This window comes from Callorhinus ursinus, unplaced genomic scaffold (assembly GCF_003265705.2).
Source record: "Callorhinus ursinus isolate GAN/ISIS: 27379988/994484 unplaced genomic scaffold, GSC_fseal_2.0 scaffold24, whole genome shotgun sequence".
Taxonomy (NCBI): Eukaryota; Metazoa; Chordata; class Mammalia; order Carnivora; family Otariidae; genus Callorhinus; species Callorhinus ursinus.
Window position 1 is genome coordinate 8881481 of NW_027397086.1, and position 71393 is coordinate 8952873.

A 71393-nucleotide genomic window follows, 5' to 3' on the forward strand; every position below is an offset into this window, starting at 1 on the left:
GGCCTCTGCCTGCTCCCTCTCATCCTATCTCTCAGCGCTCCTAGAGAACCCCACAATCACATCCAGTTTCGGAGAGCCTCTTGCAGATTGTTCCTTGAGACAGAAACGTAGTTTCCCAAGCCTGTCTGTTTGGTGCTGGTCTCAGCCCACCAATAGCAATGCTGTCAACTGGAAATATCTGTGACACTCACCTGGGCCCCAGTGAGCTTCCCATAGACATCCCCCCGTCTCCAAACCAATGTTATGACTGGACCAACCCTTGTGATCCTTATTATGACTGCAAGACACCTTTCAGCAACAATCATCAGGAAACACTAAAAAAATAAAGGCTTATTACTTACGAGACCTGGAAATCACATAGCACACCTGGGGCCCACAGCAAGGCAGCAGGCAGAGTGAAAGACAAAGAGAAACACAGGGCTGGGGTTCTGTTTCATTAGGGCAGAGGGAGGGGGCCTAGGGTTTCAGTGGGCTCACTCTTGGTTGGTGAATTTAAAACATAAGAGCAGGAATTTAAAGCAAGGGAAGAGAAAAGACAAGTGGCCCAAATGACCCGTTTATCGAAGTCAACCAAGACGTCTAAAACGGAGGAGCCTCCATTGGTGAGGTGCCCTGTCTCTTTACCTGGTCCTGTGGCTGTCAGTATGTTTATCTGAAGTGGATGCTTCTTTGAAATGGGTGCCAAGGCGATCCAACCTTAAGTCAGGCACTTGCACCAAAAACAGAAAAAAAAAAAAAAAAAACCATCAGGGCTTACATTACACTCCCTCAAGGGGCTTCTCAAAGCCCAGCTACTCAGGCAACGAACTTTCTTGGTTGTTTACTAGAACCCTATTTCAATTCTAGAATATGCATTTTGGCCTGAGGTTCTGATCATTTATTAAATTTCTAGTCATGTGTTCAGATACATTTTTTAAAATTCTAATGATGCCTTTTGAAACTCTTAGTTGTTCATTATCTGTCCATTGCAGGCTCTCTTTGGCCTGTTATCTATATTAGGCACTCATCCTTTCTTCTGATTGTAAAAACTGGTTATAGATGGCTGAGCACACAGGGGCTGTGGGACAAGACACAGGTGAGGGGAACACCTTCTCCTTTTTGGGGTCTTCACAGCCATTTCAGCTCTGACCCCGAAGCATGACAAGGCCTCTGTCTCAGGGATGTGGGGCGTGAAATGTTTTTGTCCCAGTTGAGACAGGAAGCCCCTGTCCTGGTGAGAGTTCCTAGGAGAATTTGGGGCCTGTGCCATACTTGTAAGGTGGTCTCTGTGGTGTCATTCTCTTTCAGCTTTCTTGAACCATCAGTAAAATGTCACACACAGGTGTAGCCTTTTCTTTACTGTTCTCTGGCCACCTAGGAAAGCTTCCACACCCATGGAGATGGAGCAGGATACAGCCGAGTTTCCTTCCTTCTGGCCAGACGGGAGGTAGCAGCAAAAGTCTGGTCAGATGCATCCACGCAGCAAACCCACAAGGGGCAGCCTCATGACTTGGAAGCCTGAGCACAAGAGCACGTCCCTATCTGATGAGGCAGTTCCTGGGGAAACTCTCAGAAAGATCTAGAAAACAGAGAAATGCAGGCTTTGGGGTCCCATCCCCGACTTGCTGACCCAGTCTAGAATCTCCAGAAAGAGGCCCAGGGATTTTAACAGACTTCTCAGGTGATCTGAGGCAACAGACTCTGTACTATGTTGTGCAACAGCATATAGGAATGACCCCTCATTTAGGAATGACCACTCCATGCCAGGATGTGTCCAGCTACATGCACCAGGGGAGAGACTCTGTAAGAGACAGTAAATAGAATGTGCCAGAGTCGAGCAGCTTTAATTCCACACTAATTGCCCCAACAGGCCCCTGATTGCTGTTACAATATATCATCAGTAAACTTGGGGACACCTATCAGCACCCTGGTGACATCTCCAGCTCCTTCTCCCACTTCCCTTCCCAAACCTACTGACTACATTGTGATTCCTTGGATTTGCTCTTTACCTCTACCCACCTCCCACTGGGCCTAGTCGTTTGTAGCACAAAATGCCCAAAGACCACACTCTGTTATACCCCAAAGAAAGATGGGCCTTTATAAAGGCCATGACCCATCATTAAAGTCAAATTATGTTTAACATATGCTCTTTTACAAGGAAGAAAAATGTATAAATCATTTTAGAAAGATCGTTTACAAAAAGACGGTTTATGCTCACCTTCAGGAGTAATTAGGAAAACACATATCAAAACCACAGTGAGATGATATTTCACACACAACAGATTGGCAAGGAAAAAAAACTATGTCTGGCAATCCTGAGTGTCCTGAGTGTGGGTCAGTGTAGGGAACAATGAATGACTTTGACAATGCCCATAGGGGAATAATTTAGCTTACTTTGGAGAACAATTTGGCATGTTTCCTCCATACTAAAACTGAGTGTGTACATACCAGGGAAACACCAGTTGGAGCTCAGGGTACAGAATAGTTTCACTGCCCTAAAAATGCTCTGTATTTCCCCTATTCATCTCCTCCCTTCACCAAACAAACAAAACCTGCACCCACTGATCTTTGTAACTGTCTCTATAGTTTTGCTTTTTCCAGAAAGTCATATAGTTATAATCATAGAGTATGTAGCCTTTTCAGACTGGCTTCTTTCCCTTAGCAGTATGTATCTAAGGTTCCTCTATTTCTTTTCATGACTTAATAATTCATTTCTTTTTGTCACTCAATAATAGTCCCTTGTATGGATGTACCACAGTTTGTTTATCCACTCAACTACTGGTAGTTTCCATTTGGGGCAATTATGAATAAAGCTGCTGTAAACATTCATGTGTAAGAAGTTTTTGTTTTAAATTGTCAAAAGCTGGAAACAGCTCAACTGTCCATCAGCAGACAAATGGCTATAAAAATTGTGGTATATCTATCTATAGGAAATATTCAGGATCTTATCTTACTATGATTGTGAATGGGATCATTTCTTCCACTTAAATCCATACCCACTGTACAATGTGAGGCACTGTTTCAAGTCCCTATATAGCAAGTAGCCTGAAACTTACTGAAAGCAAGCTGGCCCTGCTTTATAAAGCTGGAGGTGAGCCACCTAGGGATTAGCTGAGATCTGGCCTTTGTGAATTCATGCACCAAGTTCATGTCTCAGATAATGTAGTGACTGAATGCTTATGTCCTCCCAAAATTCATATGTTCAAATCCGATAAGATTTCATTGGGGTACCCCAATGTGATGGTATTTGGAGGTGGAGCCTTGGGAGGTGATTAGGTCATGAGGGTGAAACCCTCTTTTTTTTTTAGATTTTATTTATTTATTTGAGAGAGAATGAGAGACAGAGGGAGCATGAGAGGGGAGAGGGTGAAAGGGAGAAGCAGACTCCCCACTGAGCAGAGAGCCTGATGCGGGACTCGATTCTGGGACTCCAGGATCATTACCTGAGCCAAAGGTAGTCGCTTAACCAACTGAGCCACCCAGGCACCCGAGGGTGAAACCCTCTTGAATGAGATTAGTGCCCTTATGAAAGAGCCCAGAGAGTTCCCTTGCCCCTTCTACCATGTGGGGATACAACAAAGAGACAGCCATCTGTGAACCAGGAAACCAGCCTTTGATCTTAGACTTCCCAGCCTCCAGAACTATGAGAAATAAATGTTTGTTGTTTAAGCCATCCAGGTTATGGTACTTTTGTTATAGGAGCCCAGATCGACTAAGACAGGTAATTATCTCTACAATGTATTCATGTACAATATTTCTGTCAAGACTGAAAAGAGACTGAAAAGCTGAGAGAGAACCCCACACACGCTGGAGAACCATGAAAGCTTCATCATGGACTAACACTGGTCTACAGGCTACTATCTGAGAAGCACTGGTGTGGAATACACTGGAACCTGGGAGGTAGTTTAAAATTTAAGTAGTCCTGGGCACCTGGGTGGCTCAGATGGTTCAGCGTCTGCCTTTGGCTCAGGTCATGATCCCAGGGTCCTGGGATCGAGTCCCACATCGGGTCCCCTGCTCAGCGGGGAGCCTGCTTCTCCTTCTGCCTCTCTCTCTGTCTCTGTCTCTTATGGATAAATAAATGTTTTTTAAAAAAATGAAAGTAGTCCAAGGTTGAGATTTACTTGGGTCCTAGCGTATATCTGGTGGGTGCCACCTCAGCTCACCTGGAAGCAGATGTCTGATAGCATTCTTTTGTAAGCACAAGTCCTTGTTATGTCCCTCAGCTAATAAAAGGGATGATAATAATAATAACTATCATCTATTGAACACTTACTCTGTACTAGTTACTGTGTTAAATACTTTACATGTATTATCTTATTTAGTTTCCACAAGAACCCAAAAAGGTAGATACTAATATTATTCTCTGACACTTGGTCCACTGTTTTATAACTTGTTTATGGCCACATGGTTACTATAGTTAGGGAGTTGGGTTTTGGAACATCTATCTGATCCCAAGCCCAGGTCTCGGTACTATGTAACACTATGTGTTACTTGATTGCCAACTCTGAATAGGACTCACCAATACTCAAGTTATTATTAAACACCAGCCATAGCTCAGGCACCAGCCAGGGGATACTGATATTGAGAGCTCACTGACACTTAGCGTCATTTTTAAATTTTAAAGGAAAAATCATTCAGGGAAGATTGCTCAAAGGATATGCAGCCCGTCCAGACTTCCCTCCAAATCTAAAATTAGACTCTTGCCAGCCCGGATCACTGGAGACCTGAATATCTAGACAGTATTTTTTTGCCTCCAAATTATTACCTATGTGAATTTTTATGCACCAGTGTAACTTGCCAAAAGCTGATTCTGGGGCTGGTTGAAAGAAAGCCCATGCAATGTGTCTGTTCTTAGAATACAGATGTTAGTATTTCACGTAAGCAACTGACTTATTTTTATCTTTGGTCACTGTGAACTCGGTGACTGACCAGAAGCTTGGAGCCAAAAGTGAGGCCTTCCCCTGACAAGAGTCATTGTAGTCTGTGTTTTCAGAGTCATCCTTGGCCCAATTTTATGTCCCCACCCTTGTTTATTCCTTCTTTGATTGCATTTCACATCATTTTCAGTTTATCCTGTCTTGTATTTTATATATTCTTCAAACCTGCCTTACGCTCTTCAGAAAGAAGACTTGATATAAATAATAAATAAGTTTAAATCAGAGAAGGAAATCCACCAAAATGTAGAAACAATGGTTATCTCTGGGTAGTGGAAATATAGATTTTTAAAATTTGCTTCTTCATAAAAGGTCCCAATTCTGACCATAAACATTATTTCTTTTATAAATACAAATATATATATTTACATATACAATATAAATTACATGTAAATTATAGACAAAATTACAGACAAAATGTAAAATTCTATTTATTTTTTGTTTTTGATATTGGTAACAGTATTGTCCATTAATAGAGGTTGAAGGTGAAGATGGAGACATTTGAGAGGAAGGGAACTATGATCAGTTTTTTGTGTTAACTTGACTGAGCCCCGGTACCCAGATATTTGATCTAACATTGTTCTGGATGTTTCTGTGAAGGCATTTTTTGGATGAGATTAACATTTAGATCAGTGGACTTCGGGTAAAGCAGATTATTCTCCAGAGTGTGGGTGGGTCTCATCCAATCAGTTGAAGATACTAATAAAACAAAGACTGACCTCCCCAGAGCAAGAAGTCTGTCTGCAGACTGCCTTCGGACTTGAACTACAACTCTTCCCTCCAGTCTCCAGCCTTAGCCAATTCCTTTTAAACAAACAAACAAATAAATCATACAGATGGCAAATAAGCACATGAAAAGATGTTCAGCACTATTAGTCATTCAGGAAATGCAAATTAAAACCACAAGGAGATATCAATACATATCCATTAAAGTGGCTAAAATTGAAAACACTATCAATACCAAGTTCTGGTAAGGGGATCATCTGGAAATGTTACCCATTGCAAAATGGAACAGCCACTTTCTATTTTGGCAGCTACTTAAAATGGTTTCACAGTTTCTTAAAACATTTAACATACACCTACCATACAGCCTGGTAATCCCATTTCTCTTGGGTATTTACCCAAGAGAAATGAAACATGTTTACACAAGGAACCGTAGCAGCCTTACTCACAGTAGCCAAAAATTGGAGACATTCTAGTAAGTGATGAATAGATAAAAAGTGGTACCTCTGTTCATGGAATATTACTCAGCAGTACAAAGGAATGACCTACTGATACGGGCAACAACTTGGATGAATCTCAAAGCAGTATGCGAAGTGAAAAAAGCTAAACAAACAAAAAGGCTACATGTTGGGTGCCTGGGTGGCTCAGATGGTTAAGCGTCTGCCTTCAGCTCAGGTCATGATCCCAGGGTCCTGGAATTGAGTCCTGCATCAGGCTCCCTGCTCCTTGGGAGCCTGCTTCTCCCTCTGCCTCTCTCTCTCTCTCTCTCTCTCTCATGAATAAATAAATAAAATCTTTAAAAAAAAAAGGCTACATGTTGTGTAATTTTGTTTATCTGACATTCAGGAAAAGGAAACGTAAATTGAGATCAGTGTTTGCCTAGAACCAGGAGTGGGAGAAGAGTAATCACTACAGAAGGGCAGGAGAGAAACTTACAGGGTGATGGAAATGTTCTGTGTCTTGGTTGTAATTATCACATAACTAAAAAAAAAAAAAGATCACATAACTAGCATACATTTGTCAAAACTCATCCAACAGAATACTAATATGGATACATTTTATTATGCATAAATTATATTTTATGTATCATAAAACCTGACTTTAAAAAACACAACACCTGGGCGCCTGGGTGGCTCAGTTGGTTAAGCGACTGCCTTCGGCTCAGGTCATGATCCTGGAGTCCCAGGATCGAGTCCTGCATCGGGCTCCCTGCTCAGCAGGGAGTCTGCTTCTCCCTCTGACCCTCTTCCCTCTCGTGCTCTCTATCTCTCATTCTCTCTCTCAAATAAATAAATAAAATCTTTAAAAAAAAACACAACACTTTGTAGAAAATAAAGGTAGTTATATTTTAGACCTTGGCCTAGGGGGATGTTTCTTAAATAAGATCAAAATGCATTGACAACAAAATATTTATAAAACTGGCTCATCATTAAAACCAAAACCTTTGCAATGATCTACAAGGTCCTATGTGAACTGGCCCTCTGACCTCTCTGGCCTCATTTCCTGCCTCTCTGTGCTCATTCAGTCCAGTCCACTTGCCCTTTTATTATTCCTCAAACACATCAGGCACATTTCTGCCTCAGGGCTTTCACCAATCCCATCTGGCAATCATGCACCTCCTTCAATGCAAAGGAAATTACAAGGGATGACTGTGGCCATGCAAGGCCCACCCTCCAACCTGATGTCTCAATTCCAAGTGTAATTCCAGACCAGACCCAGTTACGCCCTGCTTGTCTGACTGGAAGGGGGGCAGATTAGGCTGAGAAAGAGCCTCTGTTCCTACCACTTTGAGTCAGTAATAGACAAAGGCTCTGTTTCCAGTAAAAAGACTGATCCACTGAAAGACCAAGCTTAATTCCTAATCACAGGTCACTTAGAAGCCAAACTTTTAACCACAGATGTCACTTAATTAAACCACAAAGAACTTCTCCAAGTGGCTAATTAGTGCCAAAGCCAGGTACCCAGCAGATTCTCAAAGGGAGTTTCTCTGGGGCTTTAGTTAACAAGTTTATAGAATGGACCAGGTCCCACAGAGGCAGCTCCAAGAGCACTGAAATTTTTCTGATATTTCATTACCAAAGCCTCATGGCCTCCCCAGGGGGTTACAGTCACTGATGCCATCATCAAAACATGGTCCCAGCCTGGGTCCGGCCTAAGTCCCCAGCCTCTTTTCTCTTCATGACCTATCATCACCCCATTCCCAGAATAACAGGGAGGTTTCATCTCTTATGCCACCACTATTTAATAAGAGTAGCTGCCTGAACTGCTAATTTGAGAATGATTCAAAGCCTCTGCTCAATCCCAGTGAGAAACAATGCTCTGTGATAGATTGGCAATGTCTGCCATGGATATGGAAGAGGAAGATTGTAGCATGTAAGCTGTGTATTCACCATGCAGGCCCTATACTAAACTCTGAACCATGCTGCACCCCCAAACACTTAATGCTTTTTCACACTTCCATGTTTCCGTGATTATAATATCTTTACTTCCATTCTCCACTTAGTTAATGCCTAGTTGCCATCCTTTGAGACCTGAGTTCTCTCTGATAGCTTTCCCTAAGCACTCTTCCTTCTCCTTGGGTCCAAATGGGATTAATAATTCTCTTTGCTGTATTCTCAACATCAACTTATTGTTGCAAGTATTTCACTGATGTAGGTATTGGGGTGCTATGCAAAAATAACTTGCAGAGAGTTCTTGGTTGATGGGCTGAGAAGACTGGCCACGAAGGAAAGTGGTAGTGACTTTCTGGTGGGAAGAGGAAAACAAAAAGAGTAGAGATCTTTGTAGGGGGGGAAAGGAAGACATAAAATAGAACCTATAAGAAAAACCAAAATAAACAATTGAGAGATACTCCCAGTTAAAGATACCAGTGAGGGGTTAGTCACAGAACAGCCAGGATATTGAAAGCAGAGTGAGTAATCAGGGAAGAGAAGAGCATGACCATATGCTTCCAGAAGTCCCGCAATAAAAGGGAGAGGAAAATGATCCCTGATGGAAGTACAAAATGCCAAGAAGAAATAAAATGAGTTGGGAAGGGTAAAAATAGGAATACATTCAAATGAATTTCACCTGTTTAAATCAATAAGAAAGGTATCTTCTGAGGTTTAAAATACATGTAGAATTAAAATACTATATGGTAGTTAATTGAACATACTATAATAAATAAATAAATAAATAAATAAATAAATAAATAAATAAATAATAAAATACATTACAATTATAACTCAAAAGTCAAGAAGAAGGAGCACCTGGATGGTTCAGGCAGTTAAGCGTTCAACTATTGGTTTCCACTCAGGTCATGACCTCAGGGTCATGAGATCAAGCCCAGCATAGGGCTCCATGCTCAGCGTGGAGTCTGCTTGGGATTCTCTCTCTCCCTCTCCTTCTGCCCCTCACCCCTGCTCATTCTCTCTCTCTCAAATAAATAAATAAATAATCTAAAAAATGTCAAGCGGGAAGGACATAGAGTTCAAGTGTTTACACTTACATGTAAACATTTACATTTAAATAAAAAATGTTAATACATATTGGACTTTAAGGGATGTATATTGTAATGTTTAAGGTAAACACTAAGAGAATAGTTTAAAATCTATAACTAACAAATGGGGTACCTGGCTGGCTCAGTTGGCAGAGCATGAGACTCTTGATCTCAAGGTTGTGAGTTTGAGCCCCACATTGGGCATAGAGATACTTAAAAAAATAAAATCTATAACTAACAAGCTAATTGAAGGACAAATATTAAATAATAAAAAATAATTAATCCAAAGAAGACAAGAAGAGAGGGGGGAAAGGAAGAAAAAACATGAAGAACAAATAGAAAGTAAATAGCAAGATGGTGGAATTCTGATTTGCCATTATTGGCAATCATTATTGTCTTGTCTCAGACTGGCCCTCCCATATTAATAATTATAAGTTATTGGGAAGAAAGCTCTAAGGGAAGATATTTGTGTGAAGACTTTAGAGTGTAAGCAAAAGCAGGTAGAAAATGGAGAGAAATTAACCTTGCAATAAAGGACCACACTGGGCGAGATTCATGTCACATTAGCTTTTCTCCTGAGAACACTCTCCCAATTGCACAGGCAGGGTTGCTAAAGCTCAAACAAAAAGCCAATATGTCAATATCCAGAATGATAGAAGGAACATTACTACATGTACTACAGACAGAAACATAATGAAGGAATATTATGAACAACTTTATGTTGATAAATTCAACAACCCATGGACAAAGTCCTTGAAAGACACAAATTAGGAAAACAAACTCAAGGAAAAAAAAAGAAAATCAAAATAATTCAAGATATCTCTTAAAAATTAAATTCATAATTTAAAACCTCCCCCAAAACAAAACCTCCAAGACCAGATGGCTTCATTGGTAAATTCTATCAAACATTTAAAGAATAAATAATACCACCTTTATGAAAGCTCTCTCAAAAAATAGAGGTATAACCACTCCCCACTCTACTCTATGAGACCAGCATTACCCTGAATCAAAAACCAAAGATATTAACAAGAAGAGAAATCTGCAGACCAATATCGCTCATGAACATAGACACAAAAATCCGTTTTAAATATTATCAAATTGAATCCAACACTATATAAAAAGGATAAGGCTTCATGACCAAGGGTGGCTTCTCCCAGGAATGCAAAGTTGTTTCAGCATTTAAAAATCAACTGGGGTGCCTGGGTGGCTCAGTTATTAAGCGTCTGCCTTCTGCTCAGGTCATAAGCTCAGGGTCCTGGGATCAGGCCCCACATCGGGCTCCCTGCTCTGCAGGAGGCCTGCTTCTCCCTCTCCCACTCCCTCTGCTTGTGTTCCCTCTCTCGCTGTGTCTCTTTCTGTCAAATAAAATAAAAATAATTAATTAATTAATTAATTAAAAAAATAAAAAATAAAAATCAACCAATGTTGGGAATGCAAACTGATGTTGCCACTCTGGAAAATAGTGTAGCGGTTCCTTAGAAAGTTAAAAATAGAATTACCATACAATACAGCAATTGCACTACTAGGTATTTACCCGAAGGGTACAAAAATACAGATTCGAAGGGGTACATGCACCCCAAAGTTTATAGCAGCGTTATCAACAATAGCCAAACTATGGAGAGAGCCCAAATGTCCAACAATGGATGAATGGATAAAGATGTGGTATAGGGGTGCCTGGGTGGCTCAGTTGGTTAAGCCTCCAACTCTTGGTTTTGGCTCAGGTCATGATCTCAGGGTCATGAGATTGAGTCTCACATTAGGCTCTGCACTCAGTGAAGAATCTGCTTAAGACTCTCTGCCTCTCCTTCTGCCCCTCAGCACTGCTCACTCTCTCTCTCTCTCAAATAAGTAAATAAAATCTTAAAAAAAGAGAGATGTGGTACACGCCTCCCCCACACACACACACTAGAATATTACTCAGCCATCAAAAAGAATGACACTTTGCCATTTGGAATGACATGGATGGAGCTAGAGTGTATTATGCTATGTGAAATAAGTCAGTCAGAGAAAGACAAATACCATATGGTTTCACTCATATGCAGAATTAAGAAATAAAACAGAGGAACATAGGGGAAGGGAGGGAAAAAGAAAATGAAAATAGGGAGTCAAACAATAAGAAACTCTTAACTGTAGGAAACAAACTGAGGGTTGCTGGAGGGGAGGTGGGTGGGGGATGGGGTAACTGGGTGATGGGCATTAAGGAGAGCACGTGATGTAATGAGCACTGGGTGTTGTATGCAACTGATGAATCACTAAATTTTACCCCTGAAACTAATAATACAGTATATGCTACCTAAATTGAATTTAAATTTTTTTAAAAAGCATCCAAAATCAATTGTATTTCTTTATATCTACTAGCAAAAAAAAAAAAAAAAATCAAGCCATGCCTTTATATTCTCCTAATGGTATTATACGATGACAGAAATTCTTAATTTTGGGGCACCTGGGTGGCTCAGTCGGTTAAGCGTCTGCCTTCGGCTCAGGTCATGATCCTGGAGTCCCGAGATCGATCCCCACATTGGGATCCGTGCTCAGTGGGGAGTCTGCTTCTCCCTCTCCCTCTGCCCCTCCCCCTGCCCCCGCTCCTGCTCTCTCTCTTGCTCACTCTCTCTCTCAAATAAATAAATAAAATCTTAAAAAAAAAGGAAAATCTTGATTTTAATGCAGCCCAATTCACCAATCTTTGTCTTGTGGTTAATGCTTTTGATATTCTGGTTAAGATAGGTTTCCTTATTCAAAGCTGTATTGATTTACCTTTCCTTTTTATCTATTTATTTATTTTATTATGTTATGTTAATCACCATACATTACATCATTGGTTTTTGATGTAGCGTTCCATGATTCATTGTTTGCATATAACACCCAGTGCTCCATTCAATACGTGCCCTCTTTAATACCCATCACCAGGCTAACCCATCCCCCACCCCCCTCCCCTCTAGAGCCCTCAGTTTGTTTCTCAGAGTCCATAGTCTTTCATGGCTCATCTCCCCCTCCGATTTCCCCCGCTTCATTTTTCCCTTCCTACTATCTTCTCTTTTTATTTATTTAACATATAATGTATTATTTGTTTCAGAGTTACCTTTCCTTTTTAGATCTGCAGTCTGTCTGGATTTTTTTTGGTGTGAGGGAGGGAAAGATTTTTATTTTTTCCATATGAATATTCAGTTGTATATTAGGCCCAATATCATTTATCAAAAATACTGCCTTATTACCACTACTGTATAGAACTACCTTTGTCATGAATAAAACATACATGCATGGGGCAAAAGGTCCAAGCCAAACTAATTTTAAAAACAATTCCATTTACAATATCATCAAAAACCTGAAATACTTCCTGGTTGAATTTAACAAAATCATGCCAGCCCTGGACACTGAATACTACACAACAATGCTGAGAGAAATTAAAGAAGATCTAAATAAATGAAGAGATACATGATGCTTCTGAGTTGAAGGCTCTTAATAGATGTCAGTTCTTCTCAATTTGATCTCTAGATTCAACATGGTCACTATCAAAAATCACAGCAGATTTTTTAATAGAAATTGAGAAGATGATTCCAAGATTTGTATGGAAATATCAAGAACCTAGGAAAGCAAAAATAATCTTAGGAAGAAAAAGTGGGAAGACTTGCACTAAACAATTTCAAGACTTAATAAAAAGCTACATAGTATAAAGCTACACCCTGGTGTGGTAGTGTGCTAAGGATAAGTAAATCAGTGAAACATGACAGAGAGTCCAGAAATAGAGCCACACACATGCAGTCACTTAATTCTTTACAAAGATGCCAGTGCAATTCATTAGAAGAAAGAATGGTCTATTCCACAAATGATGTTAGAGCAACTAGATGTCTAAATGTATGAAGTAAACCTTGACCCACATGTTTCCCCAAAATTAAGTTAAAATGGATTTTAGACCTAAAATGTATAAAGCTTCTAGCAAAAAATAAGTCTTAATGACTTTGCAGTAAGTAAACTTTCTTGGATACAAAAACAACAAAACAAAACAAAGGAAACCCCACTAATCACTAGGGAAAATTTTTTAAAAAATTTTTTAAACCACTAATCATGAGGGCTTTATCAAAATGCTTAAATTATGTTCTTCAAAATTATATTAAGAAAATGAAAGGGCAAGCCACAGAGTAGGGGAAAATATTTGCAACACCTGTAACTCACAATGGTAATAAGAAGACAAACAACACAATTAAAAGTGGCCAAAATATCTGAACAGGCACTTCATAAAAGAAGATTAGCAAATGACCAGTGATCCTCAACGTCATTAGATGTCAGGGAAATGAAAATTAAAAGTACAGTAAGATACCACTTAATACCCACCAGGAGAGTGTCTGAAATTAAAAAAAAAAAATTTATAATACCCAAATGTTGCAGAGGATGCAAAACAACTGGAATCCTCATACATTGCTGATGAGAGCATGACATGGTACAACTTCAAAAAACTATTTAACAGTTTCCTATAAAGCTAAATGTACCCTCACCATATGATCCAGAAATTCTACTCCAGATATTTATCCAAAAAAAAAGATGTACATCCACAAATGACTTGTACCAAATGTTCATAGTAGTTGTATTCATAATAGCCCAAACTAGAAACAATCCAAATGTCCATCAACAAGTCAAAGGATAAACAAGTTGCTGTATATTTACACAATGGAATGGTATCCAGAATTAACAAAAAACAAACTATGATAAACACAGAAACATGGTTAATCTTACAAGACATTCCACTGAGAAAAGGAAGCAAGAAACAAGAGTACATATATATGATACCATTCATATGAAGTTCTAGAATAATAGTTCATAATAAAAGTTACCTCAAGATTAAAAGAGTTCAAGCTATACACTTAAGATTTGTGGATTTAAATGTAGGTATACACAACTAATGAATCATTGAACACTACATCAAAAACTAATGATGTACCATATGCTGGTTAACTGAACATAATAAAAAAAGAAAAAAATAAGCAGAAAAAAATAAATGTGCCTCAATTATGTACTATAAAATAATTTTTAAACCACCATGTTGTTATGTCTTTGATGATTTATCTGTCCCCGTTCCATTAACAAGGTTATGCCCTTAGGTACCCCTATAATTTTCCAAGTTTTACACTTTTTGAAGTCCATTCAGTGGTGAGATTCCCTATATTCTCCCTCATTTGACAGAAATTAGAAATGCCCAGACCAAGAAAATATTTGCAAATGTCTTATCAGATAAAGAGCTAGTTCCCAAAATCAATAAAGAATTTATCAAACTCAACACTCAAAAAAAAAACCCAAAAAATCCAGTCAAGAAATGGGCAAAAGTCATGAACAGATATTTCTCCAAAGAAGACATACAGATGGCCAGCGGACATGAAAAAAGGCTCGACAGCACTTGGTATCAGGGAAATACAAATCAAAACCACAATGAGATACCACCTTACACCTGTCAGAATGGCTAAAATGGGGCGCCTGGGTGGCTCAGATGGTTAAGCGTCTGCCTTCGGCTCAGGTCATGATCCCAGGGTCCTGGGATCGAGTCCCGCATCGGGCTCCCTGCTCCTTGGGAGCCTGCTTCTCTCTCTTTCTCTCTCCCTCTCTCTCTCTCCCTCTGTCTCTCATGAATAAATAAATAAAATATTAAAAAAAAAGAATGGCTAAAATGAACAACTCAGGAAATGACAGATGTTGGCAAGGATGCAGAGAAAGGGTAACCCTCTTACACTGTTAGTGGGAATGCAAACTGGTGCAGCCACTCTGGAAAACAGTGTATAGGTTCCTCAAAAAAGTTAAAAATAGCACTACCCTATGACCCAACAATTGCACTACTACGTATTTATCCAAAGGATACAAACACAGTGATTCGAAAGGGCATATGCACCCCAATATCCATAGCAGCAATGTCCACAATAGCCAAAATATGGAAAGAGCCCAGATGTCCATCGACTGATGAATGGATAAAGAAGAGGTGGTATGTATATACAATGGAATATTACTCAGCCATCAAAAAGAATGAAATCTTGCCATTTGCAACGACATGGGTGGAACTAGAGGGTATTATGCTAAGCGAAATAAGTCAGAGAAAGACAAATACCATATGATTTCACTCATATGTGGAATTTAAGAAACAAAACAGGTGAACATAGGGGAAGGGAAGGAAAAATAAGATGAAAATAGAGAGGGAGGCAAATCATAAGAGACTCTTAACTCTAGAAAACAAACTGAGGGTTGCTGGAGGGGAGGGTGTGGGGAATGGGGTACCTGGGTGACAGTCATTAAGGAGGGCACATGATGTGATGAGCACTGGGTGTTGTATGCAACTGATGAATCACTAAATTCTACCTCTGAGGGGCCCCTGGATAGTTCAGTCGATTAAGTGGCTGCCTTCAGCTCAGTCATGATCTCAGGCTCCTGGGATTGAGCCCTGCATGGGACTCCCTGCTCAGCGGGAAGTCTGCTTCTCCCTCTTCCTCTGCCCCTCCTCCTTGCTTGTGCACGCTCTCTCTCTCTCAAATAAATAAATAAAATATTTTTTAAAAAATGCTACCTCTGAAACTAATAATGCAGCATATGTTAATTAAATTGAATTTCAATAAAAAAATATTTAATTAAAAAAAAGTGCCCAGACCAGCAAATGTGTAAGACACAGCAGCCATTTTGAATGTCAGCTACCAATTCAGATATATTTATAAAGCAAGATTTGTAAAAATATCTCATTGGAGACACTTAGTTGGGGAAACTTGTGTTTATATTTTTCCAGATCAGCCCAGAACTCACCTCTGATTTTTGTCTGGTTGCATGATAAGGATGTTCAAACTCAGACCATGAGGAGAATGCCATCCAACAATGATGATGCAGGGTTTCAGAGGGATGTGCAGAGCCAGGCCCTTAAATAAACCCGTGAGTAATGTGCTTGATGGTCACTGAGCTTCTCAAGGGCTTATGGAATTATTTAAGATTTGGAAGAAAGAATGTATTGTCCAAAATGTTAGAATAAAACGATAAAATTATAAATGTGTAATTAAATGTTTACACAATGTAATATGTTAACTAGTCAAGGAAAACCCACTTCAACATATATGTAAATTATATTAAATGTGGTATATGGATGCACTTTAGTATGTTTGGTATGATGTAGGATGAATTAGCCAAAATAGATTTGCCTTAACAGCGCAAAGGCCAGGAAAATATTGCCTTGATTATGTGACATATTGTAACTTTTCTGTTAAGTCTGATAACCCCCACTTCATTTTTGTGCACAAACAGAAGACTGTGACTGCTTCTTTCATTTCTGGAATCACAAAAGAGGTCAGTCTACATGGTTCTGGGGACCAGGAGCCCAAGCTCTTAAAGACAGATCCCTAAATGACCAATGGACAAGAACCAGGCATCTGGCACTTGCTGGAACAACTTCATGAGACCCCCTCAGCCTCGTGTTCTGCTGCCCTTCATGCCATCTCATGATCTGTGAGGGCCGGGTGCCTGGGTGGCTCAGTCGGTTAAGCATCTGCCTTTGGCTCAGGTCATGATTCCTCAGCACTTCTTCAATGCTTCTTCCTCTGCCCCTCCCCTCCGCTTGTGCTCCCTCTCTGGCCCTCTCTCTCTCCCTCTCAAATAAATAAAATCTTAAAAAAAAAAAAAAGATCTGTGAGGGCAACTGATCCGGTGCCTTGGGTCACATTATCTGGGATAAAAGCAGCTGTCCTCCAGCTACTTCCCTCAACCCAGCATCCCGGATCCTGGAAAATCCCTAAAGCCTAAGTCATTTGAATGTGTGCTAACCACATTTTTTGTTACCTCTGACCTTCAGAATGGAAAGAATATGGGCTTAGGAGTCACCCAGACGTATGCCTTAGTCATCAAATATCAGGTTGGACATAGCCCTTGGCTGGAGGTTCTGGTCTAGGCTCTGCCATTTACAGGCTCTATGACTTCACAGTAATTGCTTCTCTGAACCCCATCATCTCATCTGGAAATGCAAGAAAGAACCCCAGTTTCCAGAGCTGCTTTCATGATAGTTAATAAGATATTGTGTGTGATGGCATTAGCACAATGCCTGGCATGTAGTGAGCGCTCAAAACACTGTCAGACAAGAAGCAGATTAATGGTGATCAGGGGCTAAGGATAGTAGGGAAAGGGGAGGACTGGCTTAATGGGTGCAGGGTTCCCTTTTGGGATCATGAAAATGTCCAGGAACTAGATATTGGTGAAGGTGTACAACATTGTGAAGGCATTAAATGCCTCTCAATAGTACACCTTAAAATGTCTAAAGTGGGGGCGCCTGGGTGGCTCAGTCGGTTAAGCATCTGACTCTTGAGCTCAGCTCAGGTCTTGCTTTCAGCTCAGGTTTTGATCTCAGCTCAGGTCTTGATCTCAGGGTCATGAGTTCAAGCCCCATGTTGGGCTCCATGCTGGGTGTGAAGCCTACTTAAAAAAATAAAATAAAACTTCTAAAGTGGTCAACTTTATGTTACGTAGACCCCCTTCCCCACCCCATAGGGTGAGTGAGAAGGAGGAAGAAACTAGGATCTGTCTTGAGTCCCTCCCATGGAGGCAAGAACTGAGAACAAGACCAGAGCAGGCACTTGAGTATCCCATGGTGGGGGAAGGGCAGAGCTCAGGATTGGAGCTGCACAACTCCAAGCTGCAAGGGAGAGGTGGGGGCAGTCAGCAGCGATGGGGAGATAAATGGGCACAGCTCTTCAGACTTCAGGGAACTGGTTTTCAGTGATCATCATCGTGCTGTATGGAGTGCAAGTCATAGATCCAAAAAGAGATAACAAGCCTGGAAAAAGTGAGTCATGGGGGAGGGAAAGAAAATGTTGCCCATCAGGCGCCTGAGTGGCTCAGTTGGTTAGGCGACTTCCTTTGGCTCAGGTCATGATCCTGGAGTCCCGGGATCGAGTCCCGCATCGGACTCCCTGCTCAGCGGGGAGTCTGCTTCTCCCTCAGACCCTCCCCCCCCATGCTCTCTCTCTATCTCATTCTCTCTCTCAAATAAATAAATAAAATCTTTAAAAAAAAAAAGAAAAAAAAAGAAAATGTTGCCCATCTAAAGAGGAAAAGAATGACCAAGAGCCTGCATGATGTGGTGCAGAGGTCTCCATCTGAGGCTTATTAACAGAATCATCTGGAAGTGTATTAACATCACCAATGCCCACCACATCACTGCACCCTGCACCTTCTATTCCCTCATCTCCACTGTGATTCTGGTTCTGGAGGTCTTGATGGGTCACATGGTGGAAATCGGACCACACATCAGAACTTCATTGCTGCCTCCCACCCCTTTGCAGCTGTAGGAGTGTGGACAGGTCACCTTATTTCTCTGCGTCTCGGTATCCTCCTTTGTGAAACAGGAAAACGTACTCATGGGGCTAAGTAATAGTTAATTAAGTGGACAGGAAAAGTACATACCACAGAGCAGGTTCTTAATTAATTTGTATTTCCTTTCCCCTTCTCTATTGGGGCGTATCACACTAGTGAATCTATTTTCTCATTCCATCAAGCTGTAAAGCAGAAGACACAGCCGGGGATTTTGACTAGAGAACAAGAACCAGTTCCCGTAATAAATGTGATAAAAGATGACATTTTAAATAGACACTTCGTTATAAGTTAAAATCTGCCACCGAGGCAGCTTTATTCGTACTAGTCAAAAAATGCAAACAACCCCAGTGTTCATCGACAGTAGGCTAGATAAATCCTTTGTGGTACACATCACTTCGAAGCAATTAAAAGAATATCAAACTGCTTATAGACACAACAACATGGATGTCAACAGAAATTCTGAGCAAAAGAAGCCAGACACACACAAAAATACATACTTGTATGACTCTATTCAAATGAAATTTAGAAGCAGACGAAACTAACCAGTGGGGAGGGAAGTCAGAAGAGTGGTTACATTTTGTAGGTTTTTGACCAGGAAAGGGCACAAAAGAGGCTATAGTGCTGGAAATGTTCTGTCTTGGATTTTTGGTGGTTGCTTGAGTTTATGTAAAAATTCATTGAGGTATGCACTTAAGATTAGTGCACTTTGTTGTATGTATGTTATACTCCCAGGTGGCGGGGGCGGGGGGGGGGGCAGGAGAGAACCCGCCATAGAAGTCCACAAGAATGTATTGCCATGCTGTCCTAAAACCCAAAATACCAAGCCCGAAGTTGTGCCTCGGGGGTTCAAAAGTGGGTTCAAAAGTCCTTTTGACCAAAAGTAGAAAGATTGAGAAAGGAAAAAAATTATTTTTGACCCAACCTGGGAGGAAACCAACTTTGAATGAATGAAACATGAATAACATCTAAAATCAAGATCATGAAGCAAGTGTTTTATTGGAGTTCCCTTAAGAGTGCTCTATAAAAGTGTCATTGAAGTTTTAATATTCTTTACTGTCATTCACTCAAAGCTATTTTAAAGTCCATTTTTGTAGGAAAAGCACGCTTAAGCAGGAGTCGGTCGTAGGCATGTCTGACATTTTTTACACTTTCTACTCAAACGTTATTAGAAAAAGTGGGCTATGTGTACTCGACTCTCTTTGCACCTCTGCTGTTCTGTACTTCTGAAATTTCACTTCTTACGTTCTTCGCTTGCACTTACTTTGAGCTGCTGCAGGGTCAACAATGGTACCACTGTGATGCTCTTTGCGGTGTTCCAAGGTTAGGGCCCACACAGGCAAAACGGGCCCAGAAATACTCAGAGCCACTGAAGTGACCTTCCCTGTCCCTCAGTCCCTTTGAACATCCTTCTTATGTATGAATTTCCCACATTATCGGTCCCTCCCCCAAAGGGTGCAAGCCAGAAAACTCCCTCCCTCCCCCGTCTCTTGGAGCTAGAGCTCAGGCATGGGGGCTAGGCTCCACTAATAGGACATGAAATAAAAATGACTTTAGGGGCGCCTGGGTGGCTCAGTTGGTTAAGCGACTGCCTTCGGCTCAGGTCATGATCCTGGAGTCCCGAGATCGAGTCCCACATCGGGCTCCCTGCTTAGCAAACAAACCCTTTGTTTCCTGAGATTAAGAATCCTCATATCAGTGAGGTCATATGATATGTGTCTTTCTCTGATTGACTTATTTCGCTCAGCATAACACCCTCCAGTTCCAGCCACGTCGTTGCAAATGGCAAGATCTCATTCCTTTTGATGGCTGCATAATATTCCATTGTAGATATATACCACATCTTCTTTATCCATTCATCTGTCGATGGACATCTTGGCTCTTTCCACAGTTTGGCTATTGTGGACATTGCTGCTATAAACATTGGGGTGCACGTACCCCTTCGGATCCCTACATTTGTATCTTTGGGGTAAATACCCAGTAGTGCAATTGCTGGGTCGTAGGGTAGCTCTGTGTTCAACTTTTTGAGGAACCTCCATTCTGTTTTCCAGAGGGGCTGCACCAGCTTGCATTCCCACCAACAGTGTAGGACGGTTCCCCTTTCTCCGCATCCCCGCCAACATCTGTCGTTTCCTGACTTGTTAATTTTAGCCATTTTGACTGGTGTGAGGTGATATCTCATTGAGGTTTTGATTTGGATTTTCCTGATGCCAAGCGACGTTGAGCACTTTTTCATGTGTCTGTTGGCCATTTGGATGTCTTCTTTGGAAAAATGTCTGTTCATGTCTTCTGCCTGTTTCTTGATTGGATCATTTGTTCTTTGGGTGTTGAGTTTGATAAGTTCTTTATAGATTTTGGATACTAGCCCTTTATGTGATATGTCATTTGCAAATATCTTCTCCCATTCTGTCGGTTGTCTTTTGGTTTTGTGGGCTGTTTCTTTTGCTATGAAAAAGCTTTTTATCTTGATGAAGTCCCAATAGTTCATTTTTGCCCTTCCTTCCCTTGCCTTTGGCAATGTTTCTAGGAAGAAGTTGCTGCAGCTGTGGTCGAAGAGGTTGCTGCCTGTGTTCTCCTTTAGGATTTTGATGGACTCCTGTCTCACATTCAGGTCTTTCAACCATTTGGAGTCTATTTTTGTGTGTGGTGTAAGGAAATGGTCCAGTTTCATTCTTCTGCATGTGGCTGTCCAATTTTCCCAACACCATTTGTTGAAGAGACTGTCTTTTTTCCATTGGACATTCTTTCCTACTTTGTTGAAGATTAGGTGACCATAGAGTTGAGGGTCCATTTCTGGGCTCTCTATTCTGTTCCATTGATCTATGGGTCTGTTTTTGTGCCAGTACCATACTGTCTTGATGATGACAGCTTTGTAATAGAGCTGGAGGTCTGGAATTGTGATGCCACCAGCTTTGCTCTTCTTTTTCAACATTCCTCTGGCTATTCAGGGTCTTTTCTGGTTCCATACAAATTTTAGGATGATTTGTTCCATTTCTTTGAAAAAAGTGGATGGTATTTTGATGGGGATTGCATTGAATGTGTAGATTGCTCTAGGTAGCATTGACATCTTCACAATGTTTGTTCTTCCAATCCATGAGCATGGAACGTTTTTCCATTTCTTTGTGTCTTCCTCAATTTCTTTCATGAGTATTTTATAGTTTTCTGAGTAGAGATCCTTTGCCTCTTTGGTTAGATTTATTCCTAGGTATCTTATGGTTTTGGGTGCAATTGAAAATGGGATCAACTCCTTAATTTCTCTTTCTTCTGTCTTGTTGTTGGTGTATAGGAATGCAACTGATTTCTGTGCATTGATTTTATATCCTGCCACTTTACTGAATTCCTGTATGAGTTCTAGCAGTTTTGGGGTGGAGTCTTTTGGGTTTTCCACATAAAATATCATTTCATCTGCAAACAGTGAGAGTTTGACTTCTTCTTTGCCAATTTGGATGCCTTTGATTTCTTTTTGTTGTCTGATTGCTGTGGCTAGGACTTCTAATACTATGGTGAATAGCAGTGGTGATAGTGGACATCCCTGCCGCGTTCCTGACCTTAGGGGAAAAGCTCTCAGTTTTTCCCCATTGCGAATGATATTCGCTGTGGGTTTTTCACAGATGGCTTTTATGATATTGAGGTATGTACCCTCTATCCCTATACTCTGAAGAGTTTTGATCAAGAAAGGATGCTGTACTTTGTCAAATGCTTTTTCTGCATCTATTCAGAGGATCATATGATTCTTTTTCTTTCTTTTGTTAATGTATTGTATCACGTTGATTGATTTGTGGATGTTGAACCAACCTTGTAGCCCAGGGATAAATCCCACTTGGTCATGGTGAATAATCCTTTTAATGAACTGTTGGATCCTACTGGCTAGTATTTTGGTGAGAATTTTTGCATCCATGTTCATCAAGGATATTGGTCTGTAATTCTCCTTTTTGATGGGGTCTTTGAAAATGACTTTAATTCTAAGTAGAGAAAAGTGGGGAAGCAGGCACCATGCAGAGTGAATCCACTTTCTGGCAGGGGTGGCTGGAGAAGCCGCCAGGTCTCATTTTGGCGGAGGGGTGCCATCTGATATGTGGCAGGAGCGGAGGCCTCTTTACTGGACCAGGGGCTGCTGTTTCTGGGCATGAAGCCTCCGAGCCTAATTCTCTGGTCCTGGCAATGGTTCCATGAACCGTGCAGTTCCTTCTAATAAATTTCTTCCTGCTTAAACGGGCTAGAGGGAGTTCTGATGTTTGCACTGAGAGCCCTGAGTGTCACCCACTGTTGTCAGTCAGGGTTCTCTAGAGAAACAGAACCAATAGGAGGTGATAGAGAGATAGATAGATGATGATGGTGATAAATAGATAGATGATAGATGATAGATTGATAGATAGATGATAGATGCTCGATGATAGATAGATGATAGATCGATAGATAGATATAGATAGATGATAGATAAACAGCTCCATTTTTAGGAACTGGCTCATACTTCATCAGGGTTGACAAATCTAAAATCCATATGGCAGGCTGGAAACTCAAGCAGGAGTTGAGGCTATAGTCTCGAGGCAGAATTTCCTCTTCTCTTGGAGAATCTCGGTTTTTACCCTTAAATCCTCTCCACTAATTAGATGAGGCCCAGCCATATTATCAGGGTAATCTTTGCTTGAAGTCAACAGATTATAGATGTTCACCATGTCTGCCAAATATCTTCACAGCCATACCTAGATTCGTGTTTGATTAAATTACCAAGTACTGTAGCCCAGCCAAGGTGACACATAAAACTAACCGTCATACCTGCCAGATCAAGATTCCAGGAATGAGCAATTATTTTATGAGCAGTCAGAGCCTTCACTCTGAAGAAGCCTTCTTGGTGCACTGGGCATAAGTTTCTATGTGAAAAAAAATTTCATATACGGTTGTCCATACAAAACAAAATCCACCTCAGCTAGGCACCTGCATTCAAGAGAAGACGATCCTTGGAACCCGTCCCATCATCCCACCCCCACAGCCCTCCACCTGGCTCCAGTTGCCGTCACCTCTCAGCTGGACCATGGCCACAGCCTCCTCACCATTCTGCCAACCTTCAGTCCTTCCTGCTCTACCCTGTTGTCCACCCGCCCCCCGGCCAGTGCTCTTTCTTAAACACTAGCCTAATTGTGCCTCCCCTTGATTAAAATTCCTTCCAGATCATCATAGTTCTCTGTCATCTCAGGCCAACAGCCATTAAGGCACCAATTCTGACCAACTTAAGTGAAAGAGGAATTCATGGAGCAGCCCCCAGGAAGGAAGGAAAAGCTGAGGTCTTGAGAAGGGCAGGAACCCAGGCTTCCCCAGTGACCGTAGAAGCAGCAACTAAAGGACAATCTTTTCAGAGCCCAGCTGTGGGGATGAATCAGTCGGTCATTTCAATCTCCATGCAACTCCACTCATCGGCCAGTTTAGAAGGAGAGGGTGTCTGATTGGCCAGGATTGATTCACAGACCCACCCCTTGGCCACAATAGGGCCCCTGATGGAACCACCAAGAATGGAATTAATGAGAAGGGGAGGAGTCTCAGGCCAGGTCAGGGTATTAGCAAAGAGGGGAAATCGATACCAGGTAAGCAAGGACAGGACGGGTGCTCCGTGCCCACTCTCAGCAGCCGAAGGATCCCTGATCAGCAGAGCAACTGGGGAGCTGAGAAAGATTGCATTCTCTGCATTCAACAGGACCAGGAAGGAATGGCAGAAGCAGTCCCCAGCTAACTAAGGAGAAACAAGGGCTTTGTGGACTGTAAGACAGGAACCCCAGCCCCAGGGACCCTCAGCTTGGACCCCATTTTCCCTCGTTGTTTCTGGGCCATTATTCTTCCTAAGGAAATCTAAGCCCCCAGTAGGGAGCATGAAGGAACTTTCCCAGCCTCTTACCTTTCCCTCTGACCTGTGTTCCCTTGGCTGGCTATGGGGGGCGGGGATGGGCTGGGGGTGGCCTAGGTGCCTGGGCTAGGGTCTCAGGTCTCAGGAGCCAAGCAGGAGGAGGGCAGAGTAGTATGGGTTAGAAGGGAAAGCACACTCACCCTGCCTTTGTCTTATTCCACTGTTGTCTTGTTTCTCATCTGCTCTACCCACACTGGAACGTGAGCTCCGGACAGACAAAAAAAAAAAAAAAGCCTCGTCTGTCTTGATCACTCACTGCTATAGCCCCAAGCCTGTAACAGTGACTGGTGTATAGTAAGCACTTAGCAAAATAAATATTTGTGACTGAAAGAATAGCATGTAAGAGCTACACCCCATCTTCTGCCTCTGACCCTGAGCCAGAGAGGCAAGATTAGGCCTGGAACTGAGTCAAATCAGGAAGAAAGAGGAAGCCAGAGCGGGGAAGAGCAGAGCCCCAGATTCAGCCAGACCCAGGTCCTGGACTGGCTTTGGCACCTTGTGGGGCCTGGCACTGGACCATCCTGGGTCTCAGTTCCCTTGTTTTTGAAACAAGGATTATACCACATAGTTCATGCTCTTGGGTAAGAATAAATGAGAATTAAATGTGGAAAATTGGCACACAGTAAGTGCCCTCCTTCCCAGATACCCTTCATCTCTGCCCACGTATGCTTTGTAAGGGAAGAAATTGCTTTAACCAGATGGTGGGAACTGAGCACTCTGTCCCCTGGGGCTGGGCAGTTTTATATTTTAGGAGAGCAGCCTGTGAAGGGCAATGCCTGACCCACAGCCGGAAATGGAGCATCATTGGTAGAAGAGCTAGGCAATGACAGGCTCCAGGGGCAGTGGAAGTTCTCATGCTGCTACCTCTAGCACATCGAGCTTGCAGCTAGGAGAGAGGCCACTCCAGTGTTGCCTCTGCTTCTGGAATGGAATGAAAAGCAATACATAGCAGGCAATTTGGAAAAAGAATTTTATTAGCTTCATGTGAAACAGCTGCCATGAGTCAAGACAAAGATGGTGACGCAGCTCTGGTGGCTTCCAACCAATGGCCTGGAAAAAGCCCACCTGTTCTTTCTACCTCCTTGGACCAGGGTCTAAGTCAGGGTCCCAAGAAGAACACCCGGCATCTTGCCCCCTTGGTGCAGGCACAGAGGTGGGCAATGCATTCTTGTGCATTGGTTCACAAGAACCTATGGTTCACCATAGGTTCTCCTGCTTTGTGGATATCTCACTGAACAGGAAAATGAATCAAATTACCATTTTAGGCATTCAGATCAAGACTAAGCTGACATACCAGACACCGTCCTGGATCAGGAACCAGGAGTACAACATTCTGAGCTGCCAATCAGAAAATCAACATTCTGGAGAGCCGCCCAGAATTCCAGAATGCAAAATAAGAATCCCCTACCTTTCTAGATGGTTTCATCAGGAGCTCCACATTTTAGAATGCCTATGTTCCAAATCAACCAGAAATCTGATATTCTAGGTTGTCAGCCAGGAACCCAGTGTTCTGGCATGCCAAAGAAGAATCCCTCCTAACATTCTAGATGGTCAGCCAGGAATTCAGCATTCTAGAATAACAAACAAGACCACGATATTCCAGGTAATGGGTGAGAGACACAAAGTTCTAAATGTCGACCCTGATGCTCTCGATGCCAAACCCAAGACCCAACATTCAGACTATCAACCCCGGACTCAGCTTTCTGGGATGACAAACACAAAACCCACCCTCCGGCTGCTGCTCCACCCGCTCAGAGCTCTGTGGACGGCCGCTCCACAGCACGCCCGCCATCCTGGTGAGGGTTGGGCACGTGGAAGGAGACGTATGGACAAGTCTTGGTGTTGAGGCAGACCAGCTTCTTCAGCGTGGCTGTCTTGACCATACTGAAGCCCATCTCACCACCGAATGTGCTCGGCTTCCAGTACTCTGGAGAGCAGATGGGATTCCCTAGGAGGCCCTTGAGGGAAAAGGGAGCCCCAATTTCTATCATACTCTCCCCAAAGATGGAGTTTGGATGGCACTTCTCCAGAAGCAGCCCCGGGTAGAACTCCAAGGCATCGATGTCTCCATACAGCTCCTCCAACTCGGCTGCGATCTCCTTCTCCCCTGAAAGGGGGGGAAGCTAGAGTCAGAGACGTGGTGCCATTAAGGTCAATGTGGGGAGGGAAGCTTCTAAGCCTACTTTTTCTGGGGAGAATATGGGACTTCAGAAGAGCAACTGAACAATTGAGCACATGCCCTAACATCTGGCCTGGCTGACCAGCCCTTCTCCAGGGCTGCATCTAGGGAAGAAACTTGCTGCTGAAGAAGGAATCGAAGGCCTGGATTGGCCACCAGACAGCATGTGGCCTTGAGCAACTCATCTCTCTTCTCGGTGCCCTAACTGCCTGATGGTGACAACAGGGAAATTCCATCCATCTTGCTTCATTGGCTCATTTCAAGAACGTATGCTGGTTCAAGTCCCTTCATTCTGCTGGAGCTCAGAGATGTAATATAACCTGTCCCAGCTCACAGAGAGATTTAGTTATAGTGTTCTTTTCCCCCTCTGGACTGTCACAGGAGATTAAAGAGTGACAGAATTATGGGGAACTCAATCCCCAGTCAGTGAAGCCCACACATTCATAGATAGTGACCAAAAGGGACAGACACAGAGCTTCCCTAGCCATTTCCTGAAACCCACCCTCTATAAGGCACTAGGACCCAGTCAAGGGTCATGTCACACCCTGGTCAAACGCTCCCACTGTTTATGACAAGAGTTCCCAAACTCTTGGCTGCCCAACAGCTGGAATGTTAAAAAAAGAAGAAGAAGAAAGTATATATATTATACACACACACAGACAGACTCTTGCGCTCCATGCAGGCCTACTGAATCAATCTCGGGGAGAGATATCTGGGATTTGGTATTTTTAATCAGTTTTCTAAGTGATTCTTAGGCAGCTGGTCCACAAGTATGTACTTAGGAACCACTAGGTAGAGTAAAACCCAAATTCTTTCACATAGAATCCACACAATTTGGCCCCAAGCTCCCATCCCTAACCCCTGCCCCCCCCACACACATAAGCCCCTTGCTCCAGGAGCAGCCCCCACCGTCCCCTCCGACAGGCTCATTCTTTATGGCCTCTTTGCCTTTGTACTTTCTGTTCTTCCATGTAGAATGCTTTTCCCCCCATTCTGCATCCAGAAAATCCCTATTTATCTCCTTCAAACCCAGCTGAGAAGCCACTTTCTTTCCCTTCACTCCCTTCACTCCCCGCCCCAGCACCGTGCTCACACACCTCTCATGACCCCAGTAGTCGTGGTGCTGGGGGCTAACACCCCACTCTGTTTCCACAATGTCCTCCTCACTTTACTGAAAATCTCTGAGGGCAGGGCCCGGGTCCAGGAAACAGCTGCTCACCTGTGAGCTCCTGGAAGGACGTATAGGGCCTCATGCCAAACCTCTTGCGGTACTCATTGAAGGGCTGCAGCCGCAGCTCTCGGGATTCCTTGATGGCCTCCACAGCCACGTACAGGACGTGGTGGTCTATGTTTCTACCCCCACCAATCTGCCAAGACATAAACATAGCTGCAGTCTGAAAGCCAGGCCACGCTGTCCTGGAGGAGGGGTTCAGGTCAGGAGCTCTTCCCAAGCACGGACAGAGCACGGCTGCACCCAGCAGCCACCATGCTGGGGACCTGGCCCCACTCTGCTGCTGTCATGCTCTCTTGGAGATACACTTGAGTCTTCGCTTCCTCATCGTTAAAGTGGCAGTGGGCCAAGAGGACCTCTCCAGTGGCTCACCAGCCACACTGTTCCCCAACCCTTTGCATCTAGGTGAGATCCCAACATTCCATTACAGAAGGTTCTGCAACTATTAGTTTTAGCAACTAGGATTCCATAAAAGAGATGGCCAGTATGGCACCAGCCAGGAGCTCAAGCAGAGGGGAAGGGCATTCTGGCTCTGGAAATGAAATTTGGAGGGGCAGAGGAGTTTCTGAGATAGCAAATGAGAAACAGAAATAAAGGGATGGATGGATATTAGTTTGGGGGGCTGAAACTTTTATGGCATTCTTCAAATCCATTCTTATCAAAGAACACTTCATCTTTCAAGGGGGTCCTGCTAAGGAGTGTTTTTCTATTGGTTTTCATTCCCTGTGTCATAGCATTGAGAGTCAAGAAAAATTTAATAATTAAAAAGTGAACCACTATTAACCAACCACCATTAGGAAAGAGAAACTCAGAGCCAGATGGTAGGATCACACAGTATCATGTCACTCCATTCATTCCAGATAAAGCCACTCATGGGAACATAGGTGACTATGTCTGTTGGTTCTCCTTCCTTCTGCCAAGTCTCCAGGGCGGGGACTGGTCATAAGCTAGCAGGGAGGGAGCTAAAATCTTGCCATGCAAACTACAGTGTATACACAGAAAGCTTAAATAAACAGCTCTGCCAGTTACAAGCCGTGGGACCATTGTGGGTTGATTTGTGTCCCCCAAAGAGATGTGGTGAAGTCTTAACTCCCAGCACCTGTGAATGTGACCTTATTTGGAAATAGATGTCATCAAGTGAAGAGGAGGTCATAGTCCATTACGGGGATCCTGATCCAATGACTGGTGTCCTAATAGAGAAAACAGAGACTCAGGGAGACTCCATGTTGGAGTGATGTGTCTAAGAGGGTTGCCAGTAGCCAGCAGGAGCTAAGACAATGGCATGGAACAGATTCTTGCCGGGAGCCTTCAGAGAGAGCACGGCCCTGCCCACACCTTCTAACCTCCAGGAATGTGAAATAATAAAATAAACTCAGTGTGTGGTCCTTTGTTATGGCAGCCCTGGGAAACTCAGGCAGGGACCTTGGGCAAATTACTTATTTCAGTTTCATCATATGCAAAAATGGGGAAGGTAAGAGCACCCATCTGACATGGTTGTGGGGAATGAGCAAAATAAAGTATGCAAAGCAGTTACCACAGCGTTGGTCCCATGGTAACCCCCAAGATGGCAACCATGTATGGCGATGATCGGGAGAGCCCTGTTTTACTACTACTCATGCTCTCTTGAATATCCTGAGAGCCGACACACTTCTGTCACCCTTCTGCCTTGGGCCTAGTACACCACCAGGGCTTTTCACAAAGAGTCATGGCCGTTCCTTGAAAATGCTTTGCAGTCCATATAGCCCAACATAAATCTACTGTCTCTGTTCATGTCTGTGTCCCCACAGAGAACAGAGGCCATAAACCAGCCAGCAGCTGCCCCCTGGGGGCAGCACATGCTAATTCCAGTCAAATTACCAGTGGTAAACCTAAATCTACATGGTGCCACGATGTCACGATATGGGAACAAGGATCAGAGAGAAGCAGGGGTGAGGGGAGCTGAGACAGAGGAGACAGGGGCTTCCAAGCATAGGGGGAGGGGAGATTTAGGAGGGAGCTGGTTAATTCCAGGGAAAGGGCCCTATTAGTTTGCCAGGGCGGCCATAACAAAGTATCACAGCCTGGGTAGCTTAAACAACGGAAATTTATTTCATCACAGTCTGGAGGCCAGAAGTCCAAGATCAAGATGTCAGCAAGGTGGGTTTCATTCTGAGGTCTCTATCCTTGGCTCATCTTCTCCCTAAGTCTTCCCACTCTGCACGTCTGCATCCTAATCTCTTCTTCTCATAAGGACACCAGTCACAGTAGGGGCCCACCCTGGGACCTCATTTAACCTTAATTACCTCTGGAAAGGCCCTGTCTCCAAACACAGTCACATTCTGACGCACTGCTTGTTAGGATTTCAACATATGAGTGGGGGTGGGGACAATTCAGCCCATCACGGAGGCCTGTAATTCAATAAAGACCTACTATGTGAAGACACTCTCACATATATTACCATACCCTGAATGTCCTAATGGTCCTCAAATTGCCATGCCCTCTGACCTCCAGGCCCTTGCCTTGCTGTTTCCTCCCCCAGAGCACGATCATCCCCTGCCATTACCACGACCTCTTTCCCTGGGAGAGCTCTGTCCACCCTCTGAATCTCTGCTCAGACAACATCTCCTTATCTACAGCTCTCAACTCTGGGTCCCAAGCCCCTCTCCAAGTGCCCAGAGCACCAAGGTCTCTCTAGATTGTGGCGCTTAACATGCCCTTATAATTCTGCTAACATCAGAAAGCACCTGGCCCAGGGCCTGACACAAAGCAGGCGCTCACATGATGTTAGCTGTGATATGACAACAGTTTCTCACCAGGGTATCAGTGCCAAGGGGTAAGGACCCAAGAACCACATCTGATCTTGCTCGCCACTCTATCCCTAGCACCTGGCGCTATGGAATGAACAAAAGAAGGAATGAAGGAATGGTGGAAGGAATGTCAGAGGGACACTAGCCCCATGGAACAGAAAACAACACTGGGATTTGGGTCCAGGTCTGTCACCTCCCAGAGCCCACCTGCCCTCCCTGTGCTCTCCCCAGAGGCTTACCCGGCCAGCGCTCTGGCGAGAGAAGGCGTCCACCAGGACCTCGACCCCATAGTCCACGAGCATGGAGGTGTTGAACAGGAACTGCTCGTAGCTGTACTCCTGGGAGCCCACGTTGAAGGAGTCGGGCATGAGCGGGTGCCAGTGGTAGAGCTGGTTGAACTCCATGGCGATGCGGTTGCGGTACTGGAACTGGGCGCTGAACAGCAGTTCCGGGTCAAACTTCAGCCGCAAGAAGTAGCCGCTCAACTGCTGCACATACTCCTCAATCACAATCTTGATGGTCTCCCCTGGGAGGGAGGATGGGGACAAGTGTCAGGGAGACACCGGGACCTGGCCACCGGGCTCGGGAAGCAGGCTGGTTCGTGGAAAGTGTTTGCTTGCTCTTGGCTTCTTTGGTGTTACTGTTGCTGTTGAATTTGGCGGGGGGGGGGGGTGGGGGGCGGGGGGGCGCCTTCACTTTGTCTTTTTGTAGGGGGGCTGGGAAAATGGAGCCTTCTGCCTCAGGCTGGACCGGTGTCCCAAGACAAGAGCACCGGCTACTCCCACGTTCCACAGGGAGGCTGTCGGCCCAGCTAAGCAGGACGTGGAAAAGAAGAACCCGAAAGTGGGAAAGTGGAGATTGGCTTCGTGGGGGCCCTCAGCCTGCTGACACCCTCTGGGGGCGAGGGGGGCTTCAGAGAGAGCTCTCAGAGCTGCCACAGCAGCAAAAGAGGGAGGCTGAGGATATAAGATGACTCTAGTCCCACGTGCAGTTCTCGTATGTTCTTACATACCAGAATTCTCATAAATACCTTTTCTCTGCCCTCTCAGTAACCAGAGCAAAGAGCCAGGGAGGAAACACACCGAACGTTCCGTAACAGAATCAAAACTGGTTATCTAGATAGGAAAAGAAACTAATGATTTTGGCTAATTAGCCCCGAGACAAACTGGCTTCTAGCAATTGATCTGGAGCCGTGAGACTTGCCATCAGCAAGCTTCAGAGCCTGGCATCACCATTTCTAGTCACCCCAGAGCTTGGGCTGTGTCACTTAAGCTCTCTGAACCTCACCTTCCTGCTCTGTAAAATGTGCGTGACGATGCTTCGGACGGGGCCGTTGGGAAGTGGACAGCAGCTGTGTGGCCCAGGGCCCGGCATAACTGGGAGTATGACCACATGCAAGCAGGAAGGAGGAGTGCTAAGTGTAGGCGTGCAGGGAACTCCCCCCCACACACTCAGGAAGGAGATCCCCTTGGGACGTGGTACAAGAGGCAGGAGCTCCCGTGGCAGCCGGGCCCGGCTCAAATCTCCCTCTGCTGAGAGGCCTTGGAGATTTCACTTAACCCTTCTGAATCTTAATTTATACAACAAGGGCAATCGTATCTGGTTAGTAAAGTTGTTGGGGAGGATTATAGCTTCATCACCTTTGGTCACAGCTTCATCACCTTTGGTCACAGCTTCGATACCAGGCAGTATGCTGGGCAGCCTCCAGCCACAGCCTTGCCCTCTTTTGTCAAAGTCTCCAAAATGGTGGCACTTCAGAACCAGCCCCCTCTCCTTCTTTAGGCTGTTCCTATCCTTGGTGCCTGGCTCTTCCAGGCTCTAGTGAATCAGGCAATATAATTGGGACCAGTCATACCCAGTGATGCCCAGAGGCAGGGGACTCAGAGTGAACACGGTCTGGACAGCGGTGTCAGGGACCAAGCTCCCAGGCAGGAAACCGTCTGACATTTTAGGCTGCAGACTCGCCCCCATAGGGGACACAAAAATACCCTGTCCCTGAGTCACACAGAAGCTACCAAACCCCAGGAAGGCAGATACACGCAGGGCAGAAACATGAGGATTCCAGAAGGCTGAACAGGCTGGAGTCTGACCACTACAAGCTGGGGGTGTCACTGTGTTTCCCCATCTACTGGGGAAACAGATTGGGGTGGCTAATCAAATCTGCTGCAAGTTACCCAGCTAATGATCGACCATCACAGCCATCCATTTTCCGAAGGCCTACTATGTGCTAAGTGCTTGTCATCATCTCAGGAAACCCTTACAACCATCTTATCCCCAATATCCAGATTTGGAAACTGAGGCTCACATAGTGGAAGGGACCCGCTCAAGGTCTTATCTAGTAAGCAGAGGAGCTAGGGTCCTAATCCCAGCTCTTTCTCCCCCAGCCCCCCAACACCTGCTTTTCGGGACAGAGAACATGACCCTCCAGGACAGGGCTGGTCTGGAGTCCTCACCGATGAGGATGAGGCGGGCCGTCTGGAAGAGTTGCTCATCACCCCAGGTGGGGTGCTCAGCCTTCAGCAGGTCACACACTCGGTTGTGCTCGCGCAGCCAGAGCGTGGCATAGAGCATGAGCCCGGGAAGCAGCCCAAACACCTCCTGGCCCACGGCCATCTGGCTCTGGGGCAGAATGCCCCGCGGGTAGTGCATCAACACAGGCGCCTCCTCCACCGAAGGGGGGTACATCTCTCCGTCCAGCACCTGTGAGATGGGACCGCCTGGCAACCTGGGGACGGGGTGGGTGCCTGCACCTGCCACAGCTGACACCCTCCCTACTTACAGCTGCCATATCCCCCCAGAGCAACTGCCCATCCTCCCTAACCAAGGCCTGCTGATTCTAACTGATCTAAGTCTTTCTTAGAACGGGTCCCTTTGTCTCGATCCCCACTGCCACTGCCTGCTTCTCACCCACGCTCATCTTCCATGCTGACCCCTCTCGTCAGTGGCTCCCTATGTCGACCCGTGGCCCCCAGACGGTCCATTCTCAGCACCGCGCAGCCAGAGTAACCCTTTAAAAAACCCAAATTTAGTATCGTGCCCTGGCTTCAAACCCTTCCAGGTTCTCTCTCGGCTCTTGGCAGAAATTGGAAATCCTAAACACGCCCCAGAGGTGTTCTCCACCCTCGCCGGCAGTCATTTAGGGGCCAGCCAGCCATGCTCCCTGAATTCCCTCACTCCCTCTGAGCCTTCTCCTCTCTAAGTCCAGGCACTGCTTGCCTGCGAAGCCCATCCCCCGCTCTGAGCCTCTTGAACTCTGCCTCATCCTCCCTGCAGCTCTTTCTTTATCTGACCTTCCTAGGGAAGCCTGCCCCATCCTCAGAGCAGTCCCATGGCTTCTCCCTAGTGGGTGAGAAGTCTCCAAATATGGCAGCTTTTTCATTCAGTCAGTCAATATACTACTACATGCCAAGTACTGTTCTTCGCCTAAAAGATTCAGCAGAGCGCGTTTTGCTTGGGTTTTGGTTTGTTTAGATTTGTGTGGTCCAATATGGTAGCCGCTAGTCACCTATAGCTGCTGAGCACTAGAAACGTGGTTGGTGTGAATAAAGAACTGAATCTGTAACTTTATTTACTGTAGATTTCAATTTGAAAACCGATCCTTCAACAATTGGAAAATCTTTAAGTATGCTCAGAACAACCTGGGCATGTGAGTCTACTTTTCAGCTGTAACTTTATGAAACGTGAATACAGATCGGATATCCCCAATGAAAAGTTGGCATCCAAAGTGAAATGTGCTGTGAGTATAAAATATAGATCAGATTTCAAAGATCTAGCATGAAAAAAAAGAATGTGAGATATTTCATTAATAATTTCTGTATTGATTCCACGTTGAAATGATAATCTGGCTAAACATGGGGTTAAATAAAATAAATTATTAAAATCAATTTCACCTGTTTCTTTTTACCTTTTTTAATGTGGCCACCAGAGAAATGTTAATGACATATGTGGTTCACATTATATTTCTGGTGCTAGTGCAGACAGAAACTGGCACCCTAGTGTTTGGGTGTGGCCCCTGATGGGCTGTGAGTTCCTGTGAGGTCAGGGCCCATTAACTATCATGGTCAACTGCTCAGTCACCTCCACCAGGCACATCATAGTGTCCAAATGATATGGAGGGAAAATTCAGTGTATATATGCAGACTGGAACTGTCCATCTCCTGTCAAGCCCCAAAATCCACCTCCCCAGGAGAACATGACAGGCCATGTCTGCTCCTGGCCTGGCACCTTCTCCCAGGGTTCATTGTCTCTCCTCCTCTGCCAGGGAAGACCACAGGAGGCCTCTCCCACTGCCCCATCCGCAAGCCCAGCACTACCTGGTACTTGAGTTTCCCATCCTTAAAGAGCCGCAGCTGATACTGACGTTCCAGGTTGTCCCCATAAATGTGACCGAGATCTACCTGGGGACAGAAAGAGGGTCCACTCAGATCACCGGGTGCTGCCTCAGCGGCGATGACCTACACGTGCTAAGTTAAGTCCAGAGAAGTCCTGAGCCCCACCTAGGTACTCACCCCATGGCCCAAGGCCTTGGTGAAGCCAGGACCCATCTTGCCAGAAGTTTTGAAGAACTGATGGGTGAAGTGTTGTGCAAAGAAGGCGAACATGAGGTTGCTGCCTTGGGGGTCAGGTATGAACTTCCTCCTGAGCAGGAAGCGACGGCCCAGGAGCTGGGCATCTGGCAACTGCTTCTTCCCTGGTTTGGGAGGTGGGAAGGGGCAGTAGCTGCCTCCTGCCTCAGTCTTCCTGCCCCAGGGCCTTCTGGGCTCACCGGACTAAACCGGTCCACACAGGAAGCCCAGAACAGCCTTCCCTCCTACAGGATGGCGCCTTGCACCTTCTCTACCAAAAGACTCTAGAACTATTTACAGGTGAAATGGCATGATATTTGGAATTTGCTTTAAAATACTCCATAAAGGGGCGCCTGGGTGGCTCAGTCATTAAGCGTCTGCCTTCAGCTCAGGTCATGATCCCAGGGTCCTGGGATCGAGCCCCACATCGGGCTCCTTGCTCAGCGGGGAGCCTGCTTCTCCCTCTCCCTCTGCCTGCCGCTCTCCCTGCTTGTGCTCTCTCTCTCTCTCACTGTCTCTCTGTCAAATAAATAAATAAGATCTTTTTAAAAATAAATAAATAAATAAATAAAATACTCCGTAAAAAGTAAGAGGGATAGATGAAATAAGATTGGCAAATTATGGGTACGTGTTGAAGAGATGGATACATCTCAACTTCTGTGTGTGTTTGCAACTTTGAAAAAGTTAACCAAAAGGAAAGAAGAAAGAAAAGTAAATAAACCAGGAAGAGAGAAAAAAACGAAAGAACGAACTTGGACTCCCTGGTCCTGGAGCAAGGTAGCCTGTGTTTGAAACTGGCTGTCGCCCCCTGCTGACTGTGTGAACATAGAGAATTTGTTTCATCTCTCCGAGCTTCAGTGTCTTCATCTGTAAAATGGGCGAATGATACCTATTTGATGCAGCATTTTGAGGAGTGCATGAGATAATGTGAGCATGACTGAGAACTGGTAAATCAAAGATCAGCGAACTTCAAACTTTTTCTCCAAGAAGCCAGATTGTCAATATTTTAGGCTTTGCCAACATACGAGCTCTGTCACCGTCTGCTCTGCTTTGCTGTTCTAACGGGAAAAGAGTCATAGATGAGACCTAAACAAATGAGTGTGATTAAGTTCTAATAAAACTTTATTCACAAAACAGGGAGTGGACTGGATTTGGGCTGCGGGCTGGAGTTTGTCAACCTATTTTAAATGATGCCAGTCTTTCTGTCTGGGGTAAAGATAATAGGTCACCTTGAAGCAGGTGTCTGTCATCATGAGAATAAGCATTAAGAGACTTCCCTGGGGCGCCTGGGTGGCTCAGGTCAGTTTAGCGTCTGCCTTTGGCTCAGGTCATGATCATGAGGTCCTGGGATCGAGCCCCCATGTTGGGCTTCCTGCTCAGCGGGGAGCCTGCGTTTCCCTCTCCTTCTGCCCCTCCCCCACCACTTGTGCTCAGTCTCACTCACACACTCTGTCTCTGTCAAATAAGTAAATAAAATCTTAAAAAAAAGAAGAGCCTTCCTTAATTATGTTAATGTCAGATGAGCCAGTACCCAGTGCTCACACAGAAAGGAATAACTGAATTTTTGTGTTTTGGTAAAGACATCCTTTCATAATACCTCAAGTGAGGCCCAGTGTTGAAGGTTCAAGATCAACAGAACCTCTCTGGATTGAGATGGCCAACTGGTTTCCTCTGGCAGGCAAGGAGATCAAGCACTCCAAAGGAAACTCACCAAAAGGGAAGTTGGAGGGAGTGGTCTGCACCCTATAACTTGGAATCATCACTCAGATTGACATTGAGCAAGGACTGGTTCCTGCGAAGTGCTGGCAGAGTCCAGAAACTCTGCAAGACCCAGCTATCTGGTAGAATAGTCATGCTTTAGGTATAGTCTCTAAACATGTGAGTGCAAACCATCAGAGTAGTTAGTGCCTTTGAGACCCAAGGAAGGACATCAATACAAATGCAAGGTTCTGAGCGGGCAAAAACTCAACAACCACAGGCTGCACCAGACAGGTGTCCAACAGTGACACCACCTGGCAGGAACAGAAGTGATGGCAGTGGTGGACCAATGCCTCTCTTGTCCCCTCTACTTGAAGCGGATTTCGTGGCTCTGAACTGAGTAAACCCCTGGGTTTAGGGGCAATCGAGGGTGAAGCGGGAAGAGGGACTAGGAAGGAAAGATTCCTGCCAATGAGACCAAGTGGGGTCTTAGGCAACTAAAGAAAAAAACTCGGGACTTTATGTGTAAGCTACACTGATGAAGCAGGGTAAACTGCATGAGTAAAGAACCAAACACGGAGTTAGCACCCAACAAATAGCACACTACTCCTTCTTTCCTACATTTCAACTTTGAGGTCACCCCCATTCCGGCAGGATCCCACCGGTTCAGGAGACAAGGTTCAAGCAAAGAGGCGCCCTGGAAATACAGAAGCACTGGTCTGACTCTGCTCTGGCTTTCTGGGTGATGTCTGCAAGAGTCTCTACCACCCTTTGCTGTCCTCCTTCCCCAGCCCTGTCCTTGTCTGTGGTTCTGGATAAGTCATATGTCTTGCCTTGGCCCACCCGTCTGGGAAATGGGTCAATAATTGCTCTTCCGCCTGCTTTTTTCCCAAAGAGAACCGAGCATCTCCCGTGACCCCCAGGCCCAGCCCTCTAACCCCATCTCCATTACCTTTGGTCCCCATGGGTGTGGGGCAGTCTTGGGGCACAGAGGGCAGAACACGAGTGTAATAGCTCACATTGGAGAAGGACTCCCAGCTGATGTAGTCATGTGCTATGTTGTAGGTGGGGGGGCTGGGGATAAGGTTGGAACGCACTGCAGGGAAGGGGCGAAAACAGTGGTGACAAGGGGGCTCCCATCCCTAGTCCCACCCCCTTCCCGGCCTCCTCTTGGGTTGGGCTTGTTGAATCTGGCATCATAGTCTCCCCACCCACTGTCCTTATCAGATGCCAAGAATTCCAAGAGCTGGCAGGATGTCTTGCTCCCCAGATTGGGGGGGGGGGGAGCCTGCCCTCCACCCACCTGTGAGTACCATGCGCATGAGCATGTCACGGATGAAGGTGGCATTGATGAACTCCCAGAACCAGCGCCCATGCGTCAGCAGGAAGTGGAGGAAAGAGGGGCTGGGTCGCAGCGAATTCCGGAGCCAGGTCCACAGCTCCGCTGTGGGGGCAGTGGGAGCCAGTCAGTCAGGGCCTCCTGGCAGGACCAGAAGTAGCTGGAGTGGAAGATGGGGACTGGAGACAAGGCCAAGATGGAACCAGGTGGAACAGAGGGCAGGGTAAAGATGGAAGCTCGGGGGAGATGACATATGACAGAGCCAGAAGCAGATGTGAGGGCAGGGGACAGGGCCACGGCATGAGGTGGGCCGGGAGGGAGAGGGTCAGAGGTCAAAGCCAGGCGAGGAAGGAGGACCGAGCAATGCCCAGGGGCGAGGGCAGGAAGTTGGGGGGGGGGGGTCTCGGGACAAGCCCAGGGGAGCAAGGGGACCAAGACAGGAGTGGGGGCAGGAGGCCCGGCTCACGGATGGTGCAGTTGGGGCCAGAATAGCCCGTGCGGGTGCAGTCACACTGGTAGCGGTCAAGGCCGAAGCGGACACAGATCCCCTGGTGCTGGCATGGGTAGTAACAACAGGGGTTCACTGCAGGGGAGAAGCAGAGATCAGAGACCACTCTAGAGCCACCCCCAAGCCCCGTCCTGCCCCTGACAGGGAAGTGTGGGGCCACAAGTCACAGCTTTGTCCTAACTCACTCAGGGGCCCTCTCTCTGGACTTCAGTGTTCACCCTAGGGTCCTCTCTGTTCCCCCAGTTATGCACAGAAGCCCCCGGCCCTGCCCTGTTCAGGCCCTGCTCTGGTCTCCAGCCCATCCCCCTCTCCTCCCTGCTGCCATCGGAGTCGGGCAGGGGAAGAGTCCAGACGCCAACTGGGACACCAAAGGTTAGGAAAGAGCTGATAAGATGCTGCAGCCATGGGCTTCTAGAGCGCTCTCTTCCTGTCAGGTCAGAGCCCAGCACCAAGGGCAGGGTTTGTGGAGTTCAGAAAAGGGATAAGGAAGGCGGGGTTCTCTCAAACCAGCCCCTAAGCTCCAGGTACCTGGACACTAGGAAGACAGGATCGCCCACCTTCCCTCTATTTTTGCAGAAGTGGGGTACAGTGGGAATCATAAGGCCCGCTTGCAGATGGGGAAACTGAGGCCAGACAAGGAGAACCCCACACAGGTCACCCAGCAAGTCACACCAGACCAACTGCCCTTCACTTCCACCATGGCCCCCAGACTCGACAGTCAAGCCCAAGGAAAGAAGTTTCCCAGATCCCTGCAGACAAATGGTGGGTTTGAGGGGAGTCCCAGCTGCCTCAGCCCCTGTTCCTGATAGGCCCAGGCTGGGCCCATGTCAGAGTGGATTCTGGGCTCTAGGATCTTGAGGAAGGTCAGGGACCAAGGAAACAGGAGAGCTAGGGCTGGAAAAATCTCCTGAGGAGGTGCGTGGAGCTCTGGCATCAGCTCTCCTGCCTCCTGGAGAAATCCCACCAGTAAAGTCCCTCCTGGTGTCTACCCCAGGTCTTGCTGACCACAGCCCCTTTGCTCAAATCCGCACTGCTTTAGTGATTCTTCAACAGCAGAGTTAGAGACTTCTCAGAGCTCATTCGGTGTTCATTACAGCTCAGCGAGGGAAACCGAGGCTCGGGGAGAGGTGGAGTCTTGGCCAAAGACAGAGAACAGAGCTGGGCCTCCGGCAGACCCAGGTCTCCTGGATCCTGGCAGGGACTGCTTCCCTGGCCTCACACAGAAAACACCAGACTCCCTTGAGCAAACACATTTCCTCATCTAAGCTTGGAGCCAATATTACAGGGAACTCCTATTCTTTGTACATCTGATTACTGGGGGCCAAGAGGGTAATAACAGAAAACAGAAGGGTGTTGTGACCAGAGGGCATGACCCCGGGCAAGGACTGACAGCAGCAGCACTCCATGCCCAACACACACACACACACACACACACACACACACACACACACACACAGAGGCATGCCAGCAAGCAAGAAGAGAATCACAGAAATCATGCAAATAGTTTTGCTTAAGCCCTGGCAACTCCCCACGGCCTCACAATGGCATCCCTGTGGAACCCTGTAGGGATGCAGGAGGGAAGGGCCGACAGGAAGAGGCCTGGACAAAATGGTCTTATCAAGCTGACACAGGCAGACCCAGCAGACAGGACTCAGCCTCCCCTTCCACAGCCACAGGTCCAGAAATGCCAAGGAAGGTGAGTGGATAATCACCCCCAACTGGCTCAGGGCTCTGGAACTCTCCTCATTGATTCCTCCTGCTCAGGACACGCTGCCCATCTGCCTACCTCACCTGCCCAGGAGCCCCTGGAGCCCCCCGCTGCCTGGCTCCCAACCCTGGCACACAAGGCCCTCTATCACAGATGGATTCGTCCTACCACTAGCCAGCCACAAGGCTAAAAGCCCAGCCCTTCTCTGGGCTGTTTTCCCATCCCTACCATAGCAGTGCTCTTCAAAGGACCTCAAGAGGTGTGGCAGCCCCAAGCCTTAGCCCCAAAACCAAAAGCTCTTCTTCCTTTGCGCAGACTGCTGCTCTTCCTTAACAAACCCCTCCAGGACCACCTGACCCTCCCAGGGGGCTCACGCCTTGCTCACGCCTTGCCTCCTCCAGAAAACCTCCCCTGAATGTCCTTTGCCCTGCTCCATGTTCCCACCCTGATTGTCCATCAGCCCACTCCATGTTCCCACTCAACCTGCTCTTCTCCACCATGAGCTCCCAGGAGGGGGGGCCATGCCTCCCCCAGTTTCTCCTCCCTAACACAGGCCACGCATACACTGGGGCTCAACCCAAGTCCTGGAGAGACCCAGCCGCCCAGGCGATGCAGATGTGCTGGCCACAGCTCGACACATGTTTGTGGAGTCAATAAAATGAAGCCAAGAGAATGGTGACCCACGCTTGGCCAAAGACACCTCTTACCTTCCCAGCCCTGGAAGCTGGCTCCAAGGACTAGCCTGGAAGCTTCCCACTTCCTGCCCTAGAGTTCTGCCCGGGCTTCTCCCCACATCCCTCTCCTGCCAAGAGAGGCTGTGTCCAGCAGAGGCTCCTCCCTCCCAGACCTGCGGTCCAACTTTCCCTCCCTCCTCCTCCATGATCTTTCTATAAACACCAGCTGCCCTGGGCAGGAAAAACTCTCCCCAGTGAGGATAATGGCTTCCACTGGGGCCCCAGGGTGTCCGAGTGGGCAGAGAGGAGCCTGAGTGCCTCTTCCCCGGCATGAGCCTGACCACACTGGACCGTCACGGTTGCCAGGAAATCCGGGGCTCTAGCAACTACTCCACAGCTTTGCACCCCCCCACACTCTTTATCTGCCCGGCACTCCCCGGGAGGGTGGATGGGACTCCCTGTGGCACAAAGGAGGGATGTGAGGCTCACTCACAGGAGACTGGTCCCAAGCCCCACAGCTTTGAAGTTGCAGAGCCAAGACTTGGACTCCTTTCTCTTTCCCCCCTTCTTCCCCCTGGAGGTTCTCAGGCCTGGATCTGGGAAGAGGATGGGGTTGGATCCACGAACTGGGAGTGACCTCAGAGGGTTCACCATCCCCTGCCGCAACTCGGGCTCTGGAACTACTCACAAAGAAAGGCCTTCCTTCAGTCTAACTTAAATCTGGCATGCTTTCATGACAGCTCATTGCTGGGCTCAGTGGAGGACACCCTGTATAATAAACCATCCAGAAGGAAAACTGGGGAGATGCAGGCTCCGGATCAACCGAGTTCCCAGCACGGGTCCAGGTGCTAAGTAGGTGCGGGGGAAATGTATGGAGAGAGTGGCTGCCCTTTACCGGGTGTATGTCTCTGGGCAAAGTCCCTTCCACCCTCTGGGCCTCGTTTTTCCTATGTTTCCCAGAAAGGGGATGGAGCAGGCGGGCTCTAAGATGCCTCCTTTTCTGCCTCCCCTTCTTCTCTATTCTGGGTCAAGCATATTGGATCTCCAAATATGTCCATTATTTGCATCACTATGAATCCCCCACCCCATCAGCAGAGAACCTTGCAGCTTGCTCTCACTGAATCCTCAAGGCACCCCAGAGGTGGAGTTAGCTGATCAGCCCACTCATCCTGCACACCTTCCCACAGATGAGGGCTGTCCAGTACTGCCTGGTTCCAGAACTTTCTGAGGATTCAGGCAAGGAAATGTTCCCCAGCCCAGGAGTTAGGGCTCTGGGCACAGTAGGGGAACACGATGTCCTTCAGGATGCAGAGGCACCAGGTAGCAAGAGGTTGAGCTGAAATTTCCTAAGAATAATATTTAGAGAAGCTGCAGGGCCTTGGCAGCCAAAGAGAAAAAAGGGGGGGGCTGACTAGCCAGACCTGGGCCCCAGCCCCTACACCCAGCCGAGTCAGCAGCCAGAGGCCAGCCGCCACCACCCCAGGGCCCAACAGCTGGGCCCACAGCTGGAAGAGGTGGCTGGAGAGGAAGCCCCCTCCTGGCCCACAGACCCAGCTGGTGCTGCAGATACGAGGTGGCAGGCAGCAGGCAGCGGGGAGGCCTGGAACAGCTTGGGGTCCCCCGCCATGTGCCAGGGCTAACTGCCTCAGGACCCTCTTCCTGGCACAGAGCTCTGATTGCCAGGTCATGCCGTATCCCTAGCCCAGGAGAGAACACTAAGCCAAGTCCAGGGGCTGGATGAACTTGAGCATTAAGACTCCCCTGGCATGGCCTTGCCCTCCAAGCCAGACTCAATCTCCTTCCCCACATGAGAAGCCACCTGCCCCCAGAGGAGTCTGCAGCCCTCATCCCCCTGGGGGCCAGCCTCTGCTGTACCTCTGAGGGCACGAACAGGCTCTGGCCTCCTGGGGCAGATGCCCAGGCATTGTGGACCTCAGTTCCCTCACAGACTTGAAGGACAAAGTACAGGCCCTACACCCAGTTTGTCATTGCTCTTCCCTTTGACCTTGCAGCAGGCCTCCTTAAAGGCTCCCTGGCCTTCAGTCTCAGCCCCAAGTCACCGGTCAGACCCACTGAGTCCTGGCTCCTCCCCCACATTCCGAGGCCCTTGCCAGCCAGCACCTGCCTCACTGCTCCCCAGGCTCCCTTCTGCCTCCTGAGGTCCAGAGCCTTAGGCTTCAGCTCTGCCATTGCTTCCATCAGAAAGCCCTTACAGAGTCTCATACTAAAGCCTCACTTCCCGCCACTCACCACCTCCTTCTGGGTCCAAGCAAACATCAGCACATCCAGGAAGCCCCCCTGGGTTCCTCACGCTGGAGAGGGACCTGCTCCCTCCCCTGGGCCTCACATAACCCCATGTGTCCCTCAGTCATGGCCCTGACCCCCTCAGAGGACAGTCTCTTAGCATTTCTGACTCCCTGAGAAATGGTGGGCCCCTCCCAGCTCCGTGCCTCCAGGTCCAGCCAAAAACTTAAATCAAGCCCTTGGGAATGTTTGTGGAGTGAAAAGAATAATTCCACTTAAACACTTATGAAATAAAGATAAGTCCAAAAGACAAAAACAAAAGAGCACAGACCAGGGCTGGGGGTTCATGAACACACAGGAAGACAGGCGGGCCAGCCCTTCCGTACCGTGGGGGAAGGGGGTCGTGGATGGGGCCCCAGAGGAAGTGCTGTGCTGATCCAGGGGCTGACAAGTCCAGTCACTGGGGCAACCTGATCAGCCCCCGGCTCTGCTGCTGGGGTCTCAGATACATGGGCCCTCCCCTCTGGGTCTCAGCTCTCCCTTCTCTAGAATGGGGGTGACACATCTCCCTGGCAGGGCTGCTATGAGCACCAAGAAGTGGAGGCCCATAGCAGGGCTTTGTAAACTGTAAAGTGCTGGCCATACGAGCCCTCTTTCTCTTCTTCCTATCCACTGGTCCTTTCCTCCTACCCAAACTCTGGAGCACCTTCCACCTTCTTCCTGGCTTCACCCAATGTCACCCACTCAAACACTTTCCTCTAGGAAACCTGGTCTGATTCACATCTTTCTTCTCTCCTCTGAGCACCAAATCCTTACCGCATCACAACAGAAAGCTCAGACCCCTCTCCCCACCCCAGCCCAGTCTTCTCTTGCCCCCATTTTACAAATAGGAAGTGGAGACCCAGAGAGGTCTGGATCATACAGCCAGGTGGTGGAGGAAGCTCTGTCCAAGCCTCACACACCTGCACACGTGCACACACACATATATACACATGCCAGCAGTAAGCTGGGGGAGGGAGGCTGGCTGAGAGGGTGGAGCTGAACTCCTTCACTGGAACCTGATACATGCATGGTGGGGGGCAGGAGTGGTGGAATTTTGCAGGATCTGACTTTCCCCATCATCTTCTGGGGGATGAAACCAGGGTCCACGGAGGGGAGTGGCACGGGGTGGGGGGTGCTCTCTATGGAAAGACCTTGCAAAGTGCCTAGAGTAAGACAGATCAAGTTCAAACCCTTAGCCCACCATGTGCTGTGTGAGCTAGAGAGAATTATGGCACCTACCTGAGCCGAAATAACCTGCCTTGGGGGGACCTCAGAGCTGAGGATTTAAACCTCAGGGGAAGCAACCCAGCTCTGTAAATATATTTCCACCTTGATTCTTTGCCAGAATGGCTGGTGTCCCCGGGACCCTCACCAAGGGAGATCTTCTCCCCTGGGGCTGAGAATCCCCATGGGGCCCCAGAAAGTTAGAGGCTGGAGAGAGAACTTGCCAGAGGGTTTTCCCCCTGGTGCCTGCAGCTTCCTGGGAAAGAGCGCCCCCCCGCCCACTCCCGCCGCAGAAAACAGCGGGGTTGTTGGGTCGGGGCTGGGGGAGGAGGCGGCTTGGACAGCTTGGGGCCCAGAACAGGTGAGGGAGCTGGAGAGGGCCTGTCCCTTCTCACAAGAGCCCAGTCTGCCCTTTCCCCCAAAAAACACCCTCTAGCGCCCTAGCCAAGACCACACCCACCCGGGGGGGGGTCTTCAAAGAGCCCCTCTCCCACCAGCAGCCTCAGCGCCCTCCCCCAGCCCGGGCACGAAGAGCAGAAAGGGGAGGCTGGGCCGGCCCCGGAGCAGAGCAGGGGGAGGGGCCGGGCGAGGGCGCAGGGCTGGGGGCTGCCCGGGGCAAGGAGGGGGCAGCCTACCCGGCGCGGGCGTCGGGGGATCCGCGGGCAGGACCTGGGGCAGCGGCAGCAGCAGCAGCAGGAGCAGCGGGAACCGGAGCGAGCGACTCCTCCCTGCCGAGTGAGAGAGATTAGCACGGAGCCTGGCCGTCGAGGCTCCACTGGGCGGCAGAGGGGTTTCCCTGGGGGCATCAGGGTCGGACTCACGGCTCATAGTTCGAGGAGGCTGGTGCGTACGGGATGCAGGCGGCCGGCTCCTGGGGTGCGTCTCTGCCGGGGAGCTCCGGCCCGTTTACCGCCCCCCCACCCCGCCCCATTCCCTGGCTCCACCTCTCCAGCCCGCTGTCACCTCGGCAGCGCCGCCGCCCACTTCCTCCGCTCCCGCCCTAGCCAAAACATTTTATTAATTATTCTGATTGCAGCGAAAGCGGTTTTTCACCCGAGATCCTTGAGGCACTTGTGTGTCCATTTTGGTAGATAGGAAACTGAGGCCCAGAGATGCTGTGCAACGCCGAGGTCACCCAAGGCTCCAAGGCAGAACCGAGAGTATCTCTGGCTTGAAGCGCTAGCCTGAACCACACACCTCGGCCCCCAGAGAGGAAAGGCGGCTCGACCAGGAGCAGTCCAGGCTGGCCTGCGCACTGTTTTTGGACGGGAAACCCACTACCCTCGGACAGATCTAGGGGCTCCGCCCTCTGAGGCCACATGTCTGCCTAAACCTCTGCTGCCAGAAATGAAGACAGCCTCCCAGCGCAGGAGACTTGAGCTCAAATCCAGACTCACAGCTTACTAGCTGTGTCACCTTGCACCGGGTGTTTACCCTTCCTGGTCTTCAGTATTCTCATCTGTGGAGCGGGCATAATCATAAGCAGCATCCCCGAGGATTGATCTAAGACGCAGCGAGACCCTGCACGCGATGATGGGTTATCAGGAGGCATTGTTTTCAGAGATCTCCCAACTCCGATTTCATGGCTGGCCAGGGTTGGCACTCTAACCGGACTCACATCTACCTGCAGAGTTTCCAGAACACCAACATCCGGTTCCTTGATTTTAGAGCTGGGGCAACAGATCCTAGCAGGGGGGTGGGCTGGGGCGCTAGGTCACACAGAGTCTCCTGGTCCCCACACCCACAAATTTTCTCCCTCAGTCTCCCCAGCACACTGAACAGTCCAGCCGTCCTGTGGGCTCCACTTCTGAGTCCTTGTGCCAGTTCCCAGGGTGCTGGAGGGTGAGAGCCACAGGTGCAGTGTGGGAACCATGCAACATGCCAGGTGGGAGAGGTGAGATGTTCTGGCAAACCCCTCCTATGTCCCCACCCGAGCTGTTCCCATGCTCCACTAGGACAAAAGCCAGCTGCCCCAGGGGGACAGAGCAAGCCAGGGCAGACCTGGGGAGGGAGTGGGGCAGAGAGAGGGCCTAGGGCCCTGGGGTGCTGGGACAGGCTCCGCTTCCCCCCACCCACACCCCCATCCCCAACCACAGATCCAGAGCCCCCCGGCGAGGAGCCATAAGTTATGGATAATCTGCAAAAGGGATGGGGTCTGGGGAAAGATTCAGGGGTCCAAGTACCAAAGAAAAGGGGGCTTTCTGGTGCTGAAGAAAGGAGAGAAGAGCTTGAATGAGACCCATTTCAGCTACCAGGTCCTCTCTCCCTTAAGGCTCTGGGCCCAGCAAGTTCCCCGCCTGGCCCTTCTGCTGACTCCTTATTCCCAAGCCACCTACTAGACTCAAAGGGACAAACGCTTGGGTGGTCCTAGCCTTGGGAAAAGAGCCTGAGGCTGGGAGTCAGGAGACCTGAATTCAAAGCTCTGTTCTTCCAGGGCCTGACTTTAGACACGTCTCTGCCCCTCTCGGGGTGGCTGCTTCTCTGTCTGAACGATATAGAGGTCAGATCAGATGGTCTCTGAGAACGGTCTGGCATGGAGTGACTGGGCCCTCACTGTGGCCGGACTCTATGACTGGTGCTGGAGATGCCCAGACGGACGCGATGAAGGAGAGGACAGAGGTGAGACAGTGGGCGGTCCTCCAGGGACAGGGTCACACTGACACATGGGGGAGGGGGAAGTGAGAGTGATGGTGGCAGAAGAGGCCTCAGGGCTTGGTGACCGATTGGCACCCGAAGGAAAGAGAGGTGCTGAGGAGGGCACCTAGGTTTCTGGCTTGATGCTGGCAATCATACCCAGGGAAGGAATCAGGGAGGGGAGCAGGCTGGGGGAGGTGGCATTCGAATTTGGACTCATTCTGTTGGGTCCATCTGAGCAGCAAAGTGCAGCATGCAACCGGAAACCCAAAGGAGAGGTCCGGGCCGGCCTTTGCCCCAGGCCCCGGGAAAGGCCACCACACAGTGTCACTTTTCCTTGCCCCTCTAGTCCAAAGCCTGTGGCCTCAACATCTGGGGAGTTTTCCTAGTACTCGGGTGGGTGAGCTTCCACTGGCTGGGCAAGGCCCACCTCCAGTGTCCCCTGGCACACCGCTTCCTCCTCTCTCCGTCCTCCCAGGACATTCCTTTGACTTCTCTGCCCACAGCAGGCTTCACGGCACGCTGGATCGCGTTGAGCGGCGGAAGACTCGGTCACTCTTGTATCCCCAGGACCAAACACAAGCTCTGGCCTACAGAAGATGCCTGCAAATGTTGTTTGATTGAATAAAATATGAGTGATTGAATGAATGAAAAGATAGAGACCTTCTACAAGTGGGTGAGGGTCCAAGGCCAGCTTCATCAGGTGACCACCAACCCATCCATCTGCGGTGACCACCCCCAGAAAAGGAAGTGCCCGGCCTCAAGGTTCCCTGTCTTCCCCAGCAGGGCCCACCGGCCAGCACCCCCAACGCTCACAGGGCCAGCTCCACCTGGGCCCTGATCCCCTCCCAGCTGCAGCAGCACCCTCTTCCCTCTTTCCTATACCCCGCTGGCAACATGGGTCGGGGTTTGTCCCTCTCTGCCTACCCTTACCTCGGGCTTCTGGCAACCCTCCCAGAGGCTCCAGCGAGGGCCTAGATTTCAATGCCCCTGGAGAAGTCTCGCCCCTGCTGGGTCCCACCCACTATTTGGAAATCCGGAGCTGACTCCTACCTGAATCACCCAGGGACCCAACCCCACCCAGCCCCACCTCTGGAGGCAGCTTCACAGACAGGCAGGAAAGCTCTGGAATCAACCCAACAGCTCTCCAAATCCCACCTCCCCTGCCCCCACCCAAACTCCTGATCAGCTCTAAGCCCTCAACCGTAGGCAGCCGACTGCCCTTCTTGGGCCTCAGTTTCCCCATCTGTAAAATGGGGTTAATAATTCCCCTCTTGCAAGAGTTACTGTGAGAACAAAATAAGATGGGTTAGACCATCTTATTGAAAAGAAGGGCCATATGCACCCCAATGTTCATATGCACCAGCAACGTCCACAATAGCCAAACTGTGGAAAGAGCGGAGATGCCCTTCAACAGATGACTGGATAAAGAAGATGTGGTCCATATATACAATGGACTATTACTCGGCCATCAGAAAGGATGAACACCCAGCTTTTACATCAACATGGATGGGCCTGGAGGAGATTATGCTAAGTGAAAGAAGTCAAGCAGAGAAAGTCAATTATCATATGGTTTCACTTATTTGTGGAACGTAAGGAATAGCAGGGAGGACATTAGGAGAAGGAAGGGAAAAATGGGGGGTGGAATTGGAGGGAGAGATGAACCAGGAGAGACGATGGACTCTGAGAAACAAACAGGGTGTTAGAGGGGAGGGGGGTGGGGGGATGGGTTAGCCTGGTGATGGGTGTTAAGGAGGGCACGTACTGCATGGAGCACCGGGTGTTATACGAAAACAATGGATCATGGATCACCACATCAAAAACTAATGATGTATTGTATGGTGACTAACATAACATAATAAAATTTAAAAAATAAAATAAAATAAAATAAATAAGATGGTCTATGTGAGCATGCCCAACCTCCCGTAGGAGCTCAATGGAAATGCTTTACCTGCTTCCCCCTTTGTTCCCCACCCGAGCTGGAGAGTTTCATGCAAACTTCTCCTTCTCCTTTGTACCTAATTTACCAGTGCCAGGCCATGGCTGGGCATTGGTAGTAATAATAAAAATTGGTGGTACTTCTCGAGTACCTACTAGGTGGCAGGCGGAGTGCTATGTACCTTGCATGCACCATCACGTGTCATTTCCTCTACAGCCTTAGACTCTGATCACCTCCGTTTTACACAGACAAGAAACTGGGGCCCAGAGAGCTGAAATGATTTGTCCAAGTTTCCATAACTAGTAAAGGCTAGGTGTCAAGGTCCAGTCCCTGTGTTCTGGAAGAGCAAGTATAGGACACCTAAGCAGCCCAGCAGAGCCTGCCAGCGTGTGGAGTTAGTGAAGAAGAAGGAGAAGTGGGGTGGGGAGGGTGGGGGGCTGTTTACCTCCCTTTCTCACTGAAGTCCTCACAACAGCTCCAAGAGAAAGGTATCATTAGCTCCATTGCAAAAGAGGAAACTGAGGCTCAAGGACTTCCCTAGTTCTTACACCGAGGGGGAGGAGAAAGAGGGCCAGGAAGAATTACAACCGAGGCCGGAACACATGCTGTGTAGCACACATTATGCTGAGGGGTTCTGGCACACCCATCTCCTCTCTAACTCACAACAGTTCCATGAGATAAGTTTTGTTCTTGTCCCCACTTTTGTAAATGGGAAAAATAACTTGCTAAAGGCCACAGGCCAGGAGGTGGTGGAGGGGGGGCTCTGAGCCCTGGTTGGCCTGATGTTGACATCCGCAAGCTTCATTCCCCACTACACTCCATCCCTGGCTTTCTTGGATCCTAAACCCTGAATCTTTAAAACAAACACCCAAATCCTGGCGGAGGCAGGCCAAAAAGACAGATAAACAAGCAGGAGGTGGGTGAGTGGAGAGTCCCCAAGCTCCTCTGGGGAGTTTCCACTGCAGGGTCCCCTGTCCTACGGACCTCAGCAGTAAGCAGCTGGTGCCATCTGATCTCTGATCGGCACAGGATGACTGAGCAGTCACGCCACCGGCATCCAAGCCAGCCAACCCCCGCCAACAGCCTAATCTGCAGGGCGTCAGACACCAGCTCCTGAGATCTGGGGGCCCAGCTGCCTGTGACTAAAGAGGAGGGGCGGGAGTACCCAGGTTGTCTTGCTAAGAGACGGCAGCTCCTCTGGGGCTGGAAAGTGTCAGTCTCTGCACCCCCTCCTCCTCCACCACAGCTGAAGGAAGAGAAGCCCTTGGCATAGCCCTCCTTTGGTGTGTGAAACACCGTCCTAACTCGGCCTGGAAAATTCAGTAGCTCCCATGGCCCCCAGACCTTAGCCCAGCCTTCAAATCTCATCGTTCCCTGAGCAGCAGGTGCCAAAGAAGGAGCCCCGATAGGGAGACCCAGAAGATTCAGTTTCTAGTAACACAACCTCCTGAACTCACTGTGTGACCTTGGGCACGTCACTCACCCTCTTGGACCTCAGTTTCCCTACCTGTTAAATGAGTCTGTTGAATTAGATGTGTGAGGGTGGGGGAGCAGAGCTTTGGGAGCCAGGCAGAACCGGATTGGGAGCCCAGCTTCATTATTCTTGCTGTGTGACTGGGAGGCTTTCCCACTATTTCCTCATCTGAAGATAAGAACAAGAATAATACCTATTTCCTGGGACCAACTGTTGAGGATAAGACCCCTTAGCAAAACTCCCGGCACTCAGGAAGTGCTTGGTCAATGATCACTATCGGTGGAGTTCTTATACTTAATAATTGTATAACTAATCCAGTTCTGTCAGCGTGGTCCCAGACGCGAAAAAAAAAAAAAAAAAAAAACTTGTTCTGGACACAAAAAAGAATATAAGGGGGAACGGTTGCAGCCAAGGGCTAGCCTCGTGCACCAGCAATGCATTTGGCCACATAAAGCAATGTCCCGAACATGGAAGCTGGAGAGAAGGAGATTCTTCTACCAGGCTTGACTCCATCAACCCTCAGAATCGGTTGTGTCCTCAGGCCGCACGTTCCAGGCCAGAACAGGGTAGAAAGGAGTGACACAGCCTTCCAGCCCTCTCGCCCGAACTCTGTCACATGACCTCACTTGGCTGCAAAGGGGAATGGGAAATGGAGTTTTGGGTTTAGGCAGGAAGGACAGGGTGTTGGAAATGGAGATTGGTCCAGTCAACCTCCGATGTCTGCCAGATGCCGAAGGGTCTCTTTCTGATGTGCACTGTGGTTTCTGATGTATGGCTTCTCCGGGAGAATCCAGGAAGAAGTACATGCTGCAGAATCCAGAGATGAGCAGACTTGTTTGTCCCCAGGATAGGGTCTGGGAATTGCAGGTCTGCAGCAGGTCAGAGGCAGGAGCCGCCCGAAGAGAAGGTCCAACCCACCCACCCCTCTCCGGTGACAGACCCAGAGACTCAGAGCAAAGCAGGGACTTGCCCAGACAGGCCAGGTATCTCTCCTCTTGTAAAATGACCAACCTTAGAACAAGTCACACTAGAAACAGTTGTGCCCGATTGCAAGGACATCTCATCCTTTGAAAACTCGCACCCAATAGCCTGAAAATTTAGTGGGTGAGAATATGCGCTTCCAAACAAGCCTTCAGTTCTCAGGCAAGAGCCTTCAAAGTGCATTTTCTTGAGGCTTTCAGATAGAACTGGACTGACTCATCACTGGCATGGAATGTGTGCTCCTGCTTTAGCACCTCGTTAATAATTTACTGTCACTGAGCTGTACACAGTTTAGGAAAATATTTTCACTTACATCATCGTCTCTTTTGATTCACACAGTATTCTTTGGACATTGGTGTTTTCAGCCCTGAGTAAGTCAGGGCTATTTCCATTACAGATGACAGAAATCCAACTTCAACTGATTTTGGCAAAAGAAGGGGAAGAGTTGGCTCCCAAGCTGAAAATCTGGGGGCAGGTATGGCTACATCCAGATGTCAGGTTCTCTGCCTCTCTCTCTCATCGTTTTTTTCCCCCTCTTGTAGGCTTCAGCCTCAGGCAGGTGCTCCCCAAGCCCTCAGGCTGCTCCAGAGGACAATGCCTCCTTCTTGGACACTTCTGATCATTCTGCTCAGCTCAGGTGCCCATCCCTAAACCACATGCTGTGACCAGGAAGATGGAATATCCTGATTTGGACCGGCCAGTCCTCGACCAGGTACCCATGTGAACTGAGAATGGGAGAGACATGTTCCCCAAAAGAAACCTGGGTGCTGCTATCAAAAGAAGAGGGAAGGCATGCAGGGCAGCCAGAAACAACTGCGCTCTATTTCTCCATTTGACGGACACGGAAGCCGACGCTCAGAGAAGTGAGTGGCTTTTGCCTGAAGCCTCAGGGATGGTAGGAGGGGAGGCTTTCTTGCCTTTGGCTTCAGCCTGGATGGAGAGAAGAGAGGAAAGAGATGCGTGGGTGAGGGTAAGCTACTCCTGCCTGTTAGAGCCCAGCAGGCATCAGAGCTTCCCCAAGAGGGAGGGAGAAGGGTTCAGAGGGAGGCTGGTATCCAAAGCTGCTTCTCCTCGGTACTTCCTTGTATTTGCCAGAGCAGGAAAGAATGCTCATGTTTGCTGAACAGTTTCAAGGCATGCCACATACCGTTGGGCACTTGGCCTCATCTCTCCGACCATGTTTTTCGGAGGCAGAAGCTGAGACTCAGAGAGGTAAAGCAACTTGTCCAAGTCATACCATCTTGCAATGGTAGGGCTGGGAGTCAGCCCCGGTCTGCAAGGATGCCAAAGCCTGTGCTCTTCTCCTGAATGCTTTCTCAGTGGGGCACTATCGACATTTTGTGTAGGACTGCCCCTCACAGGGCAAGAAGTTTAGCTCAGTAAGCACAACCAAAAACTGCCCCCATGCATTTGCAACTCTCTCCCCTCCAGGAGGCTACCTCTGGCTCTGGAGGGGAACCACAATACCATGAGGACCAAATCTGGTTCATTTTTGTGGACCCAGGGCCTGACACAGAGAAAGTACTTAATAAATGTTTGATGAATGAATGAATGAATTTTACTCTATAGTCAAACAGGACTTTGTGTGAATCCCAGCTCTACCACTTATTAGCTATATGGCACTGAGCAAGTTACTTAACCCCTCTGTGCCTCAGTTTCCTCCTCTGCAAAATGCGGGCAATATTAGTACCCTCCTTATAGTGTTATTACGAGGATTAAATGAGTTAATGCTTATAAAATGCTTGGCATTTTGTCCGATGTATCAGTTTTCTTAAACAAATGTGCCAATAAATAAATAAATAAATAAATAAATAAATAAATAAATGACTATCTTTTATACACATGCACACAATCAGGGGTTTATGGTTTACAAACACTGAGTTTATCTCCTTGGACGGCTTCCATTATCCTTGGAGGGAACGTTACACACATTTTACAGGAAAGCCAGGCTCAGAGAGATGAGGTGACCTGGCTAGGGGCTTCTGGTTGTTCAACTGCAGCTCCAGAATTTCAGACCCTGCCTTCTCTGCATCTTGTGTCTCCTGCAAATATCCATTTGTAAGCCAAGAATGAAGGAGCCAGCGAAAGAGCTGCAGGGACTCCAACCTCTCAGAGTACCTGGAAAGGGATGGGTTGTCCTGATCCCACAGCCACAAAGGACCACTCTCCCCTCCATCCAACCCAAGGCTCTCTCACTGGGCTGCCCAGTGCTCTGTGCGGTGTGTGTGTGTGTGTGTGTGTGTGTGTGTGTGTGTGTGTGTGACCCAAGGGTTTGGGAGGAAAAAGGCCCAGCCATGAGGCCAGGACCACAGGACCACATGAAAGAATGGGGTGGTGAGTGAGGACTGGTCAGCTGCCTGCCCACAGCGGGAGGCGAGCACCTGGCTCTTCAGGTGCCCAGAGTCCCCAGACCTGCTCCCTCCCCCAAGGCCCCTCGGGACAGCAACGGGCTCTCTCTCCTCCTCAGGGCATCTCGCAGCCAGAGCACAGGAGTGGCCTCACTGCTCAGTGATTTTTCAATCCCACACCACGCATCCTACAAATAATCATGAGATGACATCTGGGCCAACTTCCAGGCCGGCTGCTGGAGACTTCTGCTCTCATAGAACTCTCAGCCGGGGAGGTGAGCCTCAGAGGAACAGGAGACAAAGGGTGGGGAAGGTGCCCTGGGAATCTCCTTGCAAGGCCCCTCCTGCCCAGATCCTTAAGAGGATCCCAATTCCCAAATGCTGAAGGTCCACAGACCAGCACCTGATCCTGCTGCCTAGCTGAGGCTACAGGCTCTGACTAACATGGCATCTCTGGGTGCCCACTCCCTCAGCTTCTCTCCTCCTCACCCTCGCAATACACCCCCCCACGCCGCTCTGGCTCCTCAGACCCTCTCCCCTCCTTTGCCCGTCCATGTGCTTTAGATGGTCTCTTGCTCTCTTGGCATAAAGGAAAAAATACAGACTTTAGAAACATACCCACCTGGGTTTCCATCACACTAGCTGTGTGACCTTGGCCATGTTGCTTAAATTCCTTGGGTCACAATTTCTCACTACAAAGAGAGGGATTGTGTGATGATTTAAAAGGCTGATGGATGTGAAAATACTCAGCGTATGGTAGGTGTTCAATAAATGTTATATTTGCTTTTTCTCAAGGGCTGCCACCCAAGAGTTGGGTTAAGAGACTTACAGGGAAAACCTTCTGGCCTCTGCTTTCCCCGCTTAATTCTCCTTTTTAAAAATCTTGCAACAGGTTCACACAAAGAGAACTCCTTCTCTGCAGGAGTAAATATTCTATAAGGCACATATATATACAATGGGATATTATTCAGCCATAAAAAAGCAGGAAATCCTGCCGTTTGCAACAGCAAATTTGAAGACATTATGCTAAGTGAAGTAAGTCAGACAGAGAAAGACAAATACAGTCTGATCTCACTTATATGTATAATTGAAAAAAGCCAAACTCACTGTGGGGCACCTGGGGGTCCCAGTGGATTAAGCATCCGACTCTTGGTTTCGGCTCAGGTCATAATCTCAGGATCGTGAGATCGAGCCCTGTGTTGGGCTCCACAGTGAGCGTGGAGCCTGCTTAAGATTCTCCCTCTCCCTCTGCCCCTCCCCCCTCTAAAAAAAAACCAAAACCAAAACCAAAACCAAACAAAACAAAAAACCAAACTCAGAAGCAGAAAGCAGATTGGTGGTTGCCAGAGCCTGGCAAGTGGGGGAAATGGGTGGTAGACAAAGTATATGAACTTCCAGTTACAAGATGAATAAGTTCTGAGGATCTTGTGGAACATTGTGGTAACTATGGTTAATAACACTGTACTGTATACTTGAAAGTTGCTAAGAGAGTAGATCTTGAATGTTCTCAACACACACAGAGTAACTAGGTAAGGCAATTGATGTGTTAACTAACATTATTATGGTAAACATTTCACAGTAAATAATCTATCAAATCATCATGTTGTACACCTTAAACTTACAAATGTTTTATGTCAAATACATTTCAATAAAGCTGGAAAAAAATTCCATGAGATGTTGATTCTCAACAGAAGCATGCCCTCGCTAGGGAGGCATTTAAGAATCACCTCTAGGTATTTTTCCAAAGCAACACACACACACGCACAAGCACATGCACACATTCAATGAGATTTTGATATTCCATTCTTCTGATGACAAGATGCAAATCAGACGCTCACTAAGTGAGCGTCCATATCGGTGGAAGTGCAAAGAGGTAAAATAAGGGGAAATACTGAGATAGATCGTTTATATGCCAAACCATCTCCGGCTCACAGATCTGCTGGATCTCAGCCTGGCATATCTCCCCTCACCAGGTCTCTCCTTGGTATCTCACTTCATCTTCCTTCCCTGGCAACATAATTTGGATTATGCTGGATCTGGGCTCCTCCTTACTGCTGTCTACTTGGAGTCTTTTAACTTTCTTATCCAGACCAACCCAACCTAATTCAACTCAACTCAACCCACCCCAATTCTCCTAAATTCAACTCAAGTCAACCCAACTCAACTTATTTCCACTTACCCCACCAAATCCATCCTACCCCAGTTCAATCAAACTCAACTCCACTCAACACAACCCAACCCAGCTTAGGTCTACCAAGTTCAAATCAAGGAAAACCAGCTCAGCTCTGCTCCACTCAACCAAACCCAAACCCAACTTCCATTCAATCCAATCAAATTGAATTGTATTCACCTCACCCACCCCTACATGATATAACACAACCCTACTCCACCCAAACCAAACCAACCACGCTCAACCCAACAAAACATAATTCAACTCAACTAAACCCATCCTGCCCAGCTCAGTTTTTCTCCCTTTGTATCTCCTTCTTCTTTCCAACACTTAATACCTGCATTCTAACCCTCACCCCACTACCCCTAAGGAGTCGGACACAAAGCTAATGCCTCATTTAAAGAAAGATGGGGAAATTTTCCTTTGGACTTGCCACCTTCCTGCTCTTCTCCCAACCCTAACCGCACCCTCTTGCGGGTAATAACCTTCAGTCATCTCTGATTCCCCACCATGTATCCCTACCCTTTAATGAAGCCTTGGGGCCATGAAGCCTCAGATGCCCCAAGCATGTGCGGGCTTTCATCTCTGCACACATTGCCCCCCCAGGGCATGATGTCTGGAGGACATTTAGATTGGGGGCCAGAGGGTTCCAGTCCCAGAGAAAATCCTAAGGTCAGAAGACCAACCCCAGACCTGGGCACAGTGTGGGCAACAACAGGATCTGACTTGACCCCTGGGAAGCAGAGCACTCTGTCGCTGGCTTTCCTGCCCACCCTCCTGGATCTCTTTCCAATCCTTTATGGCTGCCCTGTGTCTGTCTTTATCTCTCAGTCTTGGTCTCTGTATCTCTGTATCTGTTTCCCACTGTCTCTCTCTGTCCCCGCCATTATCTCTGCCTCTGTCTCTGGGTGGCCTTATCTCTTCATCTCTGTCTAGAACACTCTCTTCCTCTTTCAGTATCTCTCTTGCTGTTAACTCCCTCTTGCTAACTCTGTCCCTCTCCAACTCTGTCTCTGTTTCTGGCACAATCTGCTTCATGTTCCGCGTCTTGGCAGGGGAGCTCTTTCTCCCGAACACAGATGCCTCCATCCCTTCATCCCCTCCAGCTTCTCCCTACCAAGGAAGCAACGGTCATCCCAGGCCGTTTACAAGCCACTCCGAGGCTGCTGGACCCAGAGCTCAAGCTGCTGCCCCACTCAGGAAATCACACTTGTGCCCAGGAACTCCCAAAAAGGAGTTCAGGCCAATCATCTTATCTTATAGATGAGGAAATGGAGCCCCCAGAGACAGCAAGGGGCTTGCCAAAGCTCAGTTAGAGTTAGTGGAGCAAAGATGAGACCCTGTCGACTAGAGACCTCAGACTCTGAAGCCAGAGGAGGAAGGTCTGGGTACCAGCCTGGCCGGGAGGTAGATGGAAGGAAGGGACACCTTCCCCCAGAAGCCATCTGCGTCAACAAGGGAATTAACTGCCTTCCACACCATCTCAGAGCGGCATTTCCCTGTCTGTCTTTCTGTCTGTCTCATAGTAACATCTATTCTTGGGGGTGGGGGGGGCGGGCAGGGGTGGTGGGTAGGGAAGAAAGGAGACAAGAAGCAATCTGGGTTTTGGTGAAGGTCATTCACCACTGACCCCGACCTTTCCTGACAATTCTGAGAGCATAAGCAGGAGGGCCTCAAAGGCCTGGGGAGGAGGAGAAAGCCAAGGTTTGGCCTCCTGCAACAGAACGTTCTACAGTGAGGAACAGAGCTGGAGTTGTAGTCAGACTGGAGCGGAGTCCAGCCCCTGAGCCCTTGGCTGCAGGCTCCCTGCCCGCCAGGCACAACCCCAAGACTGTCTGGGTCTTCATGAGGGGGAGCTTTTGGGCCTGGCCACCCGCCAGGACGGCATTCCTCCCCAGCCCCACCTGGCACCGGCCTCCTGGCCAGTCCAGGCTCCAGCAGGAACCAGAGCGTCCTGGTGGGGCCAGGCCAGAGCCAGGCCCAAGCAAGGCCCCTTGTCCAGCCCAGAAGGGGGGCCCCCACGAGCTCCTCCGAAGCCCATGACTCTGCACATCTCACTGCTCTGGATCTGCCTCCCTCAACATCACGGAGTTCCTGGGCTGGCGCCGGCCCGGGCTTCCTCAGAACCCTAGAAGGGCTGAAAATAGAAAAGGAGAAGAAGAGAAGGCTGTGGTCAGTGTGGTGGGCAGAGGAGAACTTGGGGAGGGGAGGGGAACTGGTTCCTAGGCGGTGGACAGACACCACCAGGACTGGCCCTGGCCTGACCTCCAGTACCCTCCCACCCCTTCTCTAAGCCCCCCGCTGCCTGCCTTTATGTAGAAGGGGCCTCGATCCTTGGGCCCAAACCTCCCTCGAACAGTTCAGGAGACTGTGGCCCAGAAAGGGAAGGAGATTGCCCAGGGATAGGTAGCAGAAGGAGCCAGGGTCCGGGGCTCCTGGCCCTTAGGCCCAGCTCCTTCCCCAGCAGGCTCTCGGGTTCTTGGGGTGGGGTTCTTTTTGGGCCCCGAGCCTACCCCATCTGCCCAAGAAGCCAAATTCAAGTAGTTTCCTGCCCGCATGAACTGTCCCAACGGGAGAGCGCCCTGTTCCTCAGAAGACACAGCTAGGCTTGAATCCCAACTCCCTGCAGAGAGAGGCCTTGGGAAGGCCAGGCCCTCCTCACTCCTCCTGCCGCTTTTCTTTTCTTTTCTTTTTTTTTAAAGATTTTATTTATTTGACAGAGAGAGACACAGCGAGAGAGGGAACACAAGCAGGGGGAGTGGGAGAGGGAGAAGCAGGCTCCCCGCCGAGCAGGGAGCCCGATGCGGGGCTCGATTCCAGGACCCTGGGATCATGACCCGAGCTGAAGGCAGACGCTTAACGACTGAGCCACCCGGGCGCCCCCTCCTGCCGCTTTTCTGCTGACCTCTGCCTTGGCTGGCTTTTTCTTCCCCTTTCCCCAGCCCCTCTCGCCCCACTGCCACCATGGGCCCAGCAGAGACCTACCCCGAGGTAGGCAGGGAGGGGAGCCTGCCCCACTTCCACTCACTCTCAGCCCCGCCTGGACCTCCAGACACGTCCCTGTCCCTGCAGCAGACCTTGGAGCCCACTCACCCTCCGCCCCTCCGCTCCCCCCCACCCGCCTTCATTCTTGGAAGGTCCTTGGACACACGAAACTGAAATCTGCTTCCCTGACTTCTCTTCTCTGCTCTTCTCTGCTCTTGCCTCCAGGACCTTCCTCTGCCCGACGTCCCCTCAGAGTCGGGCAAGCTGCACTCCTTCCCTGACAGCCTGGTCCCTTCGGGAGGCTGCACGGGCAAGTTTCTCCAAGGTCAAGTCCTGCCTCAGCCATCCCCAGCCGTGGGACCTGTGGGACCCCATGCGTCTCCTCCCCTGGCTGATCCTAATCTGTATCTTTTCCCAGTAGTAAATCATAACTGTGAACGTAAGAGCTTCCAGTGAGTTTTGCAAGTCTTTTAGCAAATGATTGAACCCGAGGGGAGTTTGAAGCGCCTCCCAAACTCGCAGTTAGTGTCAGAAGCGAGGGCAGTCTCATGCACAGACTGGGCTCCCCAACCTTGTAGTTGGTCCCACGTCACTGCAACTCCTCCCACAGTCGTGCATTGAATCCCCACGACAACCCTCTGGAGCAGGTACTATTGCCATCAGTCCTGGTTCACAGATTGGGAAACTGAGCTGAGTAACCTGGCTGAGGGGGCACCGTGGATAAATGACAAGGCTGAAATTTGAAAGCAGGCAGCTGGGCCCACGGCAGCCTACACCTTGTCACCACTGTGCTATCCAACTGTCCAGCTAGGGGAGGCTGAGGGGGGACCTGTGAGGCTTTGCAGGGGAGAGTTCCCGGAGGGGTTCCGGGGTAAGGAAGCTGAACTTTGACCTGGCGCCGGTGGGAAGCCATTGGTGGTTTTGAGCAGGGAGGGACATGAGTAGCTGCAGGTTTCAGCGAGATCCCTCTGGGTGCAGCATGAGAACAAGTGGGGAGAAGACCAAATGTGGACAGGGTGTGGGGGTGGGCGGCGGGACAATGGTGGTGGGACTTGAGCTTTGCTCTCAGTGATGGAGAGCAGTGGACACGTTCCAGGTCTACCTGAAAGGCAGACTTGACAGGACTTGGGGACAGACTGGATTTAGGGAATAAGGGAGTGGGAGGAGCCAAGGGTAACACCCAGGCTTCCGGACTAGACAATTAGGGTGCTAAGTCCTTGAGATGGGGTAAGACAGAGGAAGAAGAGATTTGGGGTGGACTGTACCACCATTAATGGTCCCAGAGTCCTGAAGGACAGGGTTGTCCCCACCCCAGGGCACAGGGCCCTTTGTGTGGACCAGGACAGTGCACTAGCTTCCGGGGACGGGGGTGGGGGGGGGAGTGGTACCTCCCTTACCTCAGTGTTGCCACCAGGTGGCAGCATAGGCCGCCTTTTCCCAGGAAGGCCAGCTGAAGGAGGAAGACAGGAGCATCTCCAAGCTGCAGCCACTTTTTTGGGGAGACCTCTGAAAGTGGGCAAAGGGCCTCCTCCAGGGGCCTGTAAGTATGAGTTCCTGCAAGTGCAGCATGCAAAGACCCCCCACCCCCATCTAGGAGGCAGGAGTCCTGGGTTCTAGATAGCGCCTGTGATCCAGAGCCAGCCCCTGCCCCTCTCAGTTTCTCTCCTATAAAGAGCGCAAGCCCTGCAGGGGAGCCAGAAGCCGGCAGGGGGACTTTGACCTGTTTCTCTGGCTTTCCACCCCCAATAGCTGTGGCTTTCAAACATAGTTTTAGAGGCAACATCTTTTTTTTTTTTTTTTTACACAAAATCCCAAGTGCCTCATGTATGACACAGAACAGATGCATACTGGATGTGCTCTAGTTTGAGTGGAGGAACCTCCCAAACCCACACAGAGGATGAAGTCCAGACCCCTCACCTCGGCATTCAAGGCCCTTCACTCCCTACCTCTCCATGCCTTCTTCCACCCAGACCACACCCTTCTACTCTTTCAGCTCCGGCTGGACTTGCCCTTGGGAATACACCTCTCCTCCCCTCCTGATGCAAACCCTCCTCATCCCTTAATGTCAGCTCCCTCGTCACCTCCTCTGAGAAGGCTCCTCCGAAGCCCCTGGTGGAAAGAGTCACTCCATCCTCTGCAATTGCCCCACACTTCAGTCACCAAGCACCTGCTGTGGTTAGGCACTTCCAACCAGCCAACAGCACTTCCTCTTGCTCTGAAGATCTCATGTTCTATGTACACTCACACCTCTCTCTCCCTGCTCCTGAGCACCTCCTGGTGGGGACCATGCCTGATTCCCCTGTAGTAGAACATGTCCAGCCTCACACAGCTAGGAGCTGGCAGACTAGCCTCTGCCCCACCAGGCCTCCCCAAGCTACATTAGCAAACGGTTTATCTTTCTTGGGTCTTTGCTTCCCTCCACCACCGCCCCTATAATGGGGGCTGCTATTATCTAACCAGGACTCTGTATAGAATTAGGACTAGCTACATCATTTGCGCTGTCCAGGGCAAAATGAAAATGTGCAGCATCTTGTTCAAAAATTACTTAAAATTTAAAGGCAATGATAGTAGACCATTCAACCAAACACCCGTGGAGCTGCCCGTGAAGTCTGTGGGCTACACAAGGGGTCTGAAACCTGATCAGCCCGCACCCACATGTGGGGTTTTGTCTGCCAAGAACACAGCCACTTTTTTCTTAATTCAAGGGCACTGTCTGCTGGTCAAGCTGGGTCCGGCAAAGCTGCATCTGCCCAAAAGGGAGTGAATTTTCCTTAAGTAACACAAAGTTCTGGTATTGGCCAGTGGCAGTCCTGCCCACATTCTCTGAGATCTCGTGACCTTGGCACGTGTGCCACGCTCCTGACTTTTGGTTGAATGAGGAAAGGGGACCAGAAATTGGACACAAGACATTGGAGAGCAGGGAATAGGGCAAGCTAGCACACAGCTGTGGCCCATTAATGTCTGATGGACGAGTAAATGAATGACCAAGTGAGCACTTAAGACATCTAGGTCATGGCACTGTGGAATTACAAGGCTAAGAGAAAGAGATCAAATCTGGGGTTTTCAAACCATGTTCTCCAAACCTATAGGGATGCAAAGGTGTGTTGGGGACATGAAAAGACTAGGCACTCAGGGATCGGGTCCCCTTCCTGCCTTTTGACCTTTTTTTCTGTCTCATGTACTGGGCTTCCCATATAAGTTTTTGTTTAAAGAAGTCTGCTGGCTCAGGAAGGACAAGAGACTTGCCCGAAGTCCCAAGGCAGAGCCTGGGGAGAGGATCAGAGAGGTGAGGTCAGAGGTCAGCCCTGAAATTATAAAATCCAGGCAGGAAGGTGAGCATCAGAAACTGCAGTTTTATACCAGAGTTGCGGAATCAATGTGGAGGATCCCAGACAAACCGGAGGGTGGAGATCAGGGATGGTAAATCTCAGCTCAAAGAAGAGATTCAAGGTCAAGCTCAAAGTTCAGTAGCCAAAGGTGGGGGCTCATTCTTGCTTTGTTCACTCAGTTGGTATTTCCCGAGCACCTACTATGTGCCAGGCACAGTTCTAGGTCCTAGGATACAGCAGTGAACAAGACCAAGTCCCTGCCCTCACACAGCTCACATTCTGGGAGGCAGGGGTCTGTGTGCAGGAAATAAACTTTATTACAAGAAAACAAACGAGGCAAACAGCTAGAGAAAAGTGATAGGAAGAAAATTAAACAGAGTGGGAGGGAGAGACTGCCAGTAGGTGGGCTAGCTCCTATAGGGTGGTCAGGGAGGGCCTCCCTGAGGAGGTGACATTTGCGCTGCACTCTGAATGAGTTGGGGCCGCCAGTGTCCCAGCTGGGGGTGGGGGACAGGGCTGCCTGCCAGGAGAGCCTGCAGATGCACAGGGTGAAGTTGGGCGGGCTGGGCAGGAAGTCTGGCCCCCTGTAACCATATCTCCAGGAGGGAGGAAGCCAGGAAGGCGCTTTCAGCAGTTGTATTCATCAAGGCAGGCTGCAGTAACCCCTGGGCAGCACCAGAGGCTCCTCAGGGCCCCTATCCACCTTTAGCCGCCTGGGGAGGAGACAGCCAGGGAGGGAGGGCCGCCTAGAGTGGGCCCTAGATTCTCTTCCAGACAATAAATGCTTCCAGGTTCCTGGGGAGCATTCCTTGGGTCACAGCCGCATCTGATCTCAATTACCCCCGGTGTAGGGTTCCAGGGCTGGGCGGGGGCAGGGGTGGAGGGAAGGCCGCTTCTCCATAATCAGAATCTCCTGGCTCAGTGGTGAAGGCACCCCTGGACAGGTCCCCCCACCCGCGGATTTAAGGATTCGGGGAGAGGGTTCTCCCTGGCTGCGGTGGAGACCCTCTGCTTCATGGCCATTTTGCTGTGTGACCTGGTGCAAGTCACTTAATCTCTCTGGCCCCTGTGGAAATGGTGACAATTCCACCTTTTCCTTCCCAAAGAGGCAAGAGTACAGTCCAAGTGCGGAGGGCAAAGCTCAGTGCTCTGAGCTGGGCTGGGCTGGGCTGGAATAGGGTGGGGTTGCTCGTCCCTTACTTTTTCCTGCCTTGATTAGATCTTAACCCTCCCACTAATACATCCCCACCCAAATGATGGTACCAGAGTTGCTGGGATTAACAGATAAAACAGACCAGGGGCGTGCCACCCCCACCTCCAACCTTCCCCAACTTGCTTGGGCAAGGCACTGTACCTCTGGGCCTCGGTTAACTCATGCCCCCCTCCAGAGGGGATGTGAGGGTCAAATGAGTAACGAGCCTAAAGCCGGCTTTTTGAAAGGATACACACACCAGCAGCGGTGTTCATTGGATCATGTTTACAGTCAACAACAACCACAAAAATGGCCATAGTTCTAAGCACCGGGAGATAGGCTCTGGATTTGAAACATCTGCTTGATCCGGTTTTTGTGACTGATGACCTTAAGCAAGTCTTTCCCCTGCCAGTCCTCAGTTTCCCCATCCACACTGGTGCCTGCAAAGCTCCACCCTCTAGAGGGTCTTCTTCGGGGTCCCGTCACGCGCAGCCCCATTTGCCCAAGGGGGTGTCGCTCAAGCTACACTGGTGAGTCTTCTTTTATTGGGTAAAGCATTCCCCCCTGCAACCTGAGTTTCACCAATGTACCTTTTCTTCTCGAGGGACTGCGGCACAAGGTTGGGCTTTTAGCGGGGCAGGCGAACGGGAGGGGGCGGGGACGGAGGTGGGCTTCCAGCGGCGGGTTTTAATCTACACGGAGGGAAAGGCAGGCTCGGGAGGCGGCGAGCCGGGATTCGAACCCGGGCCGACGGGGGCCGCAGGGGCGGGGCGCGTTCCTCCTTCCCGGGCTACGGGCCCGGAGCGGATGCCGGGGTCAGCGGAGAGCGGGGCCGCCGGCCGGCCGGCTGCTCCGCGGGCGCTGCTTTCTCCTTTTATGTCCGTGCGGGGGGCCGGGAACTCCCTGCCTGGGGCCCGCGAACAATGCGCCGCTTCCTGCCGCCGGGCCCGGCCGCGGCCCCGCTCCCGCTCCCCGCCCTGCGGCCGCCGGGAAATGGGCCGCAGCCCGGGCCGACCGCGCCGGGACACGGGGTCGCGCCCCAGGAGACCGCCGGGCCCGCGCGCGGCCAGGGGCGGAGGTGAGCCGCGCTGGGTCCCCGGCTGCAGCCGGTGCGCGTCCGCCAACCACACGTGCACCGAGCGCACGGCTGCGGCCCGCGTGTGCGTGCGCACACTCGCCGGCGGGGGGGGCAGCCCGCCTGTGCGTGTGCACACTCGCCGGGGAGGGGGCAGCCCGCCTGTGCGTGTGCACACTCGCCGGGGAGCGGGCAGCCCGCCTGTGCGTGCGCACACTCGCCGGGTGGGGGTGGCCGGGCCGCCCCGCGGTCTCGGCCGCCTGGCTGTGCTCGGCGCCCCGGTCGCGGCTCCGTCCTGCACACGCCCCCACCGAGCTGCGCTGCGGGCGCGCGGACATCCACTTGTTGATTCGCTTGTGGTCAGACATCTCCAGCGTGCCCGGCCCTGGACGAGGCACTGGGGATTCAGCAGTGAACAAAAGTCAGCCAAGCCCTGGGCCTCCTGAAGCTAACGTTCTAGTGACGGGGAAAACAACTCCCGAAACTCCTGAATCACACAGTATATTTAAAAGTGATACTTCGTTAGACAAAAATAACGAAGGGACGGACTGATACGGGAAAGGAGGTCTGTTTTAAATAGGGTGGTTGTGGATATTTTAACCGAGGTGACATTTGAGCAAACACACACAGGACACGAATCACAAACATATACCTCTCAAGAGGATACGCAGTACGTCCCAAGTAGATGCATTACGCAGACATGTACACTGCGTACATCAATGTGCCTATACATACATGCATAAACCCTTCACATACATGAGAGCCTACCAGTCCACGTGCAATGCACTGTATTTGTACGATATACATATCCACTACACGCGTACCACCTCTGCACGCACAAATGTGCACCTCGATGGCCATGCCTGCATCTCAGGTATCTGTCATCACCCCCATTTCCATATATTCTTCAACTCACAAGTACAGAGCCCTGTGTCAGGCTCACATATCACATACCCCAAGTATATGTTTTTTCTAATTTCATAAGACACTTGTCAATATAGTACACCACAATACGTTCATTTTCATGTTGTGTCCATTACGTGACATATATCACATACGCATATACCCAAGCACATGTATCATAAGCCTTGGGTAAAATGGATACCTACATGCCACACACCCCCACACACACCTACACGTGCCTCTCTTGCTCATACAAACACATTTCCCACATAGTCCCTGTACCTATTTTATACATCCCATTTACACGTACCATGTGCAAATAATAGTAATAACATTTACAGAGTACTTACTATGTGCAGCACAGTCATAGGTACCTAACTTGGATTATTTCATTCAATCGTTAAGGAAACTCTACGCACCGGGCACTACCTGTTTAGCCTAGCTGTTCAAAGCTCACACTGCGATCAGAATGCCCGGGTTTGAGTCCTGGCTCTCCCACTCTCTCACCTCTGAGAGCTTCAGTTTCTCGGTCTGTAAAGTGGGGGCAATAGTCATCCTTAATTCAAAGGTTATTGTGAAAAGTCAGTAAGATGATAATGCATGAGAACCGTATAGTACAATACCAGGCACATAGTAAGTGCTCAATAAATGTTACCTGGGACTATTATTATCCATTTTGTAGATGAGAAAAACGAGGCTCAGAGAAGTTAAATGACTTGCCTGAGGTCACACAATCTGTAAGTGGAGGAGGCAAGCCTCAAGCACAGGTCTGTGTGACCACACAGTTCAGGCCCTTGAAGTATTCCATTGCTCATTACACAGCAGAGACACCAACACACACACACACACACACACACACACACACACACACACACACACAGCACATGCCCTGCAGACTCCATATGCATGTATCACATAGCTCCCATGGTATAGATATGCATTCATTCAACATTTATATAATCAATCTCCATCCACCCAGCCAGGCACCCATCTAGGTGCTGGGGACATAGCAGTCAGCAAGACAGACTTGATCCCTGCTCTCATGGCCCTTACAGACCGGCACACACAACTGCGAACACACACTACATATCACCTGTGTACACACTGCATGTCCACATGCAGATATCCTGTACACAGAGCCCAAGTGTCTGACTTACTCCCATAGACTGACCTCATTGCTAACCCAGCTACAAATAATCCACGTGGACACAGGTCTTACATCATTTACACATACTCAGTATATCCATACCATGTGTACACATAGACCTCCTATGTGTCATTCACACGTGGCCAGTGTATACACTGCCCTTAACCTATGTCCACACATTACACATAACCAGCCTGTTGTCACTCATGTACCTGTTCCCCTTTCTGCCCCATATGGGCAGCTTGGGAGGCCCAGGTCAGCCCCTCTGGACCGGTCTTGGGGGGGGCATGGGTGGAGGTCAGAAAGACAGGGCCTGGACCCCCCATCGCAGGGGAGAGAAGGTGGCCCATGGCTTCACAGTTGGAGGCCAGGAAATTATAGTCGACACCAAACCAAAGCGGCCCCTTAGCAGACCAGGTAATCAGGCCTCTCCCGGATTCAGCCTGACAGCTTAAATGTTCTAATTCCGCTGCCAGGGGCCCAGCTCCCAAACTCCGGCCATGGCCCAAGCCTCGGCCCTCCGTCGTAATTGGACCCACGTTTTCATTACTTTGAGATTAGACAGGTCCCCTCCGGCTGGGCCGTCCGCAGCTGCATGGGAACCATCCCCCAGCACGACTGCATTTACCTGATTATGGAGTTTATTTTATAGCAATTGCTCTGGAGTACCGGAGGCCCCCTTCGCTCCACCCCCTGCTCCCCAGACCCCGGAGGCCTCTACCAACCCAGGACAAGTAGTTTCTGCCTAATGTACTGAAGCCACCTCCCCCAGGCCCTGCAATCATGGAAGCCCCCACCTCCTGGCACCCCCGCAAGGACTATGACTCTTTTCCAAAAAAAAAAAATCACTTAAGAAATTTGAAGAAAGGGAGGGAAGAGCATTCTAAGACTCTTCTCCCGGGGTACAGATAGGAGAGTGACCTTCCTTGTTTCGTGTATTCATTCAACAAACATGTGTCCAATTCCTGAGCTAATGGCAAAGGCATTGATGGGTGAGGACGTTCGTTCATTCAACACTGACTATATGCCAGAAAGGAACGTGCACATGGCCACTGCTTCCCAGACATCACAGTCTAGCGGGGAAGCCCGGCGGGTTCCTGGTGCTTGGTTTATGCTCAGGTGAGGGCGGGAGACCTACAGGAGGACACAGAGTTAAGAAAGGGGGTTGGGCTGGGGTGCCTGGCATGCCACTCCTGATCTCAGGGTCATGAATTCGAGCCCCATGTTGGGTGTAGAGATGTACTAAAAAATAAATAAACTTTAAAAGGTCGGGGGGGCGGTGTGCGCCTGGCTGGCTCAGTCAGGAGAGCATGTGACTCTTGATCTCGGGTGGTGGGTTCATGCCCCACGTTGGGTGTAGAGATTACTTAAATAAATAAACTTTAAAAGGGGGGGTGAGGATGGAGGCATTTCAAGCAGAGAAAACAGTGCAATAGCCTGCAGAGAGAGAGAGAGAGAGCCTGGTGTGTGTGAGGAACCGGGAAAAGATAATGTTCAAGTTTGGGGTGTGCGGGGCAGAGGGAAGACTGAGCATGGAGGTCGTCAGAGCCCCGATCATAAAGGGCCTTGCTTAAAATTGCTGGCGCTTCACCCTGAAGACCCAGAGCCATGGGAGGGCTCTGGAGGGACCCCTCGCATAGCACATAGGAACATTTTAAGTAGCTGCTGTGTGCCAGGCATGGTTCTGAATGCCCCATGCGTAGCAACTCAGCTTATCCACATGTCAGCCCCACGAGTGAGGCAAATAACCCAGGCCCACGACTCCTTCCCCACAATAAATGAAATCCTAAAAGCTTCAATGACCCAAAGGTTCTACACAGGTTTGGTGTCAAATCGTGTGGTGCCAAAAGAGACTTGAACCAAGCAGAAGCTATTTTTGTTCATTTCCCTTGCCTGGTGTGAATATGCATGTTTCGTTGAAAAAAAAATATGAATTTCATTATAAGAAATGCCCCAGACCCCACTGGGAGGTGGTACAGTGCACGGGTTATGTTCTCTATTAGACATTATTCTCGGAAAAGCTCTGAAACCATCTGACTTCACAGGTTTTCCATAAGGACTCCGGGCTTATACTAGAATCCTCATTTCACAGATGAGAAACCTGTACCGAGCGAGTTGAAGTGATTTGCTCAAGATCACACAGCAAGACAGGGTCAAGCAGTCTGGTTTCAGAGTCTGACCGCAACAGCACACATCCTGTCTTTTTGCTTTTTATGCTCTGAAATGGGGGTCTGAGCCTGCCCGGAGGGACAGAGGAGTCCTGAGCAAGGGAGGGAGAGCGGACATTGCTCAGCACGCACGTGCTCTGAGTCTGGCCTGGGCTAGCTCTGCTGGCCTCTGACCTTCAGCTGCACCAGCTTGTGAGCATCATTGGTCCCATTTCACAGGTAGGGAGTGCAAGGATCGGAAAAGGGAGCCATCCTGGCCAAAGCCCTGCAGCAAGAGAGTCACAGAGGAGGGAAGGGGGCTCGGGGTTGCAGTCCCCAGAAACCTGGCCTTCCCATTCTTCTGAAGACTGGCAAGAAGAAAGCATAAGCTGGGCCAGGTGGGGCCGAGGAAGGGGACGCCAGTAAAAAGTAGATCCAGTCAAGAGCCCTAGGCCCAGGCTGCCCAGTAGCAGAGACATGGTGCCCTGGTGTCACCCTGGGGGACAGCCCCCACCTCACCTCCCCCCCCAGCAGGGCTGCCTCGACCTCACCCCTCCTCTGCCTGTTCTCCGCGTCTGTGCCCAGCCCCACTCGGGGAAGCCTTCCCGGATCCATCTGAGCCAAGCTTCCAGCTTCTTGATATTTGAGCCCTCCAACCATGCCTTCTACACTCTCCTTCAGTATTTTTAACTATTTACTCACAGGGCCTCACCTGCCCAGAGATTGTGGGGTCCTCCCTTTGAAAGAGGACTGACAACCAGCTTTGGAGCCAGACTAGACCAGGGTTCAAATCCTGGCTGGATTTGACCTTGGACAATCATCGTACTTCTCCAGAACTCAATGTTCTCATCTGCAACATGGGAATAATAATAATAGCCCCTCTCTTACGGGGTCACCGTGAAGGTGAAATGAGATCATGTTGGCAAAACGCCTCTGTGCGGGCCCTCTGCTTCTGGGAGCTACTATCAGCTACAAGTACTCCTAGCGGCCTGCGCACGGCTGACATTCAGTAAACTCCTGTCCTCTGGTCACTCCCTTCCCGGCTACAAGGGATGTTCAATTAAAACAAAAGAACCCAGTCTTGAGCCTGGCCCTGAGCCTGCCAGGTCTCTCTCACCTCATCTCCTTAGACTTTCCTTTGGGATTCTGGATTTTGCCTTTCTACTAAGCCCTCATGGCTCCGTGTTCCCTCTCCAAGATTCCTTACCTCCATGCCTTTGCTTATGCCATTTGGGACACCAGGCATCCTTCTCCATGCCCCACTTATGCATTCTAAATTCTACTATTCATTCGCTACTCACTGTGACCTTTATTCATTCACAACAAATGCTTTACCGGATGTCTACTTCGTGCCCAGCTCTGGACCAGGTACTTTCATGCAACTTACCTCACTCGGTCCTCATGCCAGCCTTGCAAGGGAAGGAGTGTTATCTGCATTTTACAGAGGAGGAAACTGGGCTCAGAGAGGTTATGTCACTTTCCTGAGAAGACCCAGCTAGCATGTGGCAAAGACCTGCCAGCCTCTGGAGCCCAGCAATTTCCTCTCTGCCCTGCATGTGCCAAGGCCCAGGGTTGGAAAGCAGTCCTCTGTGCCTGGGTGAGCGAGAGCTGAGTAGGGAAAGGAGAGGAGGTGGCGAGGGGGTGGGGACCAGATTTTGATTGGGCTGGGGGAACAGGTGCTACGTGGAGGATGGGCAGGAGGGGAGCTTCCACGTGGGGATTTGGACCCAGCTCTATGACAGGGGCCTTGTTGGGAGGACCCCAGTCTGCTTGAGGAGTCAATGGGAGTCCTATTCCACCCTGCCCACCCCCACCTCCCAGCCCCCCTTTCCCAGGCCAGTGTGAGAATAGGTCCGTGATGGCGGCTTTCTTGCTCTCCCTGACCAGGACGGGAAAATGGATGGCCCAATGCCGGTCACTGCAGGAAGGGTTCAGAAGCCAACCCCCAGCACCACCTCCTCCTCCCAGGGGCCACAGCTCTCAGGGAGGCCGCCCCGTGGCCTCGGGTCTACCAATCCCAGACAGAGGCCAGCTCCGGTAACTCAGGCAGCTGAGAGCAAAGAGCAGCTGTGGCCTGGCGGAGAGAGCCGGCAGTCAGTCACGGAAATGGGGAGAGCAAGGCGCAGAGAGAGACAGAAAGGTGAGGAAGGGACACAGAGACAGACTCAGGGATAGAGATGGGGATGGACAGGGGAAAGAAAAGAGCACACAGAGATGCAAACAGAAAGTGGAGCCTGCGGAGGCCGAGAAGCAGCAGAAAGCACAATGGTCCTCAGGGGCTGCATCAGGAGGCTCTGGCGTCAATGCTGGGTGGCTCTTAGCCCCACCTTCCCCTCTCTGGACTCAGTGGTCCCAACAGCAACATGGGAGCAGTACTGTGCACCCCTGCTTCAGTTCGGATTCCTGGATCTCTGTAACCCCAGTCTAGGGAGCTGAGGTCAGTGATCGGCAGGGGCCTGCGCCTGGGGCCGTGGCAGCACAGATGTGTCTCATTCATGCCCAGGGCTGTGGCTGTGGCTCTGTCCACCTCAGGCTTCCGTTGTGTC

At 49.1% G+C, this 71393-nt stretch overlaps 1 protein-coding gene and 1 long non-coding RNA gene across 3 annotated transcripts; both read right to left on the reverse strand.

Annotated features, from left to right (window-relative positions):
* Positions 1-5375: 5375 nt before the first annotated feature.
* On the reverse strand, positions 5376-23422 carry LOC112836388 (uncharacterized). The gene is made up of 3 exons (XR_003211470.2): positions 23206-23422; positions 15886-16047; positions 5376-5720 (listed from the first exon to the last, which is right to left on the reverse strand). It is a non-coding gene; the product is annotated as an uncharacterized lncRNA (long non-coding RNA).
* A 1859-nt stretch (positions 23423-25281) lies between these two features.
* PTGS1 (prostaglandin-endoperoxide synthase 1) lies at positions 25282-45468 on the reverse strand. 2 transcript variants are annotated; one of them, XM_073905781.1, is made up of 12 exons: positions 45345-45468; positions 45159-45251; positions 38590-38706; positions 38088-38228; positions 37737-37880; positions 35030-35211; positions 34835-34918; positions 32975-33221; positions 30761-31047; positions 30528-30605; positions 27724-27871; positions 25282-26432 (listed from the first exon to the last, which is right to left on the reverse strand). In XM_073905781.1, exons 1-12 carry the CDS (start codon positions 45349-45351, stop codon positions 26077-26079), a joined length of 1884 nt encoding a protein of 627 aa, XP_073761882.1. In that variant the 5' UTR covers positions 45352-45468; the 3' UTR covers positions 25282-26076. The 2 variants fall into 2 exon arrangements, with proteins under 2 accessions (XP_073761882.1, XP_025743822.1); XM_025888037.2 differs by lacking the exon at positions 30528-30605.
* Positions 45469-71393: the final 25925 nt, after the last annotated feature.

Bases quoted from the DNA above. Each gene is read 5' to 3' on its own strand.
- PTGS1 (XM_073905781.1), bottom strand. The intron at 37,881-38,087 runs GTGGGTGGAGGG...CCTTCCCTGCAG, and splicing joins CATGCGCATGGTACTCACAG to TGCGTTCCAACCTTATCCCC. The intron at 33,222-34,834 runs GTAGTGCTGGGC...CCCATCTCACAG, and splicing joins ATGGGAAACTCAAGTACCAG to GTGCTGGACGGAGAGATGTA.